At 36.8% G+C, this 72,089-nt stretch overlaps 3 protein-coding genes across 3 annotated transcripts; 1 reads left to right on the top strand and 2 right to left on the bottom strand.

Moving 5' to 3' along the window:
* The first annotated feature begins 32,989 nt into the window (after positions 1 to 32,989).
* On the top strand, positions 32,990 to 34,322 carry LOC145132622 (late embryogenesis abundant protein D-34-like). The gene is made up of 3 exons (XM_079067480.1): positions 32,990 to 33,403; positions 33,486 to 33,779; positions 33,883 to 34,322. The coding sequence occupies exons 1-3, from the start codon at positions 33,071 to 33,073 to the stop codon at positions 34,042 to 34,044; spliced, it is 789 nt and encodes a 262-aa protein (XP_078923606.1). The 5' UTR covers positions 32,990 to 33,070; the 3' UTR covers positions 34,045 to 34,322.
* Positions 34,323 to 36,168: 1,846 nt separating this feature from the next.
* Positions 36,169 to 37,992, bottom strand: LOC145133304 (peroxygenase-like). Its single transcript, XM_079068250.1, has 6 exons — positions 37,830 to 37,992; positions 37,584 to 37,733; positions 37,414 to 37,499; positions 36,825 to 36,919; positions 36,566 to 36,691; positions 36,169 to 36,379 (listed from the first exon to the last, which is right to left on the bottom strand). Exons 1-6 carry the CDS (start codon positions 37,933 to 37,935, stop codon positions 36,226 to 36,228), a joined length of 717 nt encoding a protein of 238 aa, XP_078924376.1. The 5' UTR covers positions 37,936 to 37,992; the 3' UTR covers positions 36,169 to 36,225.
* A 3,356-nt stretch (positions 37,993 to 41,348) lies between these two features.
* LOC145130268 (uncharacterized) lies at positions 41,349 to 43,722 on the bottom strand. The gene is made up of 3 exons (XM_079065100.1): positions 42,329 to 43,722; positions 42,174 to 42,240; positions 41,349 to 42,098 (listed from the first exon to the last, which is right to left on the bottom strand). The coding sequence occupies exons 1-3, from the start codon at positions 43,720 to 43,722 to the stop codon at positions 41,349 to 41,351; spliced, it is 2,211 nt and encodes a 736-aa protein (XP_078921226.1).
* Between the last annotated feature and the right edge of the window lie 28,367 nt (positions 43,723 to 72,089).

Genomic DNA, 72,089 nt, shown 5'->3' with positions numbered 1-72,089 from the left:
AGCATCTTAATGTTCCTGCCCAACTGATTCTCCACTTCCTGCTTGAACTCTTTGAATCTTTCAAAGGTCTCTGACTTATGCTTGATTAAGTAGACATATCCATATCTACTAAAATCATCAGTAAAAGTCACATAGAAGCGGCTAGCATCTCTTGTGGCGGTTCTGAAGGGTCCACACACATCAGTGTGTACAAGATCCAACAAACCTTCACCCCTAGCACATGTACCAGTGAAGGGTGACTTTGTCATTTTCCCAAGCAAACAAGATTCACAACTATCATCTGATTTTAGGTCAAATGACTCAAAGACTCCATCCTTTTGGAGTTGGCCTATGCGTTTCTTTCTTACATGTCCAAGACGACAATGCCATAATGATGCTTTATCCAAGTTATTATTAGAAGAATCAATACACAACACATTATTTCCTAGATTGTCTACAACCGACACAGCTTCATACACACCATCACAAGGTAATGCTTTAAAATAAAGAACATTATTAAAGAAAGCATAAATACCACCACTATCATTATCAAATGAAAATGTAAAACCTTGTTTGTACAAAGCATGAAAGGAAATAAAATTTCTTGCCATTTCAGGCGAATAACAACATTTATTCAAATCTAATGTTAACCCACTACTTAGCAACAAAGAATAAACTCCAATCTTAGTGACAGGTGTAACTTTCCTATTTCCCATGATCAAGTTTATCTTCCCATGATCCACATTCTCACTTCTTCTTAGTCCCTGCAAATCACAACATATGTGAATACCACAACCTGTATCAAGGACCCAAAAATTAGAATATGGTGAGTTATTAGACAATATTGTGTAAGTACCTGCATGGTTGGGTTTTACTTTCCCATCCTTAACATCTTGCTGGTACGTTGGGCAGTTTCGCTTCCAATGCGACTTTTCATGGCAATAGAAGCATTCAGCCTCTTTAGGGTTACCAGAAGGAGTGACGAAACCTTTCTTGGTTCCACTTGAAGAGGAGCCATCAAGGGACTTTCCCTTGGGCTCTTCCTCTTCTTTCCTTTGCCTTGCCCGATTGCCAAGACAGGGGTCGCGGTAGGAGTAGGAGTAACAACCGACTTACCTTTAAGACCACTTTCCGTGGTCTTCAAAAGTCCTTGAAGTTTGTTGAGTGTAACTTCCTCCTTGTTCATGTGGTATGTCATGCAGAATTGATCATAACACGAAGGTAAGGAGTGCAAAATGATATCTATTGCCAACTCCTCTGGGAAGTTCACATTCAGTTTCAGCAAATGGTCAACATACCTTTGCATTTTCTGCATGTGGCCCGTGATGGGTTCACCATCCTTCATCCTGGTTGTTATCATGGAGGAGATGATCTCATATCGCTCTTGACGAGCACTCTGATGGTAGCGGTCCACCAAATCCTGGTGCATCTCAAAAGGATAGTAGTCCTCATAGGAATTTTGGAGCTCGGCTGTCATAGTGGCCAACATGATGCATGCTACTTTGGTAGCATCTCTTTCATGGGCCTGATATTCAGCGACCTCCTCAGGAGTAGCAGTCGGCTCGAGTTCTTTAAGCTCCTTGTCGAGGACATATTCCTTGTCCTTATACCGAGTGACCATTCTGATGTTCCTGATCCAATCCATAAAGTTGGATCCATCAAAGATGACTCTCCCACAAAGGTTCATGAGAGAGAAGGAGCCGGTAGGGTTTGATCCAGAAGCAACATTGTTGGAAGACATCTGAAAAGAAGAAAGACAAGTTTAGATTAGATATAAAGATAGTCCTTAATAAAACACCCAAATGTAATATTAAGGCTAGGACCTAACACAATATTTTATAACTTAGAAGAGGGTTGTCGTAATCCAAGCTATAAAATATTTGAAGGTAGGTGAATGACGATTCACCAATTTCCACCATGAAAAACGAAATAAAGTATTAGGTTTTAATTGGTTTTGAAACTCCTAGATTCTTTGAGATTCATTGAACTTTTCAATGGCATGTTTCAATCTCGAGTGTGCCCTTCAGGTTTGGTGACTAGGATGCCGAGGATCACAAAACAAGGTGTGAAGTAACCATGCAAATTACTTGGTACCCTTAATATTTACCCCTCAATCGATGTGTCGGTTAACCACACACGCTCCACCGATACTATGATAAATATTAAGTTACCCTTTGCCTACCTTGTTAAGTCCAGGTTAGTGTGGCGGTTAACCACACACGCTCCACTAACGACTTAATCAAAGTGCAAAGTGTAATTTCATGGGTTAGCACCTTATTCACATTTTCCTAAAGTAACTAAGATTAGGAATTTATAAAAACATTTAGTTACTTTATATTTCATCATACTTTTCATGAAGATTTATAAGTCCCTGTCCTACCCGTTCGGCTAACGACCCTCCACCAGTCAAGGAAGCAGTGGGTGAGAGTGGACACCCATTAAGCTGTCATTTTATAGGCAACAACCTTATACCCCCCTTATAGACCGGCTTCGTGAATGAGGCCTACTAACGGTAAGACGACTTGTTGTTATACATATATATATATATATATATATATATATATATATATATATATATATATATATATATATATATATATATATTATTATTAAACTTATAATATTATAAAGTATAAGGGTTGAATTTTAACTTTTAAAATTCTAGGGGTTGGAACTAAAGTATTTAAAGTGACTTTACATGTTCCAAAACTTGAGGGCAAGCTTTGTAACTTTACAAACTTTTCATCTTTCATAACTTATGAGTTAATGATGTAATAAAATGAGTGACTTTTCATTTTATGTAACCTATGTGTTTCTTTAATGGACTTTAAAAGAAAGACTTTTGGTAATCCATAACTTGAGGACAAGTTATGGATTCCATTAAAACACATAATGATCATGAATTAAACATTAAACAATTTAACAAGTAATTACTATGATCTATCAATAACTCATAAGAACATGAATATTCATATCAAAATTTCAAGAACATATGAACACATATAAACATGGAATTTTGATATTATCCATTGTAAATGGATTAGCACAAACATTACACCATCTAAAACAAGTTTTAAAACACCAAAACAGTTTAGGGTAATGTTTCTAGTCCATTTCCACCAGCAAAACTCAAAAAACTGCACTCAAGGGCTCCTACTCGTCGAGTGCAAGAGCCTACTCGTCGAGTAGGATGAATTTGATCATGGACTCGTCGAGTCCCCCCATGGACTCGGCGAGTTCATGCTTCAGAATGCAGAAAAACTGAGTTTTTTTCACAATTTTGCATCAAGTATCAAACAAACAAGCCTAGGCTCTGATACCACTGTAGGGTTTTGAGCATTCTAACACTCCTATGGTGTACATGCAACCCTAGAAACCTTGGATCTATGTTTTATCTATGATACATGCAAAATGATTTTCCAAGGTTCATAATCCTATCTAGTATACATGGGGAACTTTTGAACATAAAAGTTAGTAGGAAATACATACCTTGTAGTAGTTTGGATTCCTTGAAACCTTGTGAGCCTAGCACCTCAAGTGTGATGCCTCAAATGTCTCACACAACACCAAATGCACTTGGAGTAAACTTGAGAGAAATGTCACACTACTTCAAATCGGCTAGCCCTCTTCTTTCTTGCTTAAATCCGATTTTGGTGAACATATGGATCCTTATATAGTGTGTTACAATTAGGGTTACACACTTACACCATGTAAACCCTAATTGTCATGACCTTTCATTTCCATGACCCATGGGTTCTATAAACACCATGGAGTATCCTCTGGGTTTTAGCCCAACTTGATAATCCATGAAGCATTAGCCCACTATATAAGTATGGATGATTTACACAATCAACCCATATATTTAATTAGTCTTCTTTTGATCGCTTAATTAATTCCAAATTAATTCTTGATCAATACTAACTAAATATTACTATTAATATATTAGGACTTATAATATATTAATAAACCTTAAGTGTTATTTCTCTCATTTTAGTCTATCCAAATGCATGATGCCATGCAACCCAAATGGACCATGCTAATCGGGTCAAGTACATTCCAGAAATAGTTATGAACTTAGACACCTAATCCAACAGAAGTATCATTTCTAAAGTTGAGACGAACGAAGTTTTGCTGAAATCAAAAAGATTTGGCGATATGTTCACTCTTGACATCAAACCTATTGTTGGGAAACCCTCAGTTTGTTTACTTTTGAAAGCTTCATCTGATGTTAGTTGGTTGTGGCATCGACGTTTATCTCATTTAAACTTTCGAAATCGGAATAAGTTGGTAGTAGAAGATTTTGTTCGAGGTTTACCTATTCTAAAGTTTGACAATGATACTTTATGTGTAGCTTGCGAACAAGGAAAACAACATCGTAAAGGACATCCAATTGTCATAGATTCGAAAATTGTTGAACCGCTAGAACTTCTTCATATTGACCTTTGTGGACCATCAACTGTTGAAACTATCAACAAGAAATGGTACATTTTGGTTATTGTTGATGATTTTTCGCGATTTACTTGGGTGTATTTTCTCAGGTTAAAATCTGAATCGCTCAAACAATGATTGAATTTATCAAGAAAATTGAGACAAGTCTGAAAAAGAATGTTCGTAAAATCAAAAGTGATAATGGTTTCGAGTTTAAAAACAATGTGCTTGATTCGTTCTTAACTGAGAAAGGAATTTCGCATAATTTTTCATCGCCATATACACCACAAAAAAATGGTGTGGTTGAAAGGAGGAATAGGTATCTTTGCGAAGAAGCAAGAACAATGTTGACATATGCGAATCTTCCTCAATATCTATGGGCAGAAGCAGTTTCGACAACATGTTTTACTCAGAACCGATCCTTTATTCATCGTCATTTCAATATAACTCCGTATGAAATCATAAATAACTGAAAACCAAATGTTAAATTCTTTCATGTGTTTGGTTGCAGGTGTTTTATCATGAATCTCAAAGATAATCTTTCGAAATTTCAAGTTAAGGCTGATGAAGGAATATTTTTGGGATATTCAAATAATTCGGTTGTATACAGAGTGTTGAATAAGCGAACAAGAAAAGTTGAAGAAACGTTTAACCTCACTTTTGATGATTATTATGTGAAACAAGTTGAACAACATTTCGAACAAAAACCAATTCTTAATAAATCAAATGATGAGTCTGAAAGTTATAATTCATCCGATTTTGATTATGATTTAATTTTTGGTGTTCCAGATAGGGCTGCAGATGCTGAAGTGCATGCTGCAGATAATCAAACTCCTGAATTTTCGAAACATACTGATGATTCGACAATCACATCAGATACAACCATGGTTCTAAAAAACACGTCATGGCGCGAGGCGTGGTGTAGCCGTTACGAAAACGTCCAAGGCGGGTATGTTAAGCGTGGCGCCCAAATAACGTGTCAAGGCGCGCCTTATCGCGATATGGCGCGTGTTTTTTTCAAGGCGCAAGTTTTTTTTTTTGTTTTTTTTTCGATTTTTTTTATCGGACCTAAAATAATTGAGTTTTTGTTAACTTTTTATATTAAATACTAATATAACACTTCTAAAAACTTGATATACTTGATAAAAATCAATAATTATATGATTTATCTCTTTTAATATATATAAAATAGTCACGCCTTGAAAAACGTCATGGCTCACCAAGGTTTGTCATGACTTAACTTTTACCTTGCCGCCAAGCCACGCCTCCCGTTATTTAGAACCTTGGATACAACTGCTAATGGCGAAAGTATGCTAGATGCTCAAGTGGAGGGGGAGCACTTGAATATACCTTCAACTGTTGAGGGGGAGCATCCTTTCGAGGGGGAGCAGAGCAGTATGAATGATGTTTTCGAGGGGGAGCATTAGAACGACAATTATGTTGAGGGGGAGCATAATGATACTGAAACCATAAATCTTGATCAAAACGATGAATTTTATGAGCTAAATGATAATAATTCTGTTGCAGGATCTGAAAATGAAGAGATGTACGAAGATGCATCTTTGGACTTTGATCCAACATATCCACCATTGGAAAAATGGACAAGAAATCATCCAAAAGAACAAGTCATTGGGAATCCATAAGATGGTGTTTTGACTAGAGCTCAAATTCGGCAAAGAATGAGGTACTGAATGCTCGTCAAGAATTTTGCATGTTTAATGTTTTCATTTCGAAAATAGAACCAAAAACAGTTAAGGTTGCAATGGAACACTCAAATTGGGTTGTAGCAATGCAATCTGAACTTGCTGAGTTCGATAGAAACAAGGCTTGGAGGTTAATTCCTAAACCTGAAAATGTTTCAATTGTCGGATTAAAATGAATTTTCAAAAACAAAACCGACAAGGATGGAAATATTGTTCGAAATAAAGCACGATTAGTTGTTAAAGAATATTCGCAACAAGAAGGTATCGATTATGAAGAAACTTTTGCCCCTGTCGCAAGACTCGAGGCTGTTTGAATATTTTTGGCTTATGCAGCTCACAAAGATTTTGATGTTTATCAAATGGATCTGAAGTGTGATTTTCTCAATGGTGAACTTGAAGAAACAATTTATGTTGAACAACCTCCAGGTTTCATAAATGAAAAATATCCTGATCATGTTTATATATTAGATAAAGCAGTATATGGGTTAAAATAAGCACCAAGAGCCTGGTATGCAACTCTTACCAGTTTCTTAAAACAATCGAAATTTAAACAAGGATCAGTTGATCCCACATTATTTCGAAAGAAAGTTGGGAATCATCTAATGTTTGTTCAAATTTATGTAGATGATATTATTTTTGGCTCTACTAACACTGCTTTGTCTAGTGAATTCGAATGTTTGATGAAAAACCAATTCGAAATGAGCATGATGGGTAAAATCAATAATTTTCTTGGTTTAAACATTCATCAAAGCAGAGAAGGAATTTTCATCAATCAAGAAAAATATACCAGGAATTTGCTCGAAAAATTTGGAATGACAAATAGCACGAAGTTAAGAGTACCAATGGCGGTTGGAACAAGGCTAACTCCTTCGTTAGACACACCTGCTGTTGATCTTACTTTATACAGGAGTATGATAGGTTCATTGCTTTATCTTACAGCAAGTAGACCTGATATCATGTTTTATGTATGTAATTGTGCTAGGTATCAAGAAAATCCAAGAGAACCACACTTGACTACAGTGAAAAATATTTTTCGTTATCTCAAGGGAACAATTTCGTTAGGATTGTGGTATCCTTCGAAATCAGGATTTTTCATTCAAGCGTTTTCGGATGCAGATATGGGAAGATGTACACTTGATCGAAAAAGTACAAGTGGAGGATGTCAATTGTTAGATGGGAAACTTGTAAGTTGGCAATCGAAAAAGCAAACTTGTGTTGCAATTTCCACTGTTGAAGCTGAGTATGTTGTAGCTGCCGCTTGCACTTCGCAAATCATATGGATCCAGAGTCAGTTGCGTGACTAAGCAATTAATATGAAAAAGATTCCATTGTATTGTGATTCACAAAGTGCTATACGCATTTGTCATAATTCGGTACAACATTCGAAAACCAAACATGTTGCACTTCGTTATCATTTCATTAAAGATCATGTGGAAGATGGCAATATTGAAGTTCATTTTGTAAAAACAACTGATCAGCTTGCTGATATTTTTACAAAAGCATTGGACGAAAAATCATTTGTTAGAATTTTGACAGGATTGGGAATGATTGAAGCAAGTTCGGTTCCAGGACTACTTTCGAAAGAATAACAAAGAAAGAAGAAGAAAAAGTGTCGATTCAGAGGTATTATGGAATGGTTCAGAGGCGTATAGTATTAACCATTCAGAAGTTACTATTCATATTCAGCGCTTCGATACGCTTCGTTTTCGACACTTGGGGAAGAAAAGTTTCGTTAGTTTGGTACACTCTTAAATTTTCGTTTGTATTTCATTTTGAAAAATTGGAAAAAACCAAAAATATTTTCGTTAATTTGTATTCTTTTCGAAAAATCAAAAATATCAAAAAGATTTTCTTTTGTTATTTGTTTTGATTTTCGAAAAACTTAAAAACACAAAAATATTTTCTTTCTTTTCAAAAACATAAAAGACCAAAAAGATTTTTGTTATTTTGTACTTTGTATTTTCTTTCTTAGTGCAGATTCAAAGGAAGTTTTACAAGGGTCATGCTTGCGTTTCTAGGGTAAGGTAAATTTTTGAAACTTTGTACTAGTTAGGATGTCCCTAGAAGCATGCTGCAGCATGTCGAACCAAGCTTCCATTGACTCAATGTGTGATTTCGAAAGCCTTAATGAAATTTTTCATTATGAAAATTTCTTCCTAATCAGGCTTATTCACATTATTCTACTGAGCTACCTAACTCTTCTCAAATGAGTTAAGAGTTTTCTGTTTGGTCCAAACATAACAGAGGTACAATTGAATTCGAGAAACAACCTTTTTTATTTCAAACTTCTAACACATTTCACACACAATGACGTATGTCCAAGAGGTCATTGATCAAACCAATCATAACTTAGACATATCAAAACTCTGTGTTAATGATCTTGATTAATGAGGCTGTGATGAAAGTGAAACCCAATTTTCTAAAATTTTAAGGAATTGACGGGGAACTATGTTCCAGATTTTCACGAAACATTTGTTTCAGTACCAAATTTTCGATGCTCCAAATCATATTCTTTCGTTATGAGTGGTCTTGATCAAATGTTCGAAGCCCACGACATTTGTTACCCAACAGGATCCAGCTGAAAATAATTTTTCTTTGAATATGATTTTCATGGGAGTATCAATTCTTTCAATTGTCACTTTCAAATTAATTCAAAGCATACTTGTCACTGACTACACTGGTCACACAAGTAATTTCGGTTACAATTACTCACCTTATGTTTAGGTTGATATGTAACGAAAATTATAAGCCACCCACGAAGCCTTGAAAAAGAAGCGTTTCGATACTTCATTATAAGTATTCGATTGTAATTCACGGGAAACCACACAAGCTGTTGATTATCTCTCTTGATAATTAACGAAGTAACCTTTGCCCGGGGTTTAACTGCCTTTGTGTTGAAATTTTATTTTTCGACATCACAGTTCCCAAATTTTCGTTAGTTTGCTTCTTATCTTATTCTATTGGCACACTGCACTCATGAAATTCTTGAGGTTCTGAGTATTACCTACTCAGGCTGATCATTTCGACAGTCTGACATATGACTTCGTCTCTAATCCCAAAGACGAAAGAGTCTAACCTCCATGCCGAAGGTTTTCGATCTTATCCACTTGGTACTCACGAACACTTTTATGTGACGGTTTGGCAACATGGTCCGACTTTCAAGGTACTTTATCTGACATGGTACACATTACAACTAATGGTGCGAATTTCAAGGACAGACGTGGCTTACTCTTTAAAGAAAACGTTTGGAATTCTATTGGGGATACATATAAAAGGAAGTGATTATCTCCTTTTATAATTACGCGTTCAAATTCTCAGACGATCAAAAAGCCCTAAACATTCTCTGTTCTTCAAGATTTTCTCAAAACCCTAATCAATGGTTGCTGATCCCACCAACACCACTGACGATGCCTCATCTCAACAACCAATCATGAAGATTCAAAGCACCAATTATCAAGTTGAGGCTGATGTTTCGTTGTATCCAGAATAACTCCAGATAATGATTGTTTCTCTTCAACATTCAAGTCTTGCTACTGCTATGTTCAACGACTTTGCTGTTCCGATGTCCTGGTTGTCAATGGCTGGTTCAACTGCTTCATACAGCAAAGCACTAGATGTGATTACATTCACCTTGATGAATGATAAGAAGGTTCGTCTTTCCAAGAAACTGTTTTGTCAAATTCTTGGAATCCCCAATTCTCCACCGTACCATACTCTCACCAATGCTCAAGTCATTCACATGTTTAACGAGATGGGTCATCAACCCCCACTCACCAAGATTAGTGATTTCAAGAAGTCGAGCCTTCCAAGCATTTGGAACTTTCTGTTTGGAATTTTTTTCTGCGCTGTTTGACTGGTAGAAGTGTTGGATTAGACAAAGGAAGAATGGAAGTATATGTCATGGTTTCTGGCATTTACTATGATCTTGCTGTTGATTTCTCAACTCAAATGTGGAAAGAATTCCTGAAGAGTGTGGAGAATACTAATGTGATACAGGGGATTTCGTGTGCTCGATACTAGAGTTTAATACTTCAGTATGCTTATGAGAAGGAGGGTATTTCAGTTCCTGTTGATGAAGATAAAGCAAAATTTATGAAGTATCACTTTCCGAAGTCAGTGGAAGATGATTCGGAGGTTTTCCCCAATGTTGCTCGAATTCCTGATGGTATGCTTAAGAAGATTGATCCATCAAATTATGTCTTGGTGGCTTATTTGAAGAATGTGAATCCTTCCATTACAACTGGTGTTTTGTTAGGAAGCAGTAATCCAGGTTCATCCAAGAAGTCAAAGAAGTCAAAGAAGGGAGTTGATAATGTTGTTCATGAAAGCCCCAAGAAACAAGCTAAGTCTAAGTCTCCTAAGCAGCCTACAAACGAAACTGAGAAGCCTAAGGAGAAGGTTGTTGGTGTATCTTCGAAGGATTTAATCCCTTCGAAATCTGGTGTGTTCAAAAGATTAAGGAATTTCTCTTATAAGAAACGAACTTCATCAGAAGATCAATATCCTACTATTCGCAAACCTCAGCTTAAGCGACAAGGAGTGAAAGTTTGTGGGATTCCTGCACCAGTTTCACCATCATCCAAGAAGCGAAGAGTTGAGGATATGGCAAAGCACATCAACAAGAAGAGAAAGAAATGAAAGCTAGTGGTTCATGATGAGTCATCAGATAGTGAGATCATCCCAGAAGCACCTTTGGGTTCGAATTCCCCAAAACTCTCACAACCACTAATCCTCACAAATTTTTCATTGCCAACAACAATAGTTCCACTCGAAATTGTTGTAACCAAATCAGTTCCTGAGGAGGTTCCAATTTCTACCATTGTTGCAAACGTATCTGATACGGGTGCACATGTTGTGGTGAGTGTTAATCCATCATCTCAAGGTATTCCTACTACATCTTCTTCTGAACCTATTTCAAGTACTTTTGTTTCACCTCCACCTTTTCTTCAACACATTTCCACTACCACTACTTCACCAACTTTCGATCAAGTATTACAACAACCCTTCACTACACTTTTCCCATCACAATCCACCGATCCACCAAAACCAAATTCCGATGATGAAACAGATGGAGGAGGTTTCGGAGGGACGTTTGATGATCTTCATTTTGATTCGGAAGAAGAAGATATACCGGATCACATGTTGATGTCTGGTAAGCAGTTTAAAATTCTGAACAGGAAACTTAACTCTATTCTACAATCACAAGCTGATTCTGGTGCCAAGAATTCGGTTTCGGGAATAGAAGTTGATGTGATGTTGAAGGCCATGGAGCTTAGACTGCAGAAACAATTGGATGTTATGGACAAGAGTAATGAGTTGAGGGTGAAGGCTCAGACTGATTCGTTTAATTCTGAAATCAAAGATCTTCGTCTGACAGCAAAAGAACGACATGTTCTTTTTGTTAAAGATGTCAAGACTGTACGAGAAGATGTCAATCGAAAACTTGAGGAGCTGAAGGTTGAAGTCTCAAAAGAGCTGAATTCTAATTATTCGATAATCAAGTCGAATGTTGACACTATAGCGTCTGCAGTCAGAACGATTGTTGAATGGTATCAAGCATTAACTCCCAAGTTTGACACAAAGGCTACAACAGATGCTCAAAATTTCGACAAGATGGGTGTTTTACTTGGTGAACTAAAAGAGTTAGTGTCGAAACCGGCTCCAACTTCGTTTTTAACTCCTGAGATTTTAACTCAGAAGTTACATAGTTTGGATCAAGCCATTCATAAGGCTGTTGCTCCAATTTCGAAATTTGCCAACATGTTGCCTGCTGGTGCCTCTCCTGTTGTCACAGGGGTGCAAGGGGGAGAAAAGAAAATTCAAGAAGGCAAATCTTTGAAAATTACAAAAGGGGTTGAAAAGTAAAAAAAAGGTTGAGAAGATTGTTACTACTGGTGAATTAACGAAAGTTGTATCTACTCAAGTCTAAACACCTATAGTATCAAAGGTGAATACAACAGAAGCCATCAAGACAACAACAAGACCCAATCTGAAGGGAATTGTTATTGGTCCAACTACTGAAGGAGGAAGTTCATGTTCTTCTAAACCAAAACCTTCTGAAGATGACGGAAAAGGAAATGGGATTTTGGTTGAAAAATCGAAAGAAGAGAAGAAGGCTGAAATTGAAGTTGAAATGGAGAAACCAAGGCAGATACAGAGCATACTAAGACTTCGTGAAAGTGATCCACCTGGTATGGATAAGGGAAATCCAAAGAAGTTGCATAGCTATGAGAATATTGAAGCAAGAGTTGCTTTCAATCACAAGTTTGCGTTTGAGAAAAAGCCTAAGAAAAGCTATTCTATCACTAACACTGATATGAATCAGCTTGATTTTCCAGTGAATGAAATGATGTTTATCATGGCTCAGTACAAGATAGTTGAGAAGTTCGACAACGAGGATGATTTTATTCATATGAAACTTAGGTTTCATGCGGTTGTTGGAAAAGAACCAGAAGAAATATGGTCATTAGTGAAGATCAAGAAGGTTATCAGTATAACAAAAGATGTAATGTTCGAGAATATGATACATAATTTTTGGTATCATGTTGTAAGAGCGAACAATCAAGTATGTGATTTCTCGGTTGCTGATTTTCCTCTAATGAACTTGAATGACCTGATTCAAGTTGCATTAATTTTGAAAGACATGGAGGCTTCGCAACTTCAAGGGACTGACAAAGATGTATTGAGGCTTGGTCTTGCCCATATCAAAATCTTCATAGACAATTACTATGATTGTCTAGCATTGACTGATGTGGAGTTAGCATCAACAATGGGAAAGGAAGTGAAAGTTTCTATGGAATTGTCGAAGACTCAAGCTGAACTGAAGAAATATGCTGATGGGGAGATATGCTTAAAGCCTTTTGGTTTGGTCTTTGCTGGAAAAGATAAGAATGGCAAAGCTAAGAGGTTTTTATTCCAGTCTTCGGAGATAGAAAGATATACTACTTCGCAATATATGAACTTCATTGTTCGTATGAATAATTGCAAGAAAAACAATGATGGAGATAAAGTTGAGTAAAGGAAGATAATGACATGGTACTCGGAGAACGAAGGATGATGCACTTTGTTGCACAGATTCTCACGAATTGAGAAGTTTAACATGATTATAAAGGGGGAGATTGTAGAGTCGAAATATCTTGTAATATGCCGAAGTCTGTGTATTTGTCAATTTCGTATGTTTTCTATGTATTTGCTAAGGCATCTTTTTGACGAAGCTTAATATCTAGCCTTAGTATTTTTTGTACTTTCAGCCTCGAGCTGAACATAGAGTTGATAGTAGAGTTTTCCATGTTTTACTATCAGTTTTGTACTCTTGTTCTCTGAAAGTAATATGAGCTGAACCAAACTTTATTTACTTCTCGTGTTCATCATTTACTTTGATTTGATTCTCATACTCGATTAAACACAACTACAAACATATCAGCAAATGTAGAGTAAAATGTTTTCTACTCTTGAACATATGAAATTGGTAAGTTGTAATGTTTTGGATAAAACAAAGATCAACTAAGACCGATTGTCAAAAATGTTTGTCTTGATAAGAAATCGCACTAACTCTTGAATATTTGTTTGTCAAGTAATGTTTTATTGACAGAGAGAAACTTATATGTCAAGAGGTCAGTGTGATTCTTAAAGATCTTGAAAAGTTTTAAGAACTAATCAAGAGTCAATCTATTGTTAATCACTAGCACATGACTTGATGTTTGTAACCTATCTTGTTGACATATGCTTGTTTCTGTGCTCATTCCAGTTAAGGTTGACTATGCACATGAGTTATATGAGTTCTCAACTGTTTGCATAAAGGCTAAGCACCTTGATCAACGAAATTTCATTGATCAATAAGGGTGAGCTGCTCAATAACTTGGAAAACATGGTAGGCCCTTGTGCTACCGAGTGGCAAGGAATTAAGATTAGATAGGTTCAGTCCATATGAGTTTGGATTTGTCACTAACCTTGTCTTAAGATTATGGTTATGCCAAATTCACATGGATAGGAACACATACACCATAAAAAAATCTAAGTGTCATAAGGTTTCTCTCCAATTCATGAAAATGATTGTGAGGAAATGATTTCACTAAGTAGATTTTAAAGAGTTAGCAATTGTGAGATTTGCATTCTCAAATTCGATTGTGACTACGACATCCCTCTTCATAGTTCAAATTGTGAGAAATGGCAAAAGGTCTGAACATTTGACACTTATTGCTGTAAGTTCTAAAATTGTTTAGACACACATATGAGCTTTCTAATAAAAGGTGTGTGAGCTTAGATAAAGGCTTATCGAAGCATCTCGTGTCAGAAATTTGAACTGTGGTAATAAAATCAATAAAGTATTGATTTCTAGAAGTCCAACTGATTTCTGGATTTATGTCACAGCTAGTGGGAGCATAAAAGTTATGCAAGTAACAAAATAATTGTTATGCTAGTGGGAGCATAATTATTATGGTAAGTGTTGCAAGTTAGCAATGTTAATTATAGAAAACAAAGTTTTCAATTCGCAAAGTTACAGGGTTGAAAAGTTGTTTTGCTATAATTAAGGGAGAGGAACTTATACTTCATTTCAATTCTAATGTTTAGATTGAGATTTTAATCAAATTTAGTCAAGGATTTATATGAATACCATGTTGAAATGTTTCAACATTGGAAATTCTTTATATGGAAATATTATAGCAAAAGACTGGTTAAGTATCATGTCTTTATGTAAGACATTATGAATCGTATCCCATATGCTTCGGGTATAGGATCGATTGCATATGCTATAATATTCATGTGTTCTAATTTTCCAAATGCCTAGGGCATTAAGAGGGAAAAAGGACTAAAACTGGATATGACTAAAGTTATTAAACAACTGCTAAGAACAATCCAAGGTTTGCCAAAGATTGTTTGCTTATGGATAGTTGGAAGTATAGTAATGGATGAACCATATTGACATTATTATGAATAGACATGATTCTATTAACAATGAGTTGTCATATGACAAATATGGAAATGTTTCCATAATGAGAGTTGGATATCAAGAATCTATGAGAAAGTTAGAAACTTTTATGCAAGAAGGATTTTCAAAGGAATGTGCTTTGAATATGAAACTTCAGATCTATGGAATTGTCTTGTAACAATCTCCAATGGAAAGTTTTGTAATTGACAAAGTCTTTGTGACTTGTATACATAGTCATTACAAAAGGATCACTGCATATAAGTTTAGAATCTAACAAATTATAGTAAGTGGCAAAAACTTGGTATTCTTACACTTACAATAAGGATTTGGAATTGTGAAATGAGTAACGTTGGAAATGTTTACAATTGATATATTTCACAAAGTAAGGACCGTAGGTAAACACTTACAATTGATATATTTCACAAAGTAAGGACCGTAGGTAAACTATTGTTTTAATTCAAGTATTAGTTGATAAATCGAAACAATATACAATGAATAATGTGTAATCAATATGGTGATCAAATAAAAGGTGTTTTATTTATACTCAAAAGTTTTGGGGCCATATAGGATTAGTATTATTCTTGTGTTTCACTTTGCATGTTTTAACTTCCCGAATAATAAGATTATTCAAACCATCCACAGTCGATCATACTTTGGAAGTAGGTAACGAGGCTAAACTGTCATGAGTTGGCTTGTAGATTGTCTAAGGCGTTAGACATAGCAAAAGTTTGCTACACCATTCATGAGTGCTCCTGAAATAAGATTTGAGTATTAGATTCAACCCGCGCTCACTTGAATTACTTCATGGAATTTATCACGAGTAATTGTGAGACGATAATATCATATAATCTTCAAACCAAGATATATGAGTTGTTTACTACGAGTTGGTTGTGCATTGATGGCATGAAAACGCATCAGTAACTTGATGTTATAAAGCGTGTCGTTGTGCATGATTTGATGAGTAGTTAGTACAAGCATAAAATGTCGAAGTTTATCTGTTCCTTTTATCCTAAGAGGATTAAAAGCGATATCTTGGGCCCCTCAATGATTCTGTTTTGACTATGTGTCGGGCCCGGTCAGAACTAAATTGATGTGTTCAGTTATGTTCTATGTCAGACGAATCAGAAATTGTGAAACAAATTGCAGGACAATAAGTATGAATATGTTCCATGTATTTGTCCGCATAGATATCTTGAGAACAGAGAAATATATGATCCCTTATCTAAAGGGCGCATCACTGATTGGGTCAGAGTTCAACAACGGATTTTGAGAACTACGATTGCTAATCGGATTTTGGAGTTGCATTGGCAGTTATAGTTATTAGACTTATCCAAGTGGGAGACTGTTGGATTTAGTGTCTAAGCCCATAACTATAATTGGGATGTACTTGACCCGATAGTAGCATGGTCCTTTTGGTTTCTTTCACCAGTGCAATTTGATAGGATGGACTTTTGAGAATAAGGTTATTTATGATTTATTAATATATTATAAGTATAATATATTAATTGAGAAATCATATTATTTAATTAGTATTGATCAAGAATTAATTTGGAATTAATTTTGTGATCAAAATAGACTAATTAAATATGTGGGGATTGATTATGTAAATCAATGATTCTTATAGTGTGGGCCAATGATCCATGGTTATTTAGGATGGGCTAAACCAATGAGATAGTCCATAGAGGTTTAACCCATGGAGCCTAAGTAATATGAAAGGTCATTAGGGTTCGCAAGGTGTAACCCTAGCATTTTCTACACGATAAAAGGACTCCACTAGAGCCAAAATCGGCTAGACCATCATTCTAAGAGAGTGATATAGATTTTGTGCTAAGTAACTTATTCTCTCAAGCCTCCTCTTGCATTTGGTGTTTGTGACACATTAGAGGAATCACACTTGAGGTGCTCAAGCTTTCAAAGGTCAAGAACTACAAGTCCAACTAAGAGGTAAGTTATCTAACTAGTTGTATTGTTCAATTGTCAATTTGTATGATAGTTAGGATGTATGCTTTGGAAAACTGAAAATGCATGTATAATTAGAGAAAACATAGATCCAAAGCATCTAGGGTTGTATGTGCACCATAAGAGTGTTATAGTGCTCAAAACCCAACATCGTGCCCCCTGCCACACTTGCTGCAGCGGCCTCGACCCTGCTGGCCCTTTCCCCGAGAATCTACCTTGGGCTTTTTGCCCGATCCCTCTATGCCAGACACAGACTCTGGCTTCCTCTTCTTATCCATCTCTAAATCAATCTCTCTCTCACGATCCCTAGCAATCATGTCCTCCAGCGTCTTGCAGCTGGAGCGGCTCACAAACTGGCGGATATCACTCCGCAATATCTCATGATATCGGGCCTTCTTCATCTCCTCATCCGCCACATACGGCGGAACGAGAAGAGCCCTCTCCCTAAACTTGGCGGTGATCTCCGCCACAGTCAATGTCGTCTGCTCCAAATCCTGGAACTCCCTCGCTAACTGTAGCACCTTAATTACAGGTGCAAACTCGACCCTGAACCTGGTCGAAAAATCACTCCAGGTCATCGCATCCAAAACTGTATCATCTCCAATGGCACTCCCAACCTCCTCTCACCAGTCACGAGTCCTGTCCTTCAGAAGACAGTACGCAAGTCGAACCTTGTCCCCCTCGGGACATCTGCTGGTGCAGAATGCGTTGGTGACATCCGCCAACCATCTGGTGTTTGCAATGGGGTCCTGACCCCCATGGTATTCGGGAGCTCCACAAGCCCTGAACTCCCTGAAAGTCAGTGTGCGCGACCCCATCATGGCCGCCACCTCGGTGCGGAAAGCGCTCGGCTTCTCATCCAGAAGCTCCAAAATACCCTCCTTGACCGAACCAAATATCACAGGAGTCTGGTCTAGAATGGTACGTGTGATCTCAGACAATATGAACTCCCTCGTCTGCTCGTCAAGCTGCCCAACTCCAGAGCCCGAGCCTGACCCCTCACCAGTGCCTGAAGTGCCAACTGGCCTAGTACGTAGCGTCACCATACTCAAAATACACCATAACAAACATCAATATACTCATCATAACTCTAGGGATCTCACATTCTACAAGTTTACTGGGTTCATCTCAGCCTTCCTTGATTCGAGTACGGATCCTCTGCTTTCAGTAGTACGGGCCCATACTACCTTCCACATCTATCCGTACTTTCCTCAAGAACTGCCTCGACTCCACCAAGTCCCTTCTACTAATACTGTTGATCTCATGCTAAACTCATCCTAAGGTTTCCCTAGGGTAATCACCAACCCACTCTCTGCTATCAGCTGCATAAGAAGTCCCTGCTATCTCCCCCTAACTAGCTCGTGAATACTATTACATATCACTAAGACTAGATAATTCTTCGAATGAGAGATCCTACCCTACAACGGTTGGACTCAAACAAGAGCTACGCAATAGAGCTAGACCTAACCTTCTGAAACTATTTAGTCCTCGCAATATGTAACTTAACATATTCATTTACTAGTTAGTAAAAGATAACTAGAACTCCTAAAAGCACAAAGTAAGCAACATTCGAGCATCGAGTAAACATAATCAAGCATGTCACATTCAGGCCATCACTGACTAATCTGTACTAGCATGTGGTTCATAAAGCTGAGATACATATAACAGGCACATAAGGCATCCTTCCTAGATCCTTAGTCCTAATCTAGCATGCATTTCTCATAAACATATCATAACATAAACTTGTATGGGTAATTTGGGAGTACTTACTGACGGGTTTTAGTATACTACAACATCCTATGGTGCACATACAACCCTAAAAGATTTGGATCTATGTTTTCTCTAATTATACATGCAATATTGTTTCCAAAGCTTTAATCCTACAACTAGCATACAAATGATATAAACTACATAAAATACTAGTTAGAAGTTTACCTCTTTGTGTAGCTTGTAGAACTTGATGAATTTGGCCTTTAAAAGCTTAGCCCCAATAGTGTGGAAGCCTCAAATGGAATCACAACACATCATGGACAAAAGATGAAACTTGAGAGAGAATTCATACACACCAAAACCGTCCATATCCTCCAAGAATACATTAGTTGTGATTTTGGCTATGAAGTAACATATTTATATGTGGAATTCCAAAGGTCATGGGTTAACCCAAACCCATACCCATGGGTTTATGATCCATGGTTCATGTGGCCCAACTCTTTATGTATCCATACATAAACTTGGTCCAAGATGGATCATAATCCCAACACATATAAATATAACCAATTACCATAATTAGTCCCCATAGATTTAATTAGTCTATTTTAATCACTAAATTAATTCCAAATTAATTATTGATCAATAGTTCAATACTAATTAAAACATATGATTTCATATTAATATATTAGAACTTATAATATATTAATAAATCATACATAACCTTCTCTCAAGAGTCTATCCTAACAAAATGTCCTGATGATATGCAACCCAAATGGACCATGCTACTCTCGGGTCAAGTACATACCAATAATAGTTATGGGCTTAGACATCTAATCCAAAAGTCTCCCACTTGGATAAGTCTAAAACTATTATTGCAAGTATGACTCAAAACCCGACTAGCAATCATAGCTCTTAAAAGCCGCTGTCGAACTCTGACCTAGTCAATGACTTGTCCATTAGATAAGGGATCATATATTCCTCCATTCTAGATATCATATGGACTGAGACATGGATTATAATCATTCTCTCTTTCCATTTGTTGTTTCCCGATTTCCGATTTATGACGACCGATTAATTGAACAAATTCAAATCAGTCCAGGCCCGGCCGAGCACTTACGTTTGTCATCACTAAATCATCGAGGGCCCCACAGATATCGCTTTTATCCCTCCAAGAGTAAAAGGAATGGATAAAATTCGACTCATATGCTTGTACTAACTACTTGTTGAATCATATAGAAAGGCACATTTTATAACATCAAGTTACTGATGCGTTTTCGTACAATCAATGTACAACCAACTCATAGTCAACAACTCATATCTCTAGGTTTGAAGAATATAAGATATTATCGTCTCATGATCACTCGTGATAAAATCCATGAAGTGAGTCGAATGAGCGTGGGTTTAATCCAATACTCGAATCTCATTCCAGGAGCACTCATGAATGTTGCAGCAACTTTTGCTATGTCTAAACACTTTAGACATCTACAAGCCCAATTCATGATAGTCTTGATTCATACCTACTTCCAAAGTATGATTGACTGTGGAGAGTTTGAATAACCTAGTTATTCGGGAAGTCAAAACATGCAAAGTGAAACACAAGAATAATCAAATCCAATATGGTCTCAGAACTTATGAATATAAATAAAACATCTTTTATTTATCACCATATTGATTACACATTATTCATCGTATAACGTTTCGATTTATCAACCTAATACTTGAACTGAAACAATAGTCATGCCATGCTCCAAGCATGCACACTATGTTTGTCCAAACAATAGTTATGCCATACTCCAAGTATGCACACTATGTTTGTCTATGATCCTTACTTTGTGAAATAGACCAATTGAACATGATTCCAATGATGCTCATTTCACAATCCCAAATCCTTACCGCAAATGAAAGAATATAAGATTCTTTGCCATTTACTGAAATCTGTTAGATTCTAAACTTATATGCATTGATCCTCTTATAATGACTATGCACAAAAGTAACAAAGACTTGGCAACAGACATTTACAAAGTATTCCAATGGAGAGCAATTCCATGGAAACGAAGTTTTCAAATTCAAAGTACATTCCTTTGAACATCCTTCCTGCATAAAGTTTTTCTAATCTTACACAGATTTAATGAATAACTTCCACCTATGGAAACATATCCATATTCCCATTTTGACTATCACTTCTAAACAAGAGTTGCCTCCTTTCAGAATATGTCAATATGGTCCTTCCAAAATTAACACTATACTTCCAATTGTCCATGAGCAACCAATCTTTGGTAAACCTCACATTGTCCTCGACAATTGCTTAATCATTTTATTCATATCAAGTTCTAGTACTTTTTCCCTCTTAATGCCCTAGTCATTTGGAAAAATTTAGAACAGATGAATATTACATCACATGTAATCGATCCTATATCCGAAGCATATGGGACACGATTCATGATGTCTCACATAAAGACATGATACTAGACCAGTCTTTTGCTATAATATTTCTATTTCTATTTGCCATGTTCTCATAATTCAGATTATGAAAAGGGATGCCGTAATCATAATCGAATTTTAGAACGCAAATAATGTAATTATGACTAAATTTGATTAAAATCTCAATGAAGTATAATTTCCTCTCCCTTAATTATAGCAAAACAACTTTTCAAACCCTGCATCTTTGCAAATTTGAATCTTTGTTTTCTATAATTAACATTGCTAACTTGCAATACTTAACATAGTAATCATGCTCCCACTAACATGATAATTATTATTAGCACACCACTTATGCTCCTACTAGCTTTGACATGTATCCAAAATCAATTGGACTTCTAGAAATCAATACTTTATTGACTTTCTTACCAAAGTTCTGATTTCTGATACGAGATGCTTTGATAAGACTTTATCAAAATCATGCACCTTTCCTTAGATAGCTCACATGTGTGTCTAAACAATTTTTAGAACTATGAAAATGGATGCCGTAATCATAGTCTTAATTTTTTAGACCTTTTCCATTTCTCACAAGTCCATGTTAGTGTGTCGGTTAACCACACACGCTCCACTAACGACTTTAAGAATACAAATATCACAATTGCTATCTACTTAAAATCTATTTAGCGAAAGCGTTTCCTCACCATCATTTTCATGAATCGGAGAGAAACCTTATGACACTTAGATTTTATGGTGTATGTGTTCCTATCCATGTGAATTTGTCATAACCACAAGAGGAGGTTAGTGACAAATCCAAACTCATATGGACTGAACTTGTTCAATTTTAACTTCTTGCCACCTAGCAGCACAAGGGCCTACCATTGCTTCCAATTTGTTATCTAACCAAATGAGAATTCTTAAAACTCATATGCATGGTCAACTTTTAACTGGAATGGGCACAGAAACAAGAATATGTCAACACGATAGGTTATAAACCTCAAGTCGTGTGCTAGCGATAAACAATACCCTTGATTGGTTCTTGAAACTTTTCAAGATCTTTAAGACTCCCACTGACCTATTGACATATAAGATTCTCTTTTCAAGAACCATTCTTTGACAAAACAAATATTCAAGAGTTAGTGCGGATTCTTATCAAGATAACACTTCACACAATTGATCTCAGTTGGTCTTTGTCTTATCCAAGACATCACAACTTACCAACTTCAAATGTACAATAATAAGAAACATCCTATTCTATATTTGACAAGTGTTATAAACCTTCTAAAGATTATGTCACTCAAGTTACAATCTTGGAGTATGACTCTAAGACTTGTTTTTGGAACGAAGTATGATTCACCTTTTGATTCAACCATTTCAACAATTCACGATTCCTCTTCTTAGTCATACAAATGCACTAAGATGTCCTTAGAGAATCAATTATGATATGGTTTCATAATCACTAAGATAATTATAAAACCAGATACTCAAGTACTTTCCCATCTTTTCAGATTGGAGAAATTTTTATATTTCTGCCTAATTTGATTCTTCTCATTCGTTCTGGCTTACATTGAAACTTTTCCAATGTTTCAGAATTACACTTAAACTTGTAAGCATAACCATATTCACTAAACTTTAGTAAATCATGACGAATAGCCTTATCGATCTTTGTGGTGGACCTGACCAATGCACAACCAAGTGTACCCGATCCTACAGTCCTTCACTTGACTCACATATACATGTGAACAAGGAATTAGTCTTAATTTCCCAAAGATGAAAATTCTCATTCATCATACAATACAAGTTGCATAATTCCAAGTTTCTATCCAACTGAAACTTGGGTGATGATAATATTTCCTTATTTGGTAAATTATGACACTACCACAAACGAAAGAATCAAATCCATTTTCCAATATTGCTTTCAATCGAATCATATAAACAACAATTTTTTCACAAATGCCATTGTAAGGAAATTTAAAAATAAATAAAATCAAAACTTTTCTTTATTTATAAAATTTGCGGAAAAACTTATCCTTACAATGCAAATGCATATGCAAACCATGTTGTTATCTATTCCTAAGCAATCTATCATAACTCTTAAGCTGTAGCTTAAAATTATGATCATCGGACCATGCGATCGAAATCCTTCTTCGCGATCAGAATCAACTTACTCTTCTTTTAAGCTTCCTCTCTTTTCTTTGATTCTACAAAACATCAAAATGCGACCTAGTCACATCATGTATTAAGAATCTCCAAATAGGAACTTAATAGAGTTAGATGGTGGACTTTGCCCGAAGTAGAGTCAAACTTTTTGACTTTACCATCCTTAGCATCTTTCAGGTAAATAGAGCAGCTTCGCAACCAATGCCCCTTCTCTTGGCAATAGAAACATATGGACTCTTTGGTAATGGTACATGAGACTATCTCAGACTTAGCCTTTCTCTTTACCATTTGGTCAACCGGGTTGCCAATGGCTGATCCCTTTCCATTGGGAAGATAAAGCTTTTCTGGACTTTTAATGTTATCATTGTCAATGTACATGGAAGTTTGGGAAGTAGATCTTCCAATCAAATTTGCTTTACCAGTGCCCTAAATCATTGCTGATTCAGCAACAACAAGCAAATAGGTAAGATCAATAAGGGCCATGTCATAGTCTGTTACATAGTAGTCCTTAAAGAACTCACTATGTGACTTAGGAAGCGATTGAAGAACCCAGTCAACAACCAACTTCCTTGAGACTTTGACACCCAACTCTCCCAGTCTGTCAACATGTGACTTCATCTCCAAGATGTGAGTGCACATAGACTTGCCAATAGGGCTTGAGTGACCTTGAACTATTCAAGTCTTTAAATTTGTGGGTTAGGGAGAATTATTAGAAGAGGTGGAGGAAGAGAAGTATGATTTCCATGATCCAATCGTGGGACATCATCTTCATTAGGAAAGCTTGTTCCAAGGGATTTGGGAAGACCATAGTTGTCTGAACCAGACATCTAATATGGGAGAAATTCAAGTTAGTTGATTTAAGTCCTTAATATAACACCCAATATGAAATATTAAGGCTAAGACCCAACACAATATTTTATAACTTGGAAGAGGGATGTCGTAATCCAAGCCATGAAATATTTGAAGGTAGGTGAATGACGATTCACCAATTTCCACCATGAAAACCTAATAGGATATTGGGTTTTAATTGGATTGAAACTCCTAGATCTTTTTAGATTCATTGAACTTTTCAATGGCATGTTTAAATCTCGATTGTGCCCTCTCAAGTTTTTGACTGGGATGCCGAGGATCACAAACAAGATGTGAATAACCATGCAAATTAACTTGGTACCCTTAATCTTTATCACCTAATCAATGTGCCGGTTACCCACACGCGCTCCACCGATCTATGATAAACATTAAGTCACCCTTTGCCACTCTTACTAGTCCATGTTAGTGTGCCGGTTACCCACACACGCTCCACTAATGACTTGGTAAGGTACAAAGTGTAATTTCATGGGTTAGCACCGAATTCACATTTTCCTAAAGTAACTAAGATTGGGAATTTAATAAAGTTTAGTTACTTTATATTTATCATTATACTTTTAATGAAGGGAGAATTAGAGTCTTGTCCTACCCGTTCGGCTAACGACCCTCCACCAGTCAAGGAAGCGGTGGGTGAGAGTGGACACCCATTAAACTGCCATTTTATAGGCAGTAACCTTATACCCCCCTTATAGACCGACTTCGTGAATGAGGCCTAGTAACGGTAAGACTGACTTTACTCTTATACATATCTATAAATATTAAACCTATAATATTATAATAGTATAAGGATTGAATTTTAAGCTTTTAAAATTCTAAGGGTTCAACTTGGAATTAAAGTATTCATGGGGGGAAACTTTACAAATTCCAAAACTTGAGGGCAAGTTTTGAACAATTCAAAAACTTTTGGTTTCCATTACTTATGAGTTTAATATGGTTTTTATGAAAGACTTTTCAAGTTCCATAACTTGATGACAAGCTATGGAAGACATAAAAAACATTTTATGATGACATTAAAATTAGAGACTCTTCCATTTTCATAACCTATGACTTTGAATGACACTTTAAAAGAAAAAATCTTTATTTTCCATAACTCGAGGACAAGTTATGGAGTTCATAAAAACCATTAAGATCAAATTACCAATTAACACAATAATCAAGTAATTTTTCTATGAACAAGATCAAACTCATAAGCGAAGATAATTAATATCAACAATTTTCAAGAACTTAGCTAATCACATAAACTAAAACAAGTCTTGAAACTTTGACAATTATCCTTTATTTGGATGAGAATAAACATTACAATAACATCAAAATCAAATTTTATGAACAAAAACACTTTGTGGTAATGATTCTAATCCAAAACAGGCCAAAAAACTAATTTTTTTTACATCGACAGTCACCACCTCGTGGTGAACTGGCAGATTCCAAAAAAACGATTTTTCTTGCAAATAATATTAAGTATATTTGAAAACAACCCATGGCTCTGATACCACTGATGTGTTTTAGTATACTACAATATCCTATGATGCACATACAACCCTAAAAGCTTTGGATCTATGTTTTCTCTAATTATACATGCAATATTGTTTCCAAAGCTTTAAGCCTACAACTGGCATACAAATGATATAAACTATATAAAATACTAGTTAGAAGTTTACCTCTTTGTGTAACTTGTAGAACTTGATGAATTTGGCCTTTGAAAGCTTAGCCCCAATAGTGTGGAAGCCTCAAATGGAATCACAACACATCATGGACAAAAGATGAAACTTGAGAGAGAATTCATACACACCAAAACCGTCCATATCCTCCAAGAATACATTAGTTGTGATTTTGGCTATGAAGTAACATATTTATATGTGGAATTCCAAAGGTCATGGGTTAACCCAAACCCATACCCATGGGTTTATGATCCATGGTTCATGTGGCCCAACTCTTTATGTATCCATACATAAACTTGGTCCAAGATGGATCATAAGCCCAACACATATAAATATAACCAATTACCATAATTAGTCCCCATAGATTTAATTAGTCTCTTTTGATCACTAAATTAATTCCAAATTAATTATTGATCAATAGTTCAATACTAATTAAAACATATGATTTCATATTAATATATTAGAACTTATAATATATTAATAAATCATACATAACCTTCTCTCAAGAGTCTATCCTAACAAAATGTCCTGATGATATGCAACCCAAATGGACCATGCTACTCTCGGGTCAAGTACATACCAATAATAGTTATGGGCTTAAACATCTAATCCAACACTTACTTGAGCTCGGCTGATTGCATGCACCACCCTCTTTTCTCTTTCTCAAAGTTCTTTTCTCTTTTCAAAATTCTTTTCTTTTTCTCAAAGTTCTTTTTATAAAAATGATTTTCTTTTGAAAAATTTTCATACCAAGTCCTTAGTTTGAGTTCAGACACACCCGAGAGTGTGCCCGAATCCTTCAAACCAAAGCTCTGATACTAACTTGAAACATCCCAAAAATACAGTCCAAAAATTTCGTTTTTTATTATTAATAAAACCATAGTTATCCAAAACACATGTCATAATATCTCAAACATCATATCAATGTATATCAAAATATCAAAGTATAAACATCCCAGGCTGAACAAATGATGTGTGCACTGCAATCATCCCGAGCTCTTCCCCTTGCTACCGGAAGTACCTGAAACCAAAACTGAAAACTGTAAGCACGAAGCTTAGTGAGTCTCCCCAAACTACCACATACCATACGCAAAACATGCAACTAGGAGATACGGGCCCCGCCCACTCTCGTGGAGATTCGGGACCCGCCCACACTTTGCTGTCTAGGAGATTCGGGCCCCGCCCACACTCCGCTGTCTAACATGCATACAAGTATCACACAGACAACAAGCATATCGATCCCTATCAAGCAGTCACATATCTATACTCAAAATTATACTACGAGATTCGGGCCCCGCCCACACTCGGCTACTATGAGATTTGGGCCCCGCCCACACTCAGCTACTAACATATCACATGTACGGGCCGGCCTTGGTGCCGTAGACCCGTTCCTACTGAAGGAAACTCACCTCGCAAGGCTGACTGCTGAAAACTCGAGTGATGAATCTTTGACGGCTGCTCCCACGACTCCCCGACTATCATTATCACAACAATACTTAGTCAAAATCTGATAATCCTTCTTAGGGTAAAATGACCATTTTACCCCTGGTCAAAGTCAACATATTGTTCAAAGTCAAAGTCAAGGTCAACTCCCAGTCGAGTCAACTTGTCGAGTTACCTCCTAACTCGACGAGTTCTCGTACTACTCAGACTCTTGGTCAACCGAGTCAACTCGTCGAGTCCATTCACAGACTCGTCGAGTTCTACCTGACATAGAATCGGGACAACCCGACTCAACTCGTCAAGTCCCCTTCTGGACTCGTCGAGTTCCCTTGTCTGTTTGGGCTATCTTAATGGATTAAGCCCCTACACTTCATATCCAAGCTTCATACTTCCTACAAACCCTGAAAATGTACTTTTAAGGGTAAAGTTTCTAACTTTACCTAGGGCTGTTAATCGGGTTAACCCGATCGGGTTTCGGGTTAAAAGGGTCGGGTTAATCGGGTTTTTTCTTTAAAAAAATTGACCCTAAACCCGACCCTATTAAGGTTCGGGTTAGTCGGGTTAGGGTTAGTCGGGTTTCGGGTTAACCGGGTTGGGTTAGTCGGGTTAATCGGGTTAAAATAGAAATAAAATAATATTTATTTATTTTTGCAAATAACTTACAAGTATAAGGACCTAAAATGTAACGTTTTAAAAAGAAAAATCTTTTGTGGAGACTGTACATGGAATGAATTTAAAAACTGGATTCATAAAGTTGCTGTAACTTACATATAAAGAATTTTTGTAAGCTTTATGAACTCTGTGACGTGAAAAGAAAAAAAAACAATCGTTGTTTTATTTATACCTAATTCTCTCACAATTTAGATTAACTTGTACAGTACAATGTATGAAAGAATGAGTTATTTAGTATAACAATCAATTAATTCCTTATTTATGTTTATTTTATTAAACCAATGTAATTTAAATTTTAATACACCTTAATATGAAAAGACCCAATATGTATCCTTCTAGAAAACATGACGTAAGATTAGTAAATGTAAATTAAGCCAAATATATATGCATAATAATTTTCTTATTTCAAAGAACATGTGTTTGTACTTCACATGTGGAGGATACAATACTTAAAAAAGTTATGGTATGCACCTTATTCGGGTTAATCGAGTTAACTCGCAACCCGATTTTTTATAAAAAAATCAACCCTAAACCCGACCCTAAATGCAATTCGGGTATGTCGGGTTAACCCGAATAACCCGATTTAAAATTTTGACCCTATTAAACCCGACCCTATGTACCTTATTCGGGTTCGGGTTGAGTCGGGTTAATCGGGTTCGGGTTTTTTTGGATCTACTCTTTCCCTCTTGAGCCCTCTATCTTCTTCTTCTTGAGCCCGATGTAGTTTCTGGAGTGTAGTTTCTGGATCTACTCTTTCCCTCTTGAGCCCTCTATCTTCTTCTTCTTCCACAAGCTTCAAAAGTACACCAATATCACTCAAAATGACTCACACTCTCAAATAAAGCTCTAGGGTTTCGTGGATTAGGGTTTGGGACAAGGAGGCTAGAAATGAGGCCAAGGGGTGGGGGTTAAGGAGCTTAAACAGGGTGCAAAACCTCGAAATTAGGGTTTCACTCTGGCCGATCTACTCGCCGAGTCGAGGGCTCTTGACTCGTCGAGTAGATAGCTTAAACCCCGCGCGTATTCTGCCTTCTACTCGACGAGTTAGGGCCACCAACTCGTCGAGTTACCCTTTCAAAATAAATAAATAAATAAGTTAAATACAGACCAGTTGTACTGTTTCCTCTCTTATCCTACGTTGTTTGATACAAAGAATATTCATCCGTTCCCTGACTATAGTCTTGATTATATTATGGAGAGGCTGATGAATGAACATGGTAGCCCGTAATATGCAACTAAATTGAATTAAACATGTAAAAATGCTGAAAAATTCATAAACGTTTGAAGACAAAATTAAAAGTGCATCGAATCTAGCTTAAAGGAAATGTTGGACATATAAAGTATAAACTAAACATATATTAATTTAGAATTATTTGGTAATTTTTTTGGAAAGACGCACTACAAGAATAACCATTATTAGCGGTGACAACCACTATTAATGGCGAGAACCATCAATCTCGTTGGATGTCGCCGCTAATAGTCTTCACCCATGACCCGTGTGAAAACCTAAGATTACACCCTATCCGTCGATTTTGTTGCAAATCCAACGGCTTTGACCACGTTGTGTACAACACCAATAACAACGACAGCAATAGCGGCGACAGTGTCGCCGCTAATAGTCTAAACAAATGGAGCCAAAACCTCCTTCTGGCACGTGTTGCCGCAATTAGTTTCCTCGTCGTTGCTAATATACCCCTTCTAATACGCTTGCGTCGCCGCTAAAGGTCTTCACGAATATACCCCATTTCGCTTTTTTTTCCTGTGTGTTCCTCATCTCTACAGTAAATTTCACTCCACATAATTTTACCGTTGATTTTGTTGTTTCCCCCTTCAGCTTGTCGATTGAGTCAGAATTTTACCGCCAAAGCCCCAATCGGCGACCTCCCCATCACCGACGACCTTCCAATCGACAACCTTTCATCACCAGCGACATCCCTAAACTTCTGCATGTGAGTTTTCTTATTCTTTCTTTTATGTTTTTATGCTTTTCTTTTCCCCCCACTGAAAACTCGACTTTTGTCGAAATTTCCAGCTCCACTGTTAGGATTTGGAGTTCCCTACCGGAAAATCTCGAAATTTGGAACAACCATCTTCTCCGTTGAGTTACACCTCCACATGTTCTTCATCGCCTTTTTATTTTTAATTTTGTATGTGGAATGTATATTTTGTATATGTATGTGTAAGATATATATATATATATATATATATATATATATATATATATATATGTGTGTGTGTGTGTGTGTGTGTGTGTGTGTGTTTTAAGTGTATTATTTAGCGGCGACAGGGTATTGGTGGTGACGAAGAACAATAACGGCGACATATGTAACATTTGTAGCGAGGCAACGACCACAACCTTTTAGCAGCGACAAGTCGCTTTAGCGGCGACATACCAGACCTTTAGTGGTGATGCATGTCGCCGCTAATGCTCGTGTTTCTTGTAGTGCGAGTCTCCCTAACAAGGGTGATCAGGTCACCTTACGTATATACGATTAATCGCTCGTATAAATATGAGATTATGCCTCATGACCTGCAGTCATGCAAACAAATCTTCATTGCCATAGAAACAAACGGCCAACAGAATTAGAAGCCGGACATACAAGAGGGGTGTTTGGGATTGCTTCTCAAGGTGAAAAGTTCTTTTTGTAAAAGAATTTTTTGATTTTAACTTTTAAGGTGGTAAAAGTCAAAAGCCAGTTTGAAAAAGTGTTTTGCCAAATATTTTGACTTTTGAAGGCAAATTACCTTGTAAGAAGGCAAAAGTCATAAAAAGTCATGATTTATTGTCTTTTGAAAAACCATCAACTCCTTTTTGCCAAAAAGTTAATTTTAAAATTTATCTATTAAAATTTTTTAACTTTTTAGAAAAATCAAAAATCAGATCCCAAACACCCAAGAGATCATCCATATCCTCGAAGTGTTTCACGAGTAAGCCACTCCTCAAATATGAAAATATAATAGTTACTTTTGTATCGATTGATAGTTATATTTATCATTACCATTTTTTGAATTTAGATTATTTTGGTCTACAAAATCACAATTGTCCCTTGGATTTTTCTTGTAAATTATTTCAACTTGAGTTTCGGTCGACAGATATTCAAACCGAATTAGATTATCAAACAGAATGTTTGAGTTTGGTGTCACCATTGTTTAATAATCATACATACTTATAAAGCTAACATTTTTTCTTGAATCTCATGCATTTGAAACCCCCATTTTTTAACTTCCTCAAACCACATTCATTTGAAATCCCCTTTTTTAACTAATGCAACTCAAAAATTTTCTTAATTATGATTTAACACTCAAAAGTTTTATAACTTATATTATGTTTAATTAGCATTTAGTGAAAAGTTTACTATAAAAAGGCCAATCTTTTGTGTCTTTTGTGTTATATAAAATCTTACATGTAAGAAGGATGTCATAACATCAATGTTTTGCTTGGAATATCTTTCAACCAAAACAAATGAAGCTTTTCTATTCTTTCTTTATATTCAGTTTCTCATTTAATCGTTATATGTGATTTGTGTGTATTACTCAATCTTGAATGTGACTCTCCAAACATCAATGTTTTGCTTGGAATATCTTTCTGATTCTTCTTTTTCAAGAAAAATATTTTGATTGCAGGTTAGTGAAGAATTGTCATAAGTTTCTATGGTTGAATGGTGTTAAATGAAGAAAAAAGATTCAGAAAACGGATATAGTTTTTTTTGTTTGAGCAAAGTTGACGAATGTTAGTTTTTTCTTTTGATTTAAATGTATGTTTATGTAACATCTTTATTTATATATTCAACCACCCAATGCTCTTATTTATTTGATTGTAGTTTTTCTATTTTGATTATGTTTATTTTCTATTATTTTTTTGTTGGGTTATCCTACACAACATATTTAAAAGACAATATTTAAAAGATAACATAATTTTTAACATTTGATATGTAATTATGATAGACTTATCATGATATGTTCTTCATATGAAAGTAATTTATCCATATTACTACGACAAAAATTACATATGACATTTACGAATATATATATATATATATATATATATATATATATATATATATATATATATATATATATTATGTGATTTGTTTAACATATATATGCACCTATGTATGTTATAAATTAATAATTAAATATTTTTATGTTTAATAATTGAAGGGATTAAAATGAAGCATCAAAACCAATTATTTAGACGAATATAATAATAATAATAATAATAATAATAAATACACATTTCCAAATACCGCATTCATTTGAAACTCACACTACAACTCAAGAGTTTTCTAATTTATGTATATTTATTAATTACAACTCAAGAGTTTTTAACTTATGATTATTAATTAATAATCACTAATAACTTTTTATTTTCTTTTCTTTTATAAGGTTGTAAAATTTTGCTCATTAAAAACATTAATGTATTTGAAGAGATTTGTCATTTAAATATGAAGAGTTAATATAAATATTATTATAGATGTTTTAGTGTTTTTATGTTATTAAAAGTTATAGTGTTTATTTTTCATATTTTTTATTATTCGTTGTATATATATCTTTTTTAATACAAATTTTATAATAGATGTTTTTCTATTTTTATGTTACTAAAAGTTGCAGTTCATATTTTTGTTTATACGTTTTGTTATCCGTTATATTATCATTCATTTGATATATAATTTGCACAATTATAAACGGTTTATAAAATGATCAAATAGTTGTGTATATCACAATGACTTAAAAATTAAACTATAATGTTTAATAAAACTAATATGTTAACTATATGTTTGCTTTACTACGAACATATTGTTTCACAGTAGAAATATTAAATAATAACTTGGTAAAAATTATTATTTTAACTATATAATTCTATTCTTGCGCAACGTGCGGGTATTCGCCTAGTAAAATAATAAAAATATAAGTTTTTTTTTATTTGTCTCGAACCCCCCTTTAAAATGCCACCTGTGTTAAAAACAAATGAGTATTTGCGTTTGGTGCACCCTTGTTTATCGAGCTGCCACGCTCACCTTGTTCGTACAACACGTGTGTCCTGGTCCACTTTATACGCGTCTATTGAAGACCCTGTTGACGCCATATAAACACCGGCGACCAACAGTGGTGGAGCAACTCAAAGACACAGATTGGTAACCGCGAAGATGAGTCAGGATCAACCAGAACGACATCAGGAAGTGCAAACGCAGCAAAAAGAACCAATAAAATATGGGGATGTATTTCAAGTTTCCGGCAAACTAGCTGACAAACCGGTGGCGCCACAAGATGCCGGCATGATGCAAGCAGCTGAGACGACGGTGTTTGGACAAACCCAGAAGGGTGGAACCGCCGCCGCCATGCAGGCTGCGGCTACAATCAACGAGAGAGCAGGGTTGGTCAGTCATGATGATCTCACCGTCACCGGTGATCAAGGAGTTGCTGTTACAGCCACCGACGTTCCCGGTGCCCGTGTTGTCACTGAAACAATTGCGGGAGAGGTCTAGATCTCACTTGATTGAAAATATTATTATATCTGACGTCGTTGTTAACTTATGAGTCCGTTTGTCAATTTTCCGGCAGGTGGTGCGGCGGTATGTGGAGGCTACACCGATACTCCAGCAGGAAGGTGGGGTTGGAGATTTGCATCAGCAAGGTTTTATTACGATCGGAGAAGCACTTGAAGCTGCATCAAGGACAACCGGGAACAAACCGGTGGAGCGGAGTGATGCTGCGGCAATTCAAGCGGCGGAAGTGAGGGCTACTGGCAGCAACCTGGTGATCCCCGGCGGACTTGCAGCTCAAGCTCAATCAGCTGCCACTTTGAACGCATCAACTCGCGAAGAAGATAAAGTCAGACTTAGCGAAGTTCTTACAGTAAGTATTCTTGCACAGGAAATAAGAAATTAATTAATCTTGTTTTTGATTCGTCATCTATTTATATATTTAATTATTACGTCGGGAAACTATACTTAAACAGGATGCAACGGTGAAGCTACCGGCGGATAAAGTGGCTACGAGGGAAGATGCCGAGGGTGTGTTGAGTGCAGAGAGGAGGAACAACCCTAATTTAACAGCGCATCCCGCCGGAGTAGCTGCTGCCATTGCAGCTGCTGCTAATCTGAACGAGAAAGTGGTGTGAGACGAGGAGGTTTGCATAGTTGCAGTAAATTGCCATGTTTTTTGTATTTAGTTGTAGTGTTAAACGAATCTCATGACTAAAAGTAATTTTGTTTGTATTTGTTTACATATATTTTGACGCTTTTATTACCAATGCACGTCGTAATGAAATCATGAAACATGGCCTACTGAAATAGAAATAAGGGAAGGATTGAATGATTGTAACGACAAAATTGCAAAAAGGGTGTTAGGCAAGTTTTAGTTCAAAATGAAATGTTGGTGCACACTGGTCCAATTTAAGATATCTTGTGTGATTTTGGTCTTTATGGTTGTATATTCTTGTGTTTTTGGTCCACATCCCATCTAAAATGACTAATATGCCCCTTAAATAATTATATTTTAGTTTTTTTTATTTATTTTTTTTATTCTTATGATAAAATAAAAAACAAAAACAAAATAAACAAACCATACGCACTCTCTCTCTCTTCCAAAATTAAGAAAACACAAGCACACACATATACACTCAAAAAATACACACTCAAATTATCCCACACTTCCTTCTTCTCATTCGCTCCATGCAAATGTTAATTAAAAGAAATATAAACGAGGAAAACTTTAGGTCAAGATAAAAAATTTATCTCATCTTCTTCCATTTTTTCTCGAGTTGCAGATTTCCAAAGGAAATAACAGCAAGTCTGCAATGGGGATCTATCGCCCCTTTTTTACTTCTTTTTTGAATTGAGCCCTTCTTCCACAGACCTCACCCCTTTAATTCCCCTAGCCACCACCGCTAGTCCATCCTACCATCTCCACCCCTATTTGTTCATGACCACCCTGTTATTCTTGTTCATCAATGTCGTCGGTGCTTGTTTATCATACGACACAGACAATTTCAGAAATCGATATCAAGTGTCTCTAGTTGTAGGTTTAGACTCAACACACACACTATCGACACTTGCCAACCTTAACAAAACCCACCTAAAAATTAGAAAAGAAATCATTAGCAGTAAGCATCGAGCATTTTGTATTGAGAAAAGAAATAATCGACCCACACATAGTTCACAAATTCATGGTAATCGAGAATCAAAGGCACCAACCATATGTCTTGTCTCATCTGCAAGTTTCAACAAAATCACCATTGTTGCAGGTTGGTGTTCTCCATTTGGTAATGTTTTAAACTCACTCGAGCTAATTACAAATCAGGACATGGAGAAGCCATAATAGCTTGAATAGACGAGGGTAAATGTGTTACTGGTGTTTATGGATTCAAAATTTTACATAAATTCTAGAAACTAGGGTTTGGACTGTGATTCTAGGGATTTTTCCGGTGATGTCCAGACAGGATGCACTGGCGACGACTAAAGCTCTGCTTTTAGTGGTTGGTGCGAACGATAAAGTGTATGCAAGATGTTACGAACTGGGGGGGAGCCATAGCCAAAAGGAGATGAAGTGACGATGGTGTTAGGAGGGATAACATCAGAGAGATGGGGAGAACCGGAGAAGAAGAGGTGTAGGGTTGGTGGGCCCTTTATTATTTTCAATTAACTAAAACCATTAATATAAATATAAAAAATGAAAAATATAATTACAAGGGCATAATTGTCTTTTTAATTATATAGGGACCAAAATCACTAAAAAGATCCAAAATTGGACCACTGGTGTACCACCAAACATTTTTGGACCAAAATCACATATTTTTGCCAACCACAAGGACCATTTTTGCAATTTTGTCGATTGTAACACTTGACAATTGTAATATTTAATTTCAATCGCCATCATATATGTCTAAAGTTGTCCCTAGCCAGGATTTTTTTTATGTCGACGTTTTAATAAATTCTTGATGTTCTACGTTTGCGGCCGTATTAAATTTGTTTGTCTTGTTTGTGCATTAATTAACCAACTTACTTGATATTTATTAAAATTTTGATAGTGTACGTAATCAGTTTTTTTTTTTTTTTTAAATTGTTAGCAACAATCGACCTCGAACCAATCGAATAGTGTTAGACCCTTTTAAATTAGACGACGACAAAAAAAAAAAAAACGATTTTCCATTGCTCATGGCTCAAAATGTCATTAATTAACCCATAAACCTATTAAAATAACATCTAATTAATCTAATGTCCAAAGGAACTATGAGTATCTTGCGAATACAAAAGTTAGTAACATAGTTCGCTACGTCGTTGCCCATACACATATATAACGATCATCCCATCTTACTTGGATCGCCCTTTTGCTTCTTGGCACAATGCTCGAACAAACTTCCATCGAAGCAACGTCTTACTGAATCTTTTGATAGGAAGCCATCTGAGTCCTTTGCAAGCACATAAAGAGCTCCCCATTCCAACTTGCTTGCAGTCCTATATATACATCGTTAATTACAAAACATGCATGTGGTTACTACTTACTACTAATAGATCTTCCACATATAATTAAGGACAAAGTCACAAAGCTACTCTCAAATAATGTTTCGTTTTTGCCCTCCTCTTTATCGCTATTGAAAATAACCCCAAAAGTTTGTTAATTTAGTGATCACTAAAAATTACCAGCCAAAGAAATCAAAGGCGTTGCGAGTGGCATCAGTCATATGCCAAAGCTCCTTGAATGTGAGTTTATTAGGAACTGTCCGAGCGTATTTGCTGAAAATGTTCTCAAGATTGGCTGGAATAAACCTGTATGCATGCAAGGACATTCACCATGCATGCCACAGCAATAATCAAAAACAAAATTAATTAATTAAGTCGTTTATTTTACTTTAATTAGCATGCCTACCAAGACCAATTAAGACGAACTTAAATTCCTAACCTTCCTTCTGTGTCGTAAGTCGCGGAATCACTTCCATGCTTCGCCCTGTGTATGTTTTCTATGTAAATGGGGAAGAAAGGTGATGGCAACCAAGTCTACCACAACATCCACATGTACACAATTAATCCAATTAGAACACAGCAATGCAAAATCGTCGCTTAAAACTAATCACCATATATGTTCATGTGACCTACTTGTTCAGTTGTTCTTGTCAAGAAATTAATAGTTTGATATCAGAAAATGCTCATCCAAAAAGTACAATTTTAGGCCACAAGGTTCGATTAGTGGTGGATTAATGGGTGATCAATTTAAGGGTCTTGTAAGTATATACAGTACTCAATACTGAAACAGAAAGTTAGACATTTTTAAGGTCAAAAGAGCTCGTTCCCATTTTTAGAACTGTAGTCAATTTTGTCAGAGTTTTGAACTTTTCTCATACTGAAATGGAACATCATATCATATCATTTTCCACCTATAATAAGTTATTGGGATCATTTTATCATATAGTCTACGTCAAAAGTGAACACGAAAAGTAAAGAAATTGACACAAAAAGGTCAAATAGCACCTATTTTATGATTAGCAACTTACAGGCAAAGTGACGTAACTCAGAGCCATATGGATTAATACCATGAATAAAAATGAAGCGAACGCATTGAATCCAAGGTCTCGACACCCTGTATAAATATAAACACTCGTGGTAATTATGAGATCATGTAAAGTGATCATATACAGCTGGACAGATCATATATAAAGCTTGCCTTTAAAAGTCTCCCAAGGAAAGATGATCCCGTTGTTATCTTGGTCAAAGAACGCTACGTGTTGCTGAAGAACAGACATATTGTTATGTTTGTGTCCCGATGTTCCATTCGGATGATCAGTATCTGGGGCAGTCACTGCTCTTGCCATGTCTGAAAGTACCCAAAACATCAAGAAAGTCACATCGATCCCAAAATATTTTCAAGATCGATTTTTTCACACATGCAGTAATTAACACATATACATACATGGCTTAGGGAGGTTGTTGTCGAGGTCTGACCGAATCTTTCTCTCGGAGGTAACCGGAGCCTTATCAGCTACTGTCAACATCGTATCTGCAGCCTTATCTTCCATACCCAATCTTCGTTGTTGTGCAGGTTACTACTAAGATATATTGCTACTGATTGGTCTTTTGAGTCTGGTCTGTGTAATGTTACTAGTGAAAAATGGTGTTAGCGTCTGCAACTATGTGTTATGTGGACGAGAGAGAAAGGTGTTAGCATGAAGTCGAACGATCGGATCATGAGATTTGAAGATTTCACTTGGAAATGGCATGCCCTCTAACCCTATTCTTGTGCATATTTCCTTGGGACACTTGTTTTATTCTTTTACATTCCATTTATAGCCATAGTCATTCTTAGTTCGACTCATTTGTTTGTGATTGAGACCACAATTTGAGTTATATCATATTAATTATGCAAATAAAGATAAAAATTTAATAGTTAAAAAGAGGGTCGGTAGGATTGAAACTTCTCTAAAGTATATTTTAAAAGGTTGTACCTTATAAAATAGAGAATTTCATAGTTTTTAGCTTTTAATTTTTAATAAAAAAATTGGAACTAAAAAAAAAGTTTGGTTTGGATGTTCGAACGTTGAACTTTTAGTTTAAACAAAATAATCTAAATCTAAAATCTAATTATAATATACCTTTAAGAAAAAGCTGTTGAGTTTTTTAATCAATTTACATAATTGCTTTTAAAAACATATTTATGTATTTATCTGTAACGTCCCAAAAATATTGAATATAAATTTTATTTTAAATAAATCAAAATCATTCATTCATTGTTTCAAAGACGATCAGAGTAAAAGTATTCTCAAAACATCATAATAAAATCGTAAACAATTAATGCGAAATAAATCTCCAGGGATGCATTGTGATCAAGTCATACCCTTCATTTTGAAACCATAAGTACCCGAAAACATTTTCAACATAAACCGTAAGCACAAAGCTTAATGAGTTTCCTCAAAATACCACATATCATACAAATGGGCCCACCCACCACATAACTAAATGAACCCAACCCAACATACATAATGACCACTACAAGGAAAATGATCATTAGCGGCGACAAAAGTCGCCGGTAATAAGCCAAGATGTCGCCGGTAATGGTAATAGCGGCGACGCGTCGCCGGTAATAAGTCGCCGCTACTACTTCGTCGTTATTGATGAACATGTCGCCGCTAATGATAGATGTCGCCGCTAATGAAGGCGTCGCCGCTAATGATATGTGTCGCCGGTAATAACCTTGTCGCCGGTAATAGTGTCGCCGGTAATTACGATTTTCATTTGTTAAAATTTGTTTTTGTAATTAACGATTTTGGTTGCAGGTAATAATGTACTCGGTAATTACATAGCAACATTCGATTAAATATCAAAAATAATAGTGTCGATGCTAATTACAAAACAAACATCCGATTATAATTAATTAAATATCAAAAGTCATAATAGCCGATTAAATATAAAAAGTAATAATGTCGCCCGGTATTAGTGTCGCCGGCAATTACAAAAAACAACCAAAGTTTTACAATCTACCAAGTAGCAAAGCGTGATAACATATGCAAATAAAACTCATCTCGGCCTATATACCATCATCTTCATTCTCATCGTTTCCTCGATTATTTTGGGATTGAAAAAACGAATACAGCTCATCCCTACATGCCGGGTCATTCAGCATCGCACATAGATTTTCCAACTACATAATTAATAACAACATATACAAACTTATAAGTTAAATTATCAAAAATAAACAAAAACTATGAAAATACATAGTTATTTTTAAACTAAGACAAAAAACCAAAGTACGTTGTTATTTTTTGCACTTGGGACAAAAACCTAATTACCAAACTTTTTAGCAAATAATCACCACAAAACCAAAATTACCAAATCAACATGCATTTTAAGATGATAAAGTAGATTGCTATTTTTAAACTAAGACAAAAAACCAAAGTACGTTGTTATTTTTTGCACTTGGGACAAAAACCTAATTACCAAACTTTTTAGCAAATAATCACCACAAAACCAAAATTACCAAAGTAGATTGTTTTACCTGTGATGGTTGTGATGGTTGTGGTGATGGTTGCGAAGGCTGTGGAATCGGTGGCAGAGCAGAAGGTTTACGGCCAATGCCTCTAATATGGCCACGTCGCTCTCCTAATACTTTCTCAAACGCAGTTCTTTCTTGAGCGGGTGTTAACTGACTTTCACCTTGAGTTTGTTCTAACAGCTCTTCAACTAACCGATTATGTAACTCCCAAAAGTGAGTAACAATTAAGTATAAATAAACATTTAATTATATGATAAAATTATAATTAAATACTTACATATTGTTGTTCCGCCTCAGCAGTAACAAATACATCATTCTTATCGGTGTGAGCTTTGCGAAACTTTTCCACTCTCTTCAGGTTCTGTTTAACTTTAAAAATTAGATTATATTTTAAATAAATAATTGCATGTATCGTACGTTACCTTCTTATAGCAAGTACTGCTATACGAGCTCGACCCCCCACGATTCACATTTGTTTGCATTTCACGGATTTTTTGTTCCTTTCTGAAGCAATTCTGTGTTCGTCTATTTGGAAATACTCAACTGCTTTCATCCAGTTATCAACTTCCATACCCTCTGGAGGGTTGGCTAATGCTCCCGGGATATCTTCATACCCTCTGACTGACATAAAATATTCTTTTGCGTCAGCTTTACGTTCTCGATAACCTTTTAACAAAGCTGCTTGAAAACTCTATGTCAACAAATTAGCTTGTACATCCCGGTACATCTGATCCAAATCAAACTTTTTCTACAAAAAAAAATTAACCAAGTAAAAAACAATTATAGTTAACCATATAAAATATATTTAAATAAATTATTACCGCTAAATGTTGTAATACGGTGTCCTGTATTGCAGGGGAAACTTTTTTCCAAGTCCATTTATCAAATGGGACCATCTGCCACATTGTTTTTCCAACTTCTCGGGAAAACATGTCTTTCGGATCTCCTACGGGATCAAATGTGATATCCCTATCATATTCCATGGTAATCGGTTTGCCCTTGTTCCGTAAGATCGCTTTTTCAAGCTTTATATTTTTTGCTTTGCCTCGAACTTTCCTTCGTGCAGTTTGCTCAACTACAAATGTAATTAAAAATTATTGAAAACGGTATTTAATTTATAATAACTGAACAAAATTAGTAAATAAAAATTCATAATAAAACTTACCGTCCTGCTCGTGATGACCAGCACCTCTACCACCTGGGAGAGGTGGGTCCTCAGCTCCATCACCTCCGTGTCCACGACCCATAACATCAGCCATGGTATACATAAACAAAACTCATATTGTCATCGTTTCCTGAAAAAATATAAGATATACAAATATAATTTTTATTACAAATACACATTACATAGAAATAAACATTTACATAGGACTAAACATTTCTATTTAAACAAGAAATCCAAATAAAGTTCATATTACAAACACGTATTACATAAGAACTATTCTAATCAGAATCTTCCTCATATCCTTCAGTGTCTTCTTCGGTATCATAATCAGAATCGGTCTCATCGTAATCAGTCTCGCAATCAGAAACATCATTGACTATACCAGTTGGCGGAGGAACTTCAGTTGCACTTTCTACATCAACAATGACTCTAGGAATGTTTTGAAAGTACATGCTGAAATCGATAAAAAGTGGAGCATCGGATGAAGATATATGTTGAAGTACATCTACATTGTCTACATTTTCGTGTGAGCCATTGTCATCATTTTGGACACGATCATCGTTTGATGGTAGATCCCAAATAATTCGATGGTTAACATGCTCGACAACACACCGATGGTTACTGTTTGGCTCTCTGATGTAGAACACTTGTTTGGCTTGTGAAGCATATATGAGTTGATCATCTTTGTATGCTTCGCGTCGTGTATCGATACTGGTGAAATTATCACTAGTAATAACTCCTGTTCGAGTATCAAACCACTTGCAACGAAATAGTACAGTTGAATAATCATGTGTATACCTCAACTCTATAATCTCTTCTAACTGGCCATAATATTTCTCACCTTTCTCACCCACCGCTAAAACCCCAGAGTTTTGTGTTGTACGTTGTGCGTCACGACTAAGTACCATAAACCTAACACCGTTGACTATGCATGCGGTGTAAGAATAAGCATTCATTTGCGGACCCATTGCAAGAGCCGACAACTCTTTGTGGAATTCTGGAGAGTTTTCTATTTTCATTTGATGAACCTAGCAATTATAAAGTAATATGTATTATGTATTCGTTAGATCAATGAAACAAATTTGTTTATTAATTTATATTACCTTTTCACGAAACCAATTACGAAATTCTCTCTTTTCATCACTTTGGGGATGTTCATATTTGAATTTCCTATGTTGATGACCAAAGGATATAGATTTAAAAAGATTAAAAAAAATTAAGGATGAAAGTTAGAGATAAGATTAGTTACTTGATATACTGTGTGACTTCTTCACAGCTATTCAATACAAACCATTCCATGTTACGCATTTCCGTTAAATTAAGAGTTTTGATTTGAGTTGTGCTGGCCGGTCGACATTTAGACTCAAACATCCAAAACTTTGTTTTTTCAATGACAACATCTTCATTTCTTTCCGGACGATTCTTTACATCTCGAAGGTACATCGAACAAAATGATAAAGCTTCTTCAGCAACATAACCCTCAGCTATAGAACCTTCCGGCCTTGCCTTGTTTCTGACATAGTTTTTTAGCTTTTTCATATACCTTTCGAAGGGATACATCCATCTCATACATATCGGGCCTCCGGCAATCGCTTCATCAGGTAAATGCAAAAGTAAATGAACCATAATGTCAAAAAACGCTGGAGGATAAATCAATTCTAACTTGCACAAGATTGCAATAATGTCTACTTTTGCTTTCCTCATATCCTCCACCTTCAATGTTCTGGAACAAAGTTGCTTGAAAAACGTACAAAGGTCTACAATAGGTGTATAAGTGTCTTTGTCTAACAACCCTCTTACTCCAATCGGTATCAGACGTTGCATAAGAATGTGGTGGTCATGCGATTTCAACCCAATAATGTTAGTATTGGTATCGTTCACTTTCTTACTGATGTTAGAACCAAACCCATCCGGCAGTTTAACATCTTTTATAAATTGACAAAAGAGTTGTCGACTAGATTTCGTGAAAGAGTATCTTGCATGGGATCTATGAAACTTGTCACCATTTTTTTGCAACCATTCATTTCTCCGAATGTTTAGAATTCTCAAGTCCTCTCGTGCATTTGATGTGTCTTTGCTTTTATCGTTCATTAGAAGAGTACCTAACAAACTCCCGTCCACATTTTTCTCAACATGCATGAAATCTATGTTATGTTTCAACTGTAGAGAAGACCAATACTCGAGTTCGAAGAAAATGCTTCTTTTCGACCATTTCAACTCGTAATCTTGCCGCTTTGGCTCCCCGCCTCCATGCTCAGGATGTTTACCCGGTTTACGAGTTAGTAGACGACCTAGTTGCTCTTGTATGTAGTCATTACTAAAGTGTCTCGGGGCGGGTCTTGTCTCTTCCATCCCGTTAAAGTCCAACCTCTTTCTTAACGGATCATTAGCATCTAGGAAACGACGATGACCGATATATACGACTTTGTTTGTTGCACGGTACGAAGGAGTGTCTTCATTGCAAGTAGCACATGCTTTATACCCTTGCCCACTCCAACCTGATAGACTACTACGAGCTGGCCAGTCGTTTATTGTCCACAACAACATAGCTCTCATCGTGAAGAATGTGTTTGTCACCGCATCTTTAATACGTACGCCTGAGTGCCACAAATCTTTAAGCTCTTCCACCAACGGCCTAAGGAAAACATCCATATCCTTACCAGGAGCTTTCGGGCCAGGAATCAACAAAGTCAACATGAATGATGACTCTCATACAAAGCCAGGGTGGCAGATTGTATGTGGTGAGTATGACCGGCCATGTGCTATGTGGATTACACATGTTTCCAATGGATTGAAACCGTCAGCTGAAAGACCTAGGCATACGTTACGGGGTTCACTCGAGAAGTCGGGGTATTTTTTTATCAAAATCTTGCCAATGTTCCCCATCAACAGGATGAAGCATCACACCATCTTCTGAACGTCCGGTACTATGCCAAATCATATTTTTGGCAGTGTGTCTCGAACAATATAAACGTCGTAGTCTAGGGGTCACAGGAAAGTACCGTAACACCTTATGAGGTACTTTCTTACCCTTGGTGTTTTTATCGATCCATCGGCTCTCTTTACAAACGGGACAAACTTGCAATGAATCGTGTTCTTTCCAAAAGAGACAACAATCGTTTTTGCACACATGTATCGACTCGTACCCCAAACCAATAGACTTCAGTTTCTTTTTGGCTAGATAATGTGAAAGGGGAACCTTGTTGCCTTTGGGAAACGCTAATTGCAACAACTCAAGGAGTTGATCAAATGAACTATCAGTCCATTTGTTGTTCACCTTGATATGCATTAACTTTGCTAGAAACTCAAGGGAAGAAAAGATGCAACCAGGATACAATTTAGTTTCCACTTCTTCCAACAACTGTGCAAAATCATCATCCACACCGCTACCCCTTGTATTCGAGGTTCCTTCATCAAGGTTGGTATCATTTTCTCTCGACTCCCACATCACATCGTCGATTAAATCGGCCATTTCGTTACTTGGCAAGACGACTTGAGGAATAAAAGATTCACCATGATAGATCCAAATTTTGTACGACTTACTGAAACCATTTATAAATATATGGCGTTCAACTGCAGTCGGGTACTTGAAGTAACGGTTATCACATTTTTCACACGCACATCTGATTTTATCATTACTATCAAGGTGTGACTTGGACTTCTCGATAAAAGTTTTGAGTCCTGCTTGGAACTCGGGATGGTTTCGATATGGATTAGTAGTCCAGCTTTTATCAATAGACATGATGTTGCTGAAACATAATTTTGGGTTTAGAGTTTAGTATATAGAATCAACATTGTTTTTTTTCCAATCCACATTTTTTTTTACAATTAAAAGAATAAAAAAAATAAAAATTAAAAAATTAAATTAAAGTTTTTTATTTATGCGTTTTTTAATTAATTTTAATTACAATTTGTAACATATTATGTTGTTGTGTTGTTGTTTCTAGTATTTGTAATTTACCGTCGAGATTAAAAAATATATATATATATATATATTTTTTATTTATAACATATATAAATACGTTATTTCGAGGTTGGACGATTTTGGAAAAGTTAATCAATAAAAAGTTAATCACTAAAAAGAGTTTGTAGCAATAATTTTTGGTTTTAGAGTGCTGATTTATTTTTGTCAATTATAATAATCTTATTTTGTAAAGCTTTTACTAATATTATTTTGCAATTTTTTATTCTCATTTTTTTTCTAGTAATAAAATTATTAATAATAAGAAATATGACTTAAAAGTATTTAAAACAGATTTGATAAGTAATTTTTATCGTTTTCCTAAAAATCATATTTGTTTTGGTGCGTATTGACAATTTGGTTTTTAAATAATCATTTTAATTTTATTATATTCACATCTATTCAAACATTAAAATGTGATTCTTAACACTTTGCCACAATAATCAAAATGACATGATTTAAAAAAGGGATAATCATTCAAAGTTCAAACCCCCCAAAAAATATCCAATACACACATGAATATGTGTATAGTACCCTAACAATTTTATAACATTTTTTTTGTGTTTTTTTTTTTTGCAATTATAACAATAATTTTTTTTTCAATTATAGCATCCTACTTATACCAAAACCACATACTTTTACATAATAGATAAGAACATGAAATTCACATACTTTTACATACATATACCACATATACACCAAATACAAATACATTCACATACACACAAAATAGCATCCTACTTAAACCAATTACACATAATTTCACATATATAGATAATAACATCCTATTTATACCAAATACAAAAATTTCACAATCATATACCACATTTACAACAAACATACATACATTCACATACACACAATAACATCCTACATATAACAAATACATATAATTTCACATATCATATATATACTTCTACCAAATACTCATATACCACATACATCAAATATCAAATATACACACAATTTTCACATACAAATATCAAATATACACACAATTTTCACATATGGCAATTTTCACATAATTTTCACATACAAATACCAAATTCACAAAAAAATGAAAGAATAGAACCTGTAGTGGCGGAAATCCACGGATATGTAGCCGGAAAAACTGCTATTCACCCGATGAAGCTACAAATCGACAGTAAAGATGATGTTTCCTTCAACAATATGTCCTCCAACAAAACCTGGGAGCCATCCAAGATGTCACAAATCTCTTCAACAATATTTGCAAGGGTAACATACAAATTAAATAACCAAATCTTAGAAATTTAATCAATACTTTTTCAGTGTTAACATACAAATTAACAAGGAAATTATCAAAGAAATTATCAAATCAAATTACCTTTCTTCAAGAAATTGAGTTAGAAATCGGTCCCAAATCACACCTTCATCCTTAATATCCTTAATATGACACAATGTGGGGAGAAATCGGGATGGAACTCGCAAATTGAAGATGAACTCGGAAGAAGCTGGAAGGGGCGAAGGGTAAACAGAAAGCAAAATGGAAGAATGAAGTCTACTGCGTGCATTTTTTTTTATCTGCGAGAGGCTTTACCGGCGACGCCTTTAGCGGCGACAAATGGGATTTTATCGGCGACACTTATCAATAGCGGCGACAATCTGGAGGGAAGGGTACCGCGTCATTTTTTAGTGAAGTATTAGCGGCGACAATTTCAACCTTTAGCGGCGACACATATGTCGCCGGTATTAGGTTAGTTCGGATAAAGTGACCCCAACCGTTGGATTGGATATTTGATCGGACGGTGTAGATATAACGGAAGGGGAAAACGCGGATTCGGGTGATCACCCTTTAGCGGCGACGCTATTACCGGCGACAGGGGCTTTTAGCAGCGACAATCTCTAGTGTCGCCGCTAAAGACCTCCGTCGCCGGTAATAGCGTCGCCACTAAAGGGTGATTTTCTTGTAGTGGGGCTTCTCTCATGATAAGAAAGGAGGTTCTTGCATATTGAATACCAGTTTCCTTTTTCTTTTGATGGATGACAAATGGTTTTATTTTTTTTAAAGAATCTCTTCATATATGCCAAGTGTTTGATTGTTGGTTTCTTTAAATCTTGACTGCTTTGTCTTGTTCCTCATTAATTTGGTAAGTGTTGTCTATAGAACTATACACAATGTTGTTTGCAATATTGAGCTTAGCTTTCCTTTGCCAGGTCCTCATCCTCATATTCTTCCACTAACAACGATGACGAAGAAGATGACATTGTTGGTGCTGTTTTGTATAAGGATGATTATGACTCCTCTCCTCCTTTGTCTGACTTTTTTTTTTTTGATGTATTGTGATGACTTTAGCTGTTTCTATGTTATAAATTATTATCTTTCTCTTTTCACTATGTGTATAGGCTGGATTCTCTGAAGGATGCTGCTATAATAAACATTAGACTAGCAAATCAATTATGAATTATGTAAATTGTGGTAGCAATGTGTAAATATTGTATCTATATATATTTTTTCCAATGTAATACAAGGAAACGTGATCACGTTTCCTTGTATTACATCGGAAAATATATATAGACACAATATTTACACATTACTAAGAAGTTGAAGAACCTATACTCAATTAAATGTCCGAAGAAGGATTGTTTTGTGAAAACCCAAAGATTGATGTCACCACAAGCTTGTATGAAGGATGCTTGGCAGAAAAGATAGGTCACATGGAACTACGCACACAAGTTGGAAACAACTCTCCGAAATCTGATTCAGCTGATGAAGTTGACCAATCTCAAAAGGAAAAGCTAAGTTTAGAAAAAAAGGAACTACCCGTTGATCTGTTGGTATTGGAATCTAAGGGTACGTTAATGGTTTTGCAATAATAGGAGATATTGATGTTAGAGCTGTTAAAGATCAAGTGAATCTCGAGAATGAATCCACTATTGATCCTCTTGTGTTGATAAAGAGTAATGGAATTGTTGAAGATGTTAATGGTCATCTTGGCAAAAACACATGGGAAGAAGAATAAGTTGTTAAAAACACTGAAGTGAATGATGCTAATAAGATCCTATATGTGGCCGATGAGATTGATGATTGGCTCCCTGTTGTTAGTCGAAGTACTCATAGGAGGCTTGTTGTTGGTTGAAGTACTCATAGGAGGTTTTTAAGGAGAAAAGCTAGGCACGAGATGTATGAGTTAGCATCTCAAGAGGATGTTCAAAACAATGCAAATTGGCATACCCAAAATGAAGAATATGTTCCTATTTTTTTTTTTGAACGGCGGTTTGGTGCAAAGGGCGGTGACATCCGGTAGGGCAGTATGCCATAACAGCCAACAGACCTAGGTTCTATCCCTCCCCGAAGAGATAACAGCATCATCCTTAGCAACCGAGTTTCCCATTAAGGGGCTTCACTGCTTTGGACACGGATAGAACCCGACACCATTCCCCCAGGAACCCTCGGAGGAGGGGAAAACTGGAGTGTGTCTCCGCCTAGTTGAACTGGACCTCATTGGCAAGAATATGTTCTTGATACTAAATGCATGGATCTGATCTCTGAAAATTTAAAAGAAAGGAACAATAATGATGAAGAAAGAAAGCTCATTTATAGGAACAAAGATTATGATGATGATGATGATGATCGTTTGACAGTTTTGAAACAGAAGGCTCTTAAGAGAAGAAGCGGAGGAGGAAAAGGATAAAAACATCACAAAGTGAACGGTGGCCTAGAGATGTTCGATAGTGAGGCGAAGTCTGGCCATTTTGAAGTTGAAGATGGTGACCATTTCTGAATTAAGGAGGAAAATGTTGGGTTAATTCAGAAACGGGTACAGTTTTGGTCCCAGGGTTATTTTCGGAAGTTTTTATGTAAATAGATTTTCTTCCAGTTTTAGAGTTTGACTGGGATACTATTTTATTTAGTATATATATATGTAATTCTTGCTTTGTTAATTGTTTAGTATATATAGATGTAATTAAGGAGAAAAATGTAATTGTTTCTTTAGTTTATGTCAATAAACAATAATCATGGCAATTTCTTCTCTCTTGTAGATTTAGGAACAATATCGAAACGAAATCTCGTCCTACCTTCTCCCCTCGTTCATCATCAAGAAGAATACCATTCGTTTTGATTTTTGGTTTTTGGAATCTTGTTTGAAGTTGAAGAAAATGGTGGCTTGAAGAGGAAATCGCAGATTTAAGTTTATTTTAATAGATCTTCATACTACGTCAAGTAATCTTGTGTAAATCATGAGTAATTTGATTTTAATACCAGTCAATTAAAAGGAAATCGTATGCAATTATCAAACGAAACTGTAAAATGAAAAAAAAATCGAGAGAAAAAATGGATGAAAACATATACTGATCTTGGAAAAAAAATTAGTATAATCTAAAAATAAGTGTTGCGTTTTTTTTTCTTTTTTAAAGGTATATCAAAAATGGGATTTCATTCATGTTAATCAAAATACAGAAATGGTCATTGTTGTGTATTATGCTTGTGGCAATCCAATCACCAAACACAAGGTATTTTGGTAATTAGTTCAGTTTTTTCCCATCATGCTATCAAATGCATATAATTTCCTTCATATTAGTTAGTTTTGTTGATTCAAGTTCTGGTTACCATAAGCCCTGCTTCAAAGAGTTAACCTATACTAAGGCTGAAGTATGCTTGTAATTTGTAAGAGAAACTATAGCTTTAATTAATGTGCTTTTAACTAACTTTAAGGGCTTGGTTTTTCCTATTAAGTCATGTATGTATAAAGCCGTTCAATGGGTAATGACGTATATATGGATAAAACGTTGTATACACAAAGTTAATTTGCTTTTTTTTTGGATCTAAACATGGGAAATTGAGCAAAATGATGAGATGCTTCAAAAGAAACAAGGAAACACGATCTCAGAGATGAGCAATATCTACTAAATCAAGCAAAAGACCATTCTTCAATGGCTCATTGCTAAAATCTATAAGAAATTAAAACAAAGGATATGAAGGCTGTGGACATTGACAAACTAAATGTATAATCTCTAAAAAAATTTCTCAATTAAATAGTCATCATGGACTCATGGCTCAGTTAATATGAAAGAACAATCTAGTGCTTTCTTTAACCCTTGCGATTTGAATCCAAAACTCGATCGAATGGTACACACTACACAAACATGGAAGTACTAATTAAGGCTGCACTTGTTATGCTTGTTATAGTGGACATAATTAAAACCGAACTGCAAGGTTGCATAGGCAAGAAGTGAAGAGAGCCCCACCTTTTGGCATGAAAAAGGAATTACAGTTTTTATATAATCCAATGGATGCCAAACACAATTACAACCTTTTATGTTAATGTGCTGCATAAGAAACAGAGCCTAAACGAGAAAAAAGTGATATTGGAGATGCATGTAAAGTATTAACCTTGGTAGACGTGCATGATGATCCAGACAAACTCAGACTAGAAGTAAAAATAACTGGAAAAATAGATACAAGAAAGAAGAATATGCAATCAACTCATATTTGAACTGAAAGAAATAAAAAGGAACATCAAGAAATTGCTCAAAGACACATCAAGGGCTCCAGCACTCAAGGAAATAGTAATAACACAACTATAATTGTCAAATCAATACATAGGTGACCGAATAATCTCAAAAAATATGTTCCAGTATGTTTTCACTTTTCACTGCACAGCAGGTCAATACTGAGTAACCCTAATCTAGTCTCATAACTTGCAGACTCATGAGAGCATAAGCAAATAATCAACCAAGACCACTGCCATTGCAGATTCATGAGAGCAAATCATAATCTTATCTAAATACCAAATCAACAAAAAAAAATTGACCCTTCATCCAAACATCCTTCTTCTTTACATAAAAAGCCACAACATTTACAAAAGAAGAAATAAACAAGTCAAAGTCGAGAGCAAGAGAGCAGAATTAACTAGGAAAAAAAAACCTATAACTCAAATCCATAGTAATCTAATCTACAACTTGATCATGCATAAATACCAAATCCAATCGAAGGTTTGTAAATTGGCACCACTAAACAACACCCATATTACAAAAGTCATACAATTTCAAAATCCAAATAGTATTAGATAAGAATAATCACAATGGCATATCTAAAAAACAAAACAATCATTGATAACATATATTTGAGAACTGCTTATTGCATTCAATAGTATCTACGCAGCTTCTCTTCCTCTCTTCATCTTGGCAATTCTTACCACAACCGCAACATATATCTTGTCTATCATTTCTTCAGCAAACATGAAAAGCTTCTGTCTCCACTGCTTCTTGAACAACAGAACTCCAATAACACCCCAAAACCCTGTTGCAAAACCACTCATTATGTCCACGTAAAACAACCATCCATTCGTCTGCTCATCAGCTGCTTTGCGTTTCTTCTTGCTTGTTGCTGCTGTTGTTGGAGGTTGATGATGTGAGCAGCTGTTTGGCAATGGAGGTCCACAAAGATCTTTGTTCCCAGAATATATTGATGGATTAGTAAGCGTCTGTAGTTAATTTCCTGTTGGAATTTGTCCCGCCAAGTTGTTGTCTGACAAATTCAAATGGCTCAAAAAGTTCAAAGCTTCCATGCTTGAAGGGATCCTCCCACTCAACTCGTTTTTTGAGAAATCAAGAGAAAATAACTCTGTCATGTTTCTAATGTTGTCTGGAATACCCCCACTCAGAAAATTATTAGACAAATTCTGACCCACCAACTTAGAAAGTGCAGTTAGCTGGGCTGGTATTTCTCCCACAAGTTTATTGCTTGAAAGGTCCATGTTATAAACCATTCTCCAAGTTGTTGTATATTCAAGATCAACAACTTTCATGACCTGAATCACATTCTTATCAAAATCGATATCGGAATGCAGAAGTCGTGAGTGACTCTCAATCATGTCATTTAAGTTTCCAACACAGTGAGGAATGGTTCCCGTTAAGTTGTTCGATGCAAGATCCAAAATTTGAAGTCTTGAAGTTTTTCATAGAGATTGAGGAATTCTACCAGTGAAATTATTTTTGTGTAACCTCAAAACTACCAAAGATGTAAGTTCTTTCCCTATCCATTTGGGTATATTTCCAGAGAACTTATTATCACCCAAATCTAACACTTCCAAATTTCGTAGCTTTCCCAATTCTCGTGGGAGTTCACCAATAAAGTTATTGTCGTTCAAACTTAACTAAAATAATGATGAAATAAGACCTATGGAGCTAGGAATGGCACCAGAGAGCTGATTTGAGCTTAATCTCATGGCAGTCAAAGCCTGCAGATTCCAAACACAATTGGGAATTTTCCCACTTAACATGTTTCTTGAAAGATCAAGTCCCATTAAATTTGTTCTTCTGCATAATGACCTAGGAATCGACCCATCGAAAAGGTTATATTCCAGAAGCAATAGAGTTAAAGCCCCATATACATCATCATTTCTCGCATTAGGAAGGTTTGTCAAAGATCCACTGAGTTTATTGTGAGAGAGATCGAACAAAGGAATGATGGGCATCTTCCGCAGCCATGTGGGCAGTGGTCCCGAAAGTGTAGCATTCGACAACCCTAACCTTCCAAGGTTCCTTTGATTTCGAAGCCACTGCGGAAATCCATTCCCGATACTGCACGAACTGAGATCAAGATATCTCAACTGGAATGGAGGTATCCACCCTCGTGAAACATTGAATGTCAGCTTAGTGTTAGAAGAAGCAGCCAATTCGTCCAACATCGAAAGGTTAGCAAAATGGGCTTCAGTAAATGTTCCTTCTAAAAAATTTCCAGAGATATCAAGAGAACAGAGTTTGGTAAGTTGCCCAATCGAAACTAGAATAGTCCCGTCTAATAAATTAGATTCTAGATACAATTTTGTTAAAGATGCTAATTTTCCAAGGCATTCTGGAATTGAACCATTCAACTGGTTAGAAGCAAGGTCAAGTTTGGTAAGGTTCCCAAGGAATTCTGGAATGGGACCAGTCAACTGGTTATAACGCATATATACTACTTCTAAAAATCTTAATCTTCTTAGAGACTCAGGGATTATACCAGTTAGTTCGTTCCCCGCTAGACCGAGTCCTCTTAAATTTGCCAGTTTTCCAAGTGTTTCTGGAATTCTACCTTTTAAACTCCCACTTAATTCCAGAAACTCCAAAGCATATTGGGAGCATTCCGATGCGTTTTTTGGTGAGTCGAACATTTCCATACCAAACTCATTATCTTCCACACACAATTGTTTTAGGTGGCACTGTCTCCAGATTCCAACATCCTCAATCTGCTTAAACTTGTTGTGAGAAAGATCAAGCTTTAGAAGTTTAGGCATAAAAGGAAGCGATGAATTCAGCATGGTATATGAAATGTCAAGGACTTCTAGGGAGCTCATGTTTGTCAAAAAAGATGGAAGTATGCCTCCAATTGGATTATTGCTGAGATCAAGATGTTGGATGTTAGAAAGTGTACTGAAATTACGATGAGGAGAAGATAGATGAGTCTTATGGAGCCCACAACCAGAACGATTCTGCCGTTCCGGTTTTGGGGTGTGACAGATTGGTATCAGAGCATTGTTTATAGTGAACTAAGTATATCAGCCGATAAAAGATATACAACTATAAATACAATGGGGCTTAAGTGCTCTGGATAATGATATATTTTTAGAACATAACTATAGGTTATAAAAATATACCTACTTGCTTATACGTGTACATAATAGAACTAGCGTCACGAGGAGAACATAACTAAAGTATTTAAAGGTTGGGCACTGTCGTCAACCTGAACAGTTATGTAATCATAGCTAGGATCAATATAGCCTGATCAACTATATTCATTCGAGATGTGACCGACATGTGTTTGGTAAGGATGTGGTGTTGCAACAGTGTTAAAACTTACCTGAACACCAGTTAAGAGAACACCAGAACAAGTACATTTAGAGTTAGACTACTATAGGAGTATTCTATGATACGATAGCGCGATAACGAGTTTAGAACATACCAAGTACATTACGTTGAAATACTATAGGAGTATTTTAGTCCATATAAATAACTTATGTGATAACTTAAAAGACCCTTACGGATAGGTCTATAATATTGCAATTTATATTCCTAAAGTTTTATGTATAATTAAGATCTTATAGACTTAGAATCTGTGGTCTACGCTTCGCTATCCATTCCTCTTAAGGGTGTAGTTTTGGAGTAGGATCACTTATTCGAAGGTCTATTTAATCTTCAACTATATACAAACTTGTATACATTATACAAATTATAGGAGGACTCCGTAAGGATCACCCCATAAAGTTACCTTAAAGCTCATAGATTCTTTAGTCACTTTCATTCTCGCACGACAAGCCCAGATAGATGTAACCACTTCCTCATAGTAGACAACAGAAGAGTCCAGGAGGAACAAGAACAAGTTCATGAGAAGTTTTCAAAGAGGGATCAGCCGAAGTAACTAAAACGTCTTACACGTCACACTATTAAATAATAATCTTGTTAAATGAGCGAGTGGAAACACTGCTCACATTATATGTTAAGATTATTTTCTTACATGCAGCTGGTAACAGTTATTCAGGAAACAGATATTCATTCGAGGATGGTTATTTCAAATTCATAGAGTTTATTAGGTATAGACTCTTTTATGAATTGTTTCTAGAACCCTGTGGAAGTCAGGACCCGATACATCCAGAACTAGGATAACCTTGTCTTTTCAGCTTTCGGCTTGTGTCCATTGCTTTAGACTTATTCCGTCTCATCTTTGTATTCTTTTAGCAAAGATGCCTCCTCGCAGATCTAACAGACGCACTACCCCGATAACTCCAACACCGCCTCCTTCGCAAATAGATATGGCAGCTATAAACGCTGCAGTGGCTGCGGCTGTGGCAACAGCCATGGCTCAATATCACTCCATCAGTACCAGTGGAGGTGGAACGCCTACTGATTCTACTCGAGGTGAAGTCCTCGTGCGCTCGAGAGAGTTCTCCTACAAGGACTTCACCAATTGCCAGCCATTGTCCTTTAATGGGACTGAAGGAGTCATTGCCCTCATGCAATGGTTCGAGAAAACAGAGTCGATCTTCGAAATCTGTTTATGCCCAGAAGGAAGCAAAGTGAAGTTTGCTGCCTGCACCTTCTCTGGCAAGGCCCTAACATGGTGGAACAGACATGTTAAGTCACTAACCCTATCAGTGGCTAACTCAATAGGTTGGGAAAACCTAAAAGAGTTAATGCGGGAGGAATACTACCCGTTAGGCGAAATTCAAAAGCTGGAACGAGAGCTGTGGGATCTCACTATGGTCGGCTCAGACATAGTGACCTACACTGACCGGTTCAGCGAGCTAGCAGCTCTATGCCCCGGGATGGTTACCCCGGAGAGCAAGAAGATAGAAAGATACATTTGGGGTCTGACTGCTCCGACCCAAGAAAATGTGTTGTCTTCTAACCCAGCCACGTTCGATAGTGCTAAACGCCTGGCTCAGCGACTCATCGACCATGGAGTACATCCCGAGCCATCGAGGGAAGAGGACTATAATTAGAAGTCGGGGAACAAGAGGAAGAAGAAGCGAACAACACAAGACACCCCGCAAGAGCAACGAGCGAGTACTATGTACGCCGCTACGACGCCTACTGCTTCAGCACCTGCCAGTCGATATGCTGGAAAACCTTCCGAAGTGTGGAAAGTGCAACTTTCACCACACCGGAGTATGTCGGGCAATGCAGTGTCTGAACTGCCACAGAAAGGGACAAACAGTCCGTTTCTGTAGGGCACCGGCTCAACCGATCTCCCAAGTCCCCAGAGCTGAAGAAAACCAAGCCTGCTATGGCTGTGGCGAGACTGGAAACTATCAGAGGGACTGCCTGATAATAAGGAACTCAGGCGCGGATGGACGCATTCTGATGATCACCGCAGGAGAATCTACCCCGGAGACGTCGACGAGTAGCGGTACGTTTTCGAAATAGTAATTACTTTTAAAATTAATTTATATGCATATAAGATTAAAATTTGGGGATAACACCTAAAAGTAATTATAATAACTCACATGTTCAAATAGGTCACAGTATTCAAGAGAGCTAAAAGATCCTTTAGAGAAGCTATTATGGCTTACCATATACATCCGGGTTGTGCACAACTAAGATGTTGCAGACTTAGAGTGAGTGACTCCGCTTAGGTCCCCATTCCTTAGTTGGTTGAGGATTTGAGGCAGAGTTACTCAGTCGACTGCCTGGTTCATCTTAAATATTCATAACTTGTATATGGCAGGCGATTGTAGTGGTACCAAGGAGGATTATGATATAAAGTATCCCCACCAGTTATTAGAGCACTTTCGTTTGTATGTATGCGCATATAGCGGTACGATACGTAGGAGTGTTAACATCAAAGAGGAAACAGGAAACACGGGAACATTTACAAGAGTACATTGTCGAACATACTAGGAGTACAGTATCGAGCATACAAGGGATACATCGTCGTATATCAGACGTTTCTTTCATTTGACCAAAACTTTGTTCAATAAAGAGTCCGTTGCTTTCATTCGTCATGAGTTGGCGTGGTCCTCACCATACTGAGTTCATATGTTTCTATCGCCTCGATCGGCAAGTTCTCGAAACTTTCGTCATTAGTATCGAAGGTCCGACCTAAACCTTAATTTTATCTTTCATATTCTAAACCTCGAAGTACTCATGCGAAGAGTACTTTGTCCTCCGAAGCCTTATCGTCAGATGTCCGCAGACCGTCACGAAATACCACTCGTCCAACAGACCAAGTTCGAGCACAGAGGCGATGGATGAATACAGCCCACCTATCACTATTTAGTGTATACGCGAGGGTGGTGTATGATTATGATTACGCAGATTTAGTATGTGTGTTTCCGCCCTATCTCCTGTTCCTTGTTTGGTTGTGGACCTGGGGCAGAGTCGCACATCCGACCGTCTTAATAACCCTAATTATATACGACTTGTATACACGAGGTAATGATAGATGGACCAAGTACGAATCCTATCATGAACACCAGGGCAAGGTTGTCAGGTCTACGAGTAGGTATTCTGCCAATCAGAGGAGCGCAACCCCAGTAGTAATGCTAAGAAAGCTAATTTCGGGACGAAATTCCATCTAACGGGGGGATGATGTGACAACCCGGAAAATTTTTTGATTTTAAAGCCCAGGCAATCAACTCAAATGAGTGTCAAACTCATTAGTACTGAGTTCTAGCCCCGTTAAAGGTCATTCTAAGGAGTTTTGAGCCTAACACACTTAAGGATTAAGTGTCAGGAAGTACCTGCTAGAACCACAGTGTAGCAAAGCAAACCTAAACCTCATCTAAATGAGTTTACGGCCACAAGACCATGAGTTTACGGCCGTAAACTCATGTGGCCGTAAACTCAAGGGTATATAGATGATACTTGGCCATTTTTCCCATTCTTTCCTTTCCTTGGCCGATTTTCTTCAAATCCTCTCAAGTATCATCAAGATTTCCTTCCAAGATCTTCACATAAGTAAGTATTCTTCCTAGATTTGTTGATACATCTCTTAATCTAGTATCCTTCCATGATTTCATCCATAGAAATCACTCTTTTCTTAGATCTTCAAGTTTCACCAAGAACACCAAGAACACACACTAGTGTTCTTGGCCAAAACCGACAATTTCAAGCTTCTAGATCATAAGTACTCTTCCCTATACTTCATATCTAGTTAGTATCCATGCTTAGAGACTTGAAACATGCCTTTTCCCATGAAGATCATGAGTTTATGGCCCAAGATCTTCCTTGGCCGTAAACTCCATGTTGAAGCATGTATGGACCTTAAACCCTATAAGATGCAAGGCAAGTGACCCATAACTCTTCCTTGATGTTTAAAGGACCTTAAACTTCACTCAAATCCATAATGACCATGAGTTTACGGCCGTAAACCCCTTTGGGCCGTAAACTCATCAAAAGCCTCATTTAAGGTGGTCTTCCTCATACAAGTGTAGAACAAAAGACCCTAAAGTTTCCATAGCTATCAAACCAACACTTAGCCATGTTTGACCATGAGTTTACGGCCGTAAACTCCCTTGGGCCGTAAACCCATGACCGTAAACTCATGTGAGTGTCATTCTACATTCGTTTGTTGAATCACATGTGATTCCAACACTTGGTGGAAGTGTTTCCTAGTCCCGGAAGGTGTTTCCTTTCATATAGTTGTTTATAAACACTATATTCATGTCAATATGTGTCCTTATATGTCATTTAGGACTTATTGTGTCTCGGGACTTCATTCGTGGAACTTCTCATCCTTACACGCATACCCATTTGAATCACCCACATCAGGTGAGTTCATACCTCGTAATGAATCTTTTAACTGTTTTAACTGATTTAAAAGGGGGGGGGGAATACAAGTTGAACACAATGATGATTGTGTAAATGTTTGTTATTAAACATCTTTCAAAATGTTACTTATGTCATTTATAAGTTGTCAAAACATTTCAAAAACTCTTTTAAAGTTATGTTACTTTATAGTTATACAAAACTCCGTTTTTAAAGTACAAGCATAACTTAGTAGATAAATCAGTCTTTTCAATAACAGTCCAAGTAGAACATTAGTAAACTATAATAGGTATAGTTTAGGAGAATGCTATTCATTACTTCTAGTACAATGAAGCACACAAAGAGTTAGTTCATACATGAGTCAAACACACAGTGAAGAGAAACAAACAATACCATACAGAACATATAGTGAAGAGAAACAAACAATACCATACAGAACATATAGTGAAGAGAATCAAACTATACCATACAGAACATATAGTGAAGAGAATCAAACAATACCATACAGAGAGAACACACAATTACGAGAAACAAACAGAACGTACAATATACAGTACAAAACAAACAAGTTAGGTTGCTATAGCATGAGAACACATACAGTATCTAATTATACCAATGAATCACTAACTCATTGTTTTAAACAAAAGGTGATAGTTATATTGGGTATACATGATCATATACTTTAATGTGAATTACACGGCTTGCAAGAATTTGTAGAGGTCGCGTTTGGTTCCCTTAATCTCTTGACAGGGAGAGCGTTTAGTAGGGGTTCTAGCCTTCACATTATAACCGTAATAAAACAAATATGTTTCTAGGTTATTAGTACATCTGCATGTCATTATAAACGACAACTGTGTACTTACATTTCCCATTACTTTCATAAAGTGACAGTACCACTTGAAAGTCAAACTCAAACTATTTTCGAGTCAAGATAGTTATAAACTAGGAAAAATATACATTTTTACAATCGACAAACGGAACAATCGAGTCTAGCACGTAACAGAAGATGCCTTGGTAGAAGGCTACGTTTAAAAGAAAGGACCATAATGCTAGTCTTATGATTCCTTAATGTATACATCACAGGATATATATATATACCAATAGGTTCCGACAGGTAATAGGATGTGTGCTTTCCGCTTCATTTCCTGTTCCTTGTTTGGTTGTGGTCTTGGAACGAATTCACCCATGTAATGCCCGTGTTTCTAGGCTAGGCATTTATATTGACATTATAGTCTAGGTTAACCTTTGTAACTCATTTTGAAGAAATGAAAAGGAATTATGTAAATATTATGTGAATTATGTGTTTTATGCTTAATTATTAGGGCTTAATTAATTAAGAATAAAAATGAGCGTCAAAAATTAAATTTTAGATAAAGCCAATATCTATTAAGAAACTTGTAGTGGGCGTGACAAGGATTACGGATATATAAAGAATGCCGAAATCCGAGTTATAACGAAGAAGTTATGACCTGTCGGAGTTTCGCGACAAACCGGCACGGGGCCGAAAGTCGTAAAAAGTGAGTTTTCGATAAACTACTTTTTGGCCTTAGTGATCTAAACAAAACTTGTAGTGTTCGTTAAACCGAGAGTAAGTATAAAAAGAACGCCCAAATCTGACTTCGTATGAGGAAGTTATGATTTTTCGAAGTTTCAGCTTAACAGTAGACAGCTAAAAACTCGAATTTTAGATCGAGTGATTTTTAGCCAACATGACCTAAACGAGAATCGAAGGTCTAATAAATAGTAGCACAACGGTAAAATTCTGACAAAAACGGACGTCGGATGAAGAAGTTATGAATTTTTAACGAATTTCCTGTCCCGGTCTGTTAAAAATAATAATATAAAAATTAAAGTCAAAATTAGCCGACGAAGTCTAAATGAAAGTTGTAGAGCGTAATTTTACCTACGCGTGCATATAAAGAACGTCAAAAACGGAGCTCGTATGCGAAAGTTATGGATTTTAAAAGTTTTGGCGCGAAAATCGAGAAATTATTTCAAAATTCGAGAAAATCCGCATAGGCCACGTGATCCTCGCATGCTTGGCTCGTGCCCGACTTGCGTGTCGCATGCTGATTCGACCGAGGGTGCGGTCCAATAGGCTTCCGACGCGCATCGCTGCTGATGCCCCGTGTCCGAGGTGCTGGCCCAATCCGAAGCCGACACGTAGCCTCCTCGCATCCGAGCCTCGCCGAAGCTGCCACCTGGTCCGAGCCTCGCAGACGCGTGCCATTCCCTCCTCGGTTCGGATCCGAGCCTTCGGTCCTCCTCCCCTATAAATAGCAGCCATGCGAGACTTCCCGGGTAGAATCCGAAATTTGCCACTTTTCACCCATTTTTCATCCTTTTTATCATTTTGACTTCCTCCGAAGCCCCGATATCATTTCTAAAGCCCGAAATACGTTCCGAAGTTCCCGAAGACCCGGAAAATTTATCTTTTCGGTTTTGAAGCCCGACCTTTCGCAGAGCCCGGTTTCTCAATAAAACTCCCGGTTTTATTAGAAACGATCGTTTTAGGAAACAAATTGCCGCCCGATTTTCATTAAATCAGGTGAGTGTGTAGTCACTTTCATCTTACACATAGATATGAAGTATTTTATATAAAATACGTGATATGTGTATATATGTTGTTTGTTTATTTGAGATGGATGTTGAATGAATGTTTTATACATGTTTAAAATGATTTAAAATGTATATATATTTTATCTTCGAATATGTTGGGTAAAACATGGGTAGATAAAGTATGAGGGATAGAAGTACAGTATAGATGTACGTTGGTAGCTATGAATTTTGTACAGTATAGATGTACGTTGGTAGCTACGGATTTAGTATGTTGGCAGCTATGGACTTAGTGCTTGTTGTATAAATCTTGGCGACGATGTGACTTCGTGCCTATTAGATAAACCCTGGTGACGATGTGACTTCGTGCCTATTAGATAAACCCTGGTGACGATGTGACTTCGTGCCTATTGTATAAACCCTGGCGACTATGAGACGTAGTGCCCATTGTATAAACCCTGACGACTATGAGACGTAGTGCCTATTGTATAAACCCTGGCGACTATGAGACGTAGTGCCTATTGTATAAACCTTAGCGACTATGAGACGTAGTGCCTATTGTATAAACCTGGCGACTATGTGACGTAGTGCCTGTTGTATGAACCTTGGGCAGCGATGGACTTCGTGCCTATTCCTTAGGATGAATCCTTAGGAATGAGTGAGATTTGATTCTTAGGGTAAATCCTTAAGAAATAAATAAGATAATGGGGATTGGGTAATTGGGTTGATTGTTTGATGTTTAAGCATAATAAATTATTTATTGTGGGTTGAAAACCCTATATGCTCATCAGGCTCCCAAGCCTGACCAACTCAGTTTGTTTGTATCACAGGTATCGATACGAAGTTACTTTACACTGAGAGATTAAAAGAGATGTAGATCACTAGTGTAAGTGAGTGTAAGTTCTGTTTATGCTTATGTTTCTATATTCACGATGACATCCCAATGGTTTAAGTGAATAAAATACATTTCTTCAGAAATGATTTGATAATATAATTATCATGTTTTTATGGGAACAAATTCCGCAACACCTTTTAAAAGGATTACTCTGATTTTATTTTAAAAAGCATAAACGAAATCGGTCTTTTCTGGCCGAGAAATTAGGGGATGTCACAGTTGGTATCAGAGCATTAGTTTAAGCGAACTAAGAAATTGTAGGATTTCTAGACTTAAACTTAGAATGCTAAGTGATGATTGTGAGATGAGTGTCTACCATATTTTAGACACGAGCACTAGTTTATTTTAGGAAAGATGCCTAAAATGTTTTTATGTGCTAAATGCTATATGTTTGCCATATATGCCATTATTTGTTCGGATCTATGGTCTGTTGCCGACCGGATTTGGAAACCTTATGTGGGTAGGATTCTAAGCGTACGATTACGATATTAGAACTAACATGTAAACGTTTCGGAGTGATAAGGGAATTTAAATACCTATCGAGGGTAAAGACCTAAATTCGCCTTATTCGGTATATAGATTGTAATGGTAAGAACTCGTAGTGGAGTTGCAAATGCAAACGGAAACAGGGATCAACAGCCTCAACCTCAAGTAGTTGAGCAAGTACCTGTTGTAGGAGCTGCACCTGAGCCAATGACGATGGTTGGGGTACAAGCAATGATGCAGATGATGTTAGATCGCCAAATGGAGGAGACCAGGCGATTACTACAACATAATAGGGAAGAAACTACGATACCTGTTGAACAGCCCGTATTGAATGAAGGGCAATCAGTAGGAGGGAACTACAGTGGGACTCTTGGTCAAGCCAACCCACCGATAGTTAGACAAAACAACCAGGATGGAGGAGTTGATGGACGCGGGTGCAAATACAAAGATTTCATGGCATCTAAACCACCGTGTCTATCTGGGAGTCCGACACCGGTGGAAGTCATGAATTGGATCTCCGAAATGGAGACGATGTTTGAAAGTTGTGAGTGCAGCAACAAACAAAAGACCGCACTTGCAATTCCTCTGTTGAAATCTAGTGTGTTGAGCTGGTGGAAGTTACTAGCTGATTCGATGCCCAAGGGGGAAGCTAGCAAGATTTCGTGGGAAGAGTTCGTGGTGCAACTGAAAATGCAATACTGCTCTGAGCAGGACCTTCTGGAAATCAACAATGAGTTCCACAATCTGAATAAGGGAAGAATGAGCGTCATCGAGTACGCTACTAGTTTTACAGAAAAGATGAAGCTTATTCCCTATCTAATTCCAACTGAACTCTCCAAGGTCAACAAGTTTGCCACGGTTTACCAGCGGACTTTGGTCCGATAGTCAAACAAGCAGCCACTCTGAAAGCCGCCATCTGGGCTGCTAAGAATGTCGAGACTATTAGACAGGTGCACGTGCTGGGATTCAGAAGATGGAACATTATAGCTTCAAGTCTTGTTTTGTTATTTGTGTATGAATTCTATGTTTTGTGAACACACACATTGTAAACACTTTCTTTCTAAATGAAATGGTTGTTCATTACTTGCTTACCATATACATATCTCGTGATACTAAACATGACGTCCTCCACCCCTGAACGATTCCGCCGTTCCGGTTTTGGGGTGTGACACAACTACCGAGTAGTTTTTGCCAAACAGGCCTTGACCATTATCTCTTGGTGGCTCAACTAAGTAAGGCTTGATAAGCACATTATCACATGTAACCCAAGTCTAAGGAGTTTCAAACATTTATGGGTAAGATTTTGGGTTGCAATAATATTGTTCTAAATGAGATTGCTTAACACATTGTATGTCTATAACGAGCTCCCTCCTAATTAAGAGAAGCCACAGTAAACAATCTGGCAACCTATTAAATCATATTCAACACATAATCATGGACAAAAAAACATTTCACATCAACACAACCATAATTTCCATTAGGCTAGAGGAATTGGTCCCACTTTTGTCACACCCTTTTTGCTACCACTTAGGCGACATCTAGGATTTGTCACACCTCTTCAAAAGTTTGTCATTTAAAGAGTGCGATTTACACATTTTGCCATGCAACACATTTTTTTTAAACAAACATATATTTTATATAAAAACTAATATATAAAACTAAATTTTGCATTAAAATACGAAGAACAAGTACACTTGAAATTAAAAGATAACGAACTTAAAATTAAAACACACACACGACACTTGAAAAATAAAACATGCGAAACATTAAAACAAGCTTTAAATTAAAATAAAACACAACACAAGTTCATTCGACATATTAACGCCATTTGTCGCTCCCCCTTACAACTTGCCAAAACTAAACATAACAGAAAGGTTTTTTATTTTCTTCATGAAAAGCCTCAAGAGAATTGACGAACAAAATTTCTTCATTTCTACCATTTACTGCTTCACGCCTCATCCTAAGAAACATATTGTGAACACTGCACTAGAATTGTATTTACATGTCTCTGTTTGGAGAAGAGTTTATCTTTACTTTGATTGACTTCGCGGTTGTATCTTTCGTTGATTCTCCTCCAGAAAGTAGACACATCGACGTTGATGTTGATTGGATCTCCAGTAACATCGGTCCATGAACGAGCCAATATGATCTCTTCAGCCGTAGTCCAAACATGAGCTATTTTTTTTAAAGACGAAGTTTTGAAGAAGATGAAAATAAAAAGGTTAGAAAGGTTGCATGAAAAATGTTTGAATATGGTGAAAAATAAAAAATGATTTTAGTATTTATAGTAGTTAGGGAAATGTTTCAAATTTGAATTCTAGAAAAAAAATGGTAATAATTTAAAAAAATGGGGTATTTTTTTTTTTGAAAATAAAACATTTATTTAAAGTGGTAAAAGACCTAACTTCTCTCTCTCTCTCTCTCTCATCAATAGCTCATTATCGAACTCCTCCACCGAGGAGGCGGGCCAGTGTTTACCGAGCCACATAAGTGTTGCAAAAGAGGATGTCAAACTCACTCCCTTAGGGTGCGTTTGGTTCGTTGGAATGGAATGAAATTCGGGGGAAAATAAATATAATTCCACCACATTCCAATGGTTGGTTCAACTTTGTATGATGAAACTGGAATCCTAAATAAAAACCTTTCCATCAAATAAGATAAAATACTTTCCTTCAAGAAGACGATGGAACTAATTCCATACGATGAAGGAAAGTGACATTTTACCTTATTACCCTTGTTTTATTTCACAATATCACTTCCACCATCATCACCCACCATCACCGCCACCATCACTGTGACATCCCCATTTTCACGGCTAGAAAAGACCGATTTTGTTTATGCTTGTTTGAAAATCAGAGTAACATTTTAAAGAAAAGTGTTGCGGAATTTGTCCCAAAACAAAATATGATAAAGATTTATCTCGCATCAGGTCTCGCAATTTGCACACTCAACTTCAAAAATCCGTATCTTCCTCATACGAGCTCCGTTTTCGACGTTCTTTATATCCATGCGAAGGCGGGAACGTATTCTACAACTTTCGTTTAGACTCCATCGGCTAATTTTGACTTTATTTTAAAAGTTATATTTTTAACAGGCCGGGACAAGATTGGTCTGTTAAAATTCATAACTTCTTCATCCGATGTCCGTTTTCGTCTGTCTTTTTATCTTTACGCTATTATTAACGAGATCTTCGATTCTCGTTTAGGTTGTGTCGGCTAAAAACCGCTCGATCTAATATTCGAACTTCGGGCTGTACACTGCTAAGCCGAAACTTCGAAAAATCATAACTTCCTCATACGAAGTCAGATTTGGGCGTTCTTTTTGTGGACGCTCTCGGTTTAACATATTCTACGACTTTCATTTAGATCGCTAAGGCTAAAACTCGCTCTATCATAAATTCACTATTTACGCTTCCCGGTAACGTGCCGGTTCTGTCGCGAAACTTCGACGGGTCATAACTTCTTCGTTATAACTCGGATTTCGGCGTTCTTTATATCCCCGGAATCCTTGTTTCGACCACTACAACTTTATGTAAAGATATCGGGTTTATCTCACACTTTAATTTTGACGCTTATTTTTATCATTTATTTATTATACATTTATAAATAAGTAATAAGCACACAAATACACATAATTCACATAATACTCAAATATTTCATCTTTATTACTTCAAAAAGAGTTACAATAGTTGACTTAGACTATTACTTTGTCGAAAATGCTTAGCCCCGAAACCCGAGCGTTACAATTCTCTCCCCCTTAGGATGATTCCGTCCCGGAATCATGCATCATCAAATAGATGTGGGTATCGACTCATCATGTCACTTTCTGTTTCCCAAGTGAGATTCGGCCCATTCGAATGTTTCCATCAGACTAGCACTAGGTCGACCATCTTGTGTCGTAACTTCTTAGTCTTACGGTCAACAATTGACCCGGGCTCTTCGATCAACCTCTTATTCTCATCCATCATTAACTCTGAGATTGGAATTATGTCGGGAACTTCTCCCGTGAATTTCCTCAGATAACACACATGGAAGGTGTTATGAATACCATCGAGTTCTTCGGGCAATTCCAGCTTGTAAGCTTGGTTCCCAATCTTCTGAAGAACTTTGAACGGTCCAATAAATCTTGGACTCAACTTTCCTCGTTTTCCGAATCTTATAAGTCCCTTCCATGGTGAGACTTTAAGCAAAACCGAATCCCCAACTTCGAAGGTCATCGGTCGTCTCTTCTTATCAGCATAGCTCTTCTGACGATCCTGAGCTGCTAACATTCTTTCCCTAATTACTTTCAGCTTCTCAACAGTCTCATGGACTATCTCGGGGCCCATATACTGCTTTTCTCCAGCCTCAAGCCAACAAGACGGCGTACGACACTTCTGTCCGTACAAGGCTTGATAGGGTGCCATCTTGATGCTCGAGTGGAAACTATTATTGTAGGAAAATTCTACTAGAGGTAAGTGCTCATCCCAATTACCTTGGAACTCGAGGGTACATGCTCTCAGCATATCTTCCAGTATCTGAATCGTTCTTTCACTCTGACCATCGGTCTGCGGATGATAAGTTGTACCCAAACACAACTTCTTACCCAATTCCTCTTGTAGACTCCTCCAAAACCTCGACGTGAAACGACTATCACGATCGGATACAATCGTTAGAGGAACATCGTGAAGTCTTACTATCTCCTTCACGTAAGCATTTGCGAGCTTATCCATAGACCACCTTTCGTTGGCTGCTATGAAGTGTGCACTCTTAGTGAAACGATCCACGACCACCCAAATCATGTCGTGTCCGTTCTTCGTCCTGGGAAGTTTAGTCACAAAATCCATGGTGATGTCTTCCCATTTACCCATGGGTACAGGTAAGGGTTCCAAACTACCGTATGGTTTCTGATGTTGTGCCTTGACTCTTGCACAAGTTACACACTCGGCCACATACTTTGCAACATCGAGCTTCATCGTTGGCCACCAGTAGTAGGGTTTTAGGTCCCTATACATTTTTGTGCTACCGGGATGAATCGAGTACATGGTCTTGTGAGCTTCTTCCATCAGAAGTTCTCTTACTCCTCCTGTCTTAGGTACCCAAATCCGATCTTGGAATACCTTCAGTCCTTGACGGTTTGTACCGAATACCAACGTTTTTCCCAAACGTTCTTCTTTTTGGTCATCCTTTTCTGTAGCTTCTTCTTGAGCTTTCTTGATACTTTCCACAATCGTTGAGACGACTTCAATTCTCAACGCTCTTGGCCTTTTCCTTTCAAGGTTGACTTTCCGACTGAGAGCATCAACAACAACATTTGCTTTACCGGGGTGGTAAAGTATCTCACAATCGTAGTCCTTGAGTAATTCTAGCCAGCATCGTTGCCTCATGTTCAATTCATTCTGATTAAAGAGATACTGGAGACTCTTATGATCAGTGAAAAGCTTGTACTTTGTGCCATAGAGGTAATGCCTCCATATCTTTAAGGCAAATACTACCGCTGCCAACTCCAAATCATGAGTGGGGTAGTTCTTTTCATGCTCTTTCAATTGTTGAGAGGCATATGCTATCACCTTTTCTCTTTGGGTCAGAACACAACCCAACCCAACTCCAGATGAGTCACTATAGACCGCGAAGTCTTCAACTCCATCGGGTAGAGAAAGAATCGGTGCTTCGCATAACTTCTTCTTTAGCTTCTCGAATGCCTCTTCGTGTTTATCACTCCATGTATAAGTATCTCCTTTGTGGGTCAAAGCTGTCAATGGAGCAGCTATCGAAGAAAAGCCTTGGATAAACCTTCGATAATATCCAGCTAATCCAAGAAAGCTTCGAATCTCTGTGGGACTCTTTGGACGTTCCCACTTCATCACAGCTTCGATTTTTGCTGGGTCAACCATTATGCCCTCCTGGTTAACCACATGACCCAGGAATTGTACTTCTCGGATCCAAAAATCGCACTTGGAGAACTTTGCATACAACTTCTCCTTCTTCAAGACTTCCAACACTTCTCGTAGATGCTTGCCATGCTCCTCTTGGCTTTTCGAGTAGATCAGAATGTCATCGATGAACACTATCACGGATTTATCAAGGAATGGTTTACAAACCCGGTTAATCAAATCCATGAATGCTGCTGGTGCGTTGGTTAGTCCAAACTGTTGGATAAGGTGTCTAAGTCCATAACTATTTCTGGTATGTACTTGACCAGACCCGGCATGGTCCATTTAGGTTGCATGGCATCATGCATTTGGATAGACTTAATGAGAGAAATAACACTTGTGGTTTATTAATATATTATAAGTTCTAATATATTAATAGTATTATTTAATTAGTATTGATCAAGAATTAATTTGGAATTAATTAAGTGATCAAAAGATGACTAATTAAATATATGGGTTGATTATGTAAATCATCCATATCTTGTATAGTGGGCTAAAAGGCTCCATGGATTATCAAGTTGGGTTAAACCCATTGGATGCTCCATGGAGACTCCATGGGAGTTACAAACCCATGGGTCATGGAAATGAAGAGTCATGTCACATTAGGGTTTACATGGTGTAACCCTATATGTGACACGCTATATAAAGAACATGTTACTCACCAAAATCGGTTACACTAAGAACAAGTGAGGGCAAGCCGATTTTTACAAGTGTTATACATTCTCTTAAGTTATTCCAAAGCATTTGGTGTTGTGTGAAACATTTGAGGCATCACACTTGGGGTGCTAGGCTCTCAAGGTTTTCAAGGAATCATAACAACTACAAGGTATGTAATTCTAGCCATCTTTTATGTTAAAAGTTCCCCATGTATGCTAGATAGGATTATGAACCTTGGAAATCATATTTTGCATGTATTTTAGACAAACATAGATCCAAGGTTTTCTAGGGTTGCATGTACACTTAGGAGTGTTAGAATGCTCAAAACCCATCAGTGGTATCAGAGCCTAGGCTTTCTTGTTTGATACTTGATGCAAAATAGTGAAAAAAAGTCGATTTTCTTGCTGTCTGCATGATGAACTCGCCGACTCCATGGGGGGACTCGCCGAGTCCATGACCAAAATCATCCTACTCGTCGAGTAGGTTCGTGCACTCGACGAGTAGGAGCCTCAGAATGCAGTTTTTCGACTTTTGCTGCTGGAAATGGACTAGAAACATTACCCTAAACTGTTTGGTGTTATTAAACTTGTTTTAGATGGTGTAATGATTGTTCTAATCCATTTACAATGGCTAATATCAAAATTACATGATTATATGTGTTCATATGTTCTTGAAATTTTGATATGATTATTCATGTTCTTATGAGTTCTTGATAGATCATAGGAATTACTTGATTATTGCTGAATTCATGATATTTATGTGTTTTAATGGAGTCCATAACTTGTCCTCAAGTTATGGATAACCAAAAGTCTCTTTGTATTAAAGCCATTAAAAGAACACATAAGTTACAAAAATGAAGAGTCTACATTTTAATAACTCATAAGTTATGAATTGAAAGGTTTTGTAAAGTTACAAAACTTGCCCTCAAGTTTTGGAACATGTAAAGCCATCTAATAAACTTTAGTTCCAACCCCTAGAATTTTAAAAGTTAAAATTCAACCCTTATACTTTATAATATTATAAGTTTAATAATATATATATATATATATATATATATATATATATATATATATATATATGTGTGTGTGTGTGTGTGTGTATAAGATCAAGTCGTTTTAACGTTAGTAGGCCTCATTCACGAAGTCGGTCTATAAGGGGGGTATAAGGTTGTTGCCTATAAAATGGCAGCTTAATGGGTGTCCACTCTCACCCACCGCTTCCTTGACTGGTGGAGGGTCGTTAGCCGAACGGGTAGGACAATGACTTCAAATTCTCATTAAAAAGTATAATGATTATTATAAAGTAACTAAATGTTTTATAAATTCCCAATCTTAGTTACTTTAGGAAAATGTTAATAAGGTGCTAACCCATGAAATTACACTTTGCACTTTGATTAAGTCGTTAGTGGAGTGTGTGTTGTTAACCGACACACTAACTTGGACTTAACAAGGTAGGCAAAGGGTGACTTAAGGTTTTTCATAGGTCGGTGGAGCGCGTGTGGTTTACCGGCACATCGATTAAGTGAAAAACACTAAGAGTACCAAGTAATTTGCATGGTTACTTCACACCTTGTTTTGTGATCCTCGGTATCCCAGTCACAAAACATGAAGGGCACACTCGAGATTGAAACATGCCATTGAAAAAGTTCAATGAATCTCAAAAGAATTTAGGAGTTTCTAAAAACCAAATAAAACCTAATAACTTATATTTCGTTTTCATGGTGGAAATTGGTGAATCGTCATTCCCCTACCTTTCAAATATGTTTTAGCTTAGATTACGGCATCCCTCTTCTAAGTTATAATATATTGTGATTGGATCCTAGCCTTAATATTACATATGTGTGTTTTATTAAGGACTATCTCTATATCTAAACTAAACTTGTTTTTCTTCTTTTCAGATGTCTTCCAACAATGCTGCCCCTGGCTCAAACCCTACTGGCTCCTTCTCTCTCATGAACCTTTGTGGGAGAGTCATATTTGATAGATCCAACTTTACTGATTGGATCAGAAACATCAGGATGGTCACTCGCTACGAGAACAAAGAATATGTTCTCGACAAGGAGCTTAAGGTACCTGAGCCAACTGCTACTCCTGAGGAGTTTGCTGAATATGAGGCACATGAAAGAGATGCTACCAAAGTGGCATGCATCATGATGGCCACTATGTCAGCCGAGCTCCAAAAGTCCTATGAGGACTACTATCCTTTTGAGATGCACCAGGATTTGATGGACTGCTACCATTAGAGTGCTCGTCAAGAGCGATATGAAATCATCTCCTCCATGATAACAACCCGAATGAAAGATGGTGAACCCATCACGGGCTACATGCAGAAAATGCAGAGGTATGTGGACCGTTTGATGAAGCTGAATGTGAACTTCCCTGAGGAGTTAGCAATAGATATCATTTTGCACTCCTTACCTTCGTGTTATGATCAATTCCGCATGACATACCACATGAACAAGGAGGAAGTTACACTTAGCAAACTTTAAGGACTCCTAAAGACCACAGAATCAGGTCTTAAAGGTAAGTCGGTTGTTACCACTCCTACTCCTACTCCAAACTCCGCACCTGTCCTGGCAATCAGGAAAGGTAGAGGGAAGAAGAGGAAGAACCCTTCGAAGGGTACCAAGGGCCCTTGATGGCTCCCCTTCAAGCGGAACCAAGAAAGGTTCCGTCACTCCTTCTGCTGACCCAAAAGAGGTTGAATGCTTCTATTGCCATGAAAAGGCGCACTGGAAGCGAAACTGCCCGAAGTACCAGCAAGATTTGAAGGATGGGAAAGTGAAACCCAACCATGCAGGTATTTACACTATATTATCTAATAACTCACCTTATTCTAACTCTTGGGTCCTTGATACCGGTTGTGATATTCATATTTGACTGATTTGCAGGGACTAAGAAGAAGTAAGAATGTGGAGCATGGAAAGATAAACTTGATCATGGGGAATAGGAAAGTTTCACCTGTCACCAAGATTGGAGTTTATACTTTGTTGCTAAGTAGTGGGTTTACTTTAGATTTGAATAAATGTTGTTATTCGCCTGAAATGGCAAGAAATGTTATTTCCTTTCATGCTTTGTACAAACAAGGTTTTACCTTTTCTTTTGATAATGAAGTTGGTGGAATAAATGCTTTCTTTAATAATGTGTTTTATTTTAAAGCATTACCTTGTGATGGTGTGTATGAAGATGTGTCTGTTGTAGATAATTTAGGAAATAATGTGCTGTGTATTGATTCTACTAATGATAATAACTTGGATAAAGCATCATTATGGCATTGTCGTCTTGGACATGTAAGCAAGAAACGCATAGGCCAACTCCAAAAGGATGGAGTTATTTGACCTAAAG

Source organism: Lactuca virosa, chromosome 8, assembly GCF_052849685.1.
Source record: "Lactuca virosa cultivar CGN04683 chromosome 8, Lactuca_virosa_CGN04683_v6, whole genome shotgun sequence".
Taxonomy (NCBI): domain Eukaryota; kingdom Viridiplantae; phylum Streptophyta; class Magnoliopsida; order Asterales; family Asteraceae; genus Lactuca; species Lactuca virosa.
The sequence above is the reverse complement of the archived record's forward strand: the minus strand, read 5'-3'. Positions and strand labels throughout refer to the sequence as shown.

Bases quoted from the DNA above. Each gene is read 5' to 3' on its own strand.
- LOC145132622 (XM_079067480.1), top strand. From the start codon at position 33,071: ATGAGTCAGGATCAACCAGAACGACATCAGGAAGTGCAAACGCAGCAA. The intron at 33,404-33,485 runs GTCTAGATCTCA...ATTTTCCGGCAG, and splicing joins CTGAAACAATTGCGGGAGAG to GTGGTGCGGCGGTATGTGGA. The intron at 33,780-33,882 runs GTAAGTATTCTT...ATACTTAAACAG, and splicing joins GACTTAGCGAAGTTCTTACA to GATGCAACGGTGAAGCTACC.
- LOC145133304 (XM_079068250.1), bottom strand. From the start codon at position 37,935: ATGGAAGATAAGGCTGCAGATACGATGTTGACAGTAGCTGATAAGGCT. The intron at 37,734-37,829 runs GTATGTATATGT...GGGTACTTTCAG, and splicing joins CAACAACCTCCCTAAGCCAT to ACATGGCAAGAGCAGTGACT. The intron at 36,692-36,824 runs GTTAGGAATTTA...GCATGCATACAG, and splicing joins ACTTACGACACAGAAGGAAG to GTTTATTCCAGCCAATCTTG.
- LOC145130268 (XM_079065100.1), bottom strand. From the start codon at position 43,722: ATGGATGTTTTCCTTAGGCCGTTGGTGGAAGAGCTTAAAGATTTGTGG. The intron at 42,241-42,328 runs GTATATCAAGTA...TCATCAACATAG, and splicing joins AGCTGTGAAGAAGTCACACA to GAAATTCAAATATGAACATC. The intron at 42,099-42,173 runs GTAATATAAATT...TATAATTGCTAG, and splicing joins GTAATTGGTTTCGTGAAAAG to GTTCATCAAATGAAAATAGA.